Raw genomic sequence first — 72089 nt, 5'->3', positions numbered from 1 at the left:
ACCCACCTCCAAGCCAACCAATCACAACTCAATCTACACCCCCAAGACACTCCAAGGCTGGTCATTTACTCCCTTTGGACGAAAATGAGAATAGAGAAAAGAGAGAAACTTTCATGAACACTTAATCTTCAAAGCTTGATTTCTTCTGAACTAAAACTCAAATCAAAACTCCGATTTCACCAAAATGATCCTCTCTTCTTTCTCTACATAACCATATAACATATCAAGGATGGAAATAAGGTGAGATGGCTGTCTCCCTCCCTCTTCAATTCGGTTTTCAAGGAAAACCAAAAAAACATGTGTTTTCTTGATGTTCTTCCTTAGGAATCATGCTTAACTTGACTTGAGGGCCAAGAAACATTAATTTCCAGCAACTCTAAGGTGAGAAATCCCTTTCTAACATGCTGAGTGAGATTTGGTCAGTTGAGAGTTTTGGATTTAAAGTTATTCTTGATGTGATTTAGGAGGAAAAAGTGCTTAAGGACCACCTGAAAGTCTAACCGAATTAGGAGCAGCAAAACCAGGTAGAGTGTGATGAATTTAATCTTAATTGATTGTTTTTGAGATGTGTGATTATGATATGGTTTGGTTATGCTTGAAATTGATTGCTTCTATGAGTTATTCTTAGTGAAAGTTTGTTGAAATTTTGATGAAATTTGATGATATTCAAGCTATGAATGTTGTTCTTGAGGGCTTCTGGAAAAACGAACCCTAGAGCTTAAATTGGGGTTCAATTTGTGTTAAAATCATGTGAAAATATGGGGTTTTAGTGGCTGGAAATTTATTATGAATTATGGTAAAAATCGGTTGCTGAAAAGATTGAAAAATGGGTAAAAACAGAGAAAGAATCTGAAGAATTTACGAAGAACACGAAGAACACTTTGAGTGTGGTGAAGAACATTGAAGAAAACCTTTTAGATCTTATAAAGGGCAAGGAAGTAATTATTTTGGTGTTTGAGGGGTTATTTGGTAATTTCTGAAAGTTAGGGTGGTTAAAGTAGATATATTAAAAGTTACGGGTGGTAAAAAGTGAATTTTTAAAGGTTAAAGGTTAAAGTGGGGTAATTTTCGAAAATTTAATAATAAAATAATAAATAATAATAAAATATTAAATAATAATATTTAATTAAAAATAATATTTTAATAAAAATAATAAAATAATGCGGAAAAGGCAGTTTTCTGTAAAATCTTTAGAAAGACAACTTTAAGCGTAGAATCTCATAATTACCTTCATAAAACACTTAGGGAGTGGTAATAATATGTTAGTGAGGTAAAGATAAAGGAAAGATAAAAAAAATTAAAGAAAAGATAAAAACCAAAGAAAAGTCTGTAATGTTTTAATGATAGAAAAACAGACAGAGATTAGTGAATGAACTAGGGCAACCTAGTTAGTCCTTGAATTGCGACTAGGGTTAGGTATAATATGAAAAGTTAAAATGTTTCAATATAGACTTAATGAACCTATACTTAGGACAAACTAACTATTCATACCGAAATTTACATAAGCTTTAAATACATTTGTTAAGCAAAGAAACATAGAGAACAGAGTAATCAGAGTAAAGTAAAGAGATAAAGAGAAAAGGAGTAATACAGATACAGAGGAAAGAGTAATCAGAGAAAAGTAAAGAGATATAGAGAAAAGAGAAACCAGAACAAAGTAAAGAGATATAAGGAGAAAAGAGTAATATGATAAAGAGAATAGAGAACAAGTAAAGGGCCTGTTGAAAGGTCATTTGTTGCGTTAAGGAAACCCCAGAGATATCTATGTGTTCATCTGTTGCATTGTGGCAGTCAGATGGATGGTAGTAAGACCACTGAGAATGCTTTCTTAGGATACCTTGCTATAATGCTTTGCTGTAAGACAGAGGTTGCTTACAGAGGTATCGAGATCAGTGTGCTCCTGTAAGACAAAGGTTACTTCAAGTGAGTGTGTTGGGCGTATATCGGCTAATAAGTTCCACCCTGCAAGACAAAGGTTGCTTGCAGTGGATATTGCCAACAGGAAAGCCTTATCCAGACAGAGGTTGCTAGGTAACGTCGGGAATAACCCACGAACTGATAATCATTGATTACGGGAATAACCCACGAACTGTTGTATGTTGATCTCGGGTATAACCCACAAATTGAAGATCATTGTTTTGTTTGTATGTTGATCTCGGGTATAACCCACGAACTGAAGATTACTGTATTGTTCAGTATTGATCTCGGGTATAGCCCACAAACTGAGGATCGTATTTGTTGTTGTATGTTGATCTCGGGGAAACCCACGAACTGAGGATCATTATTTTGTTTGTGAATTGATCTCGGGGACACCCACGAACTGAAGATCACTGTTTCCCCTTGTGCGTATATTAAGGGGTCGAGCTTTGTGCCGACTGCCGGTAGTCACGAAGGAGTGGTATTCTTACCACCGACACGTATGCACTAAGGACACAAAGGGAAACCATATCTAGGACTTGTTCCTAGGTATTCTTCTGAGTCTAGGGTGAATCTCATTCTCTGTTTATATGTATGTACAGTGAGACCAGCCAATGTCTGCACCCCATTTGTATGTGAACTTTAACCTAAATCCTGTGTACGAGACTCCTGTTGTGTGGCTACTTGATGAGGTACCAGAAAGACGTCATGTGGCAATGTCTGATCGTGCAGAGGAGTAACAGATGATGTTCTACCTTTCAATGATGTTCCACCTGACTTGAGTTTTGAAGACTTAGAACGTACTTTCCCTCACTTAGTAGTTTAGAGGGACTAGGTGAGTATAGAGTCTAGGCTAGCCTGGGCGCCAGCTTAGGGACTTCTTGAACAGGTCAGGGCCTGGGATGTTGTATGTATATATATGTATATAGTTATTATCTAACTATATCTAGGGGCGTTCTAACTAAAAGGCTGGATCACTAAATTTTATTAACTGTTTGTGATGTATTTATGTGTGGTTGTTTATAACTATTATATCTGTTATTATTTGCGAATTGATTATGAATGATTCCGTTTATTAGTCCAAATGTTTTCAAAAAATACCTCGCTAAAAAAACTACGCCTTAACGACGATTCAGGCTCATATAATAAATAATAGATAATAATTATGAAGACAAGTTGGTAGCGCTCAGTTTCCGGTATGATCTAGACATACTGAAAATTGGGTCGTTACATTTGACACCTCATCAGCCATGTGAATAATCCTTCCACTTCTTAATTGCATACACCAAATGACACCAAGAAATAAATCTTTTGACAAACTCCAGTTTAAAAACTGTTCCATCGGGCATGCCAATTTGTTTTGTGAATTTTTAGCAAATCGATGGTGGTTTGATTCTAAGGGTTTGGGAGCAAAACCAACTCCTCTTTTGCACGTACCAGTTTTCTATAAGTGCATCAAAGGTTCTCGAATTAGACGGGTGGTGCGCGAAATTGTGAACAATACTTTTTCACAACTCTCATAATCCCCGGTAATGGCTCCAAAAACGTGGTAGCTCAATACCATGGCATTACACAACTTCGCACAACTAACCAGCAAGTGCACTGGGTCGTCCAAGTAATAAACCTTACGTGAGTAAGGGTCGATCCCACGGAGATTGTTAGTATTGAAGCAAGCTATGGTCATCTTGTAAATCTTAGTCAGGCAAACTCAAATGGTAATGGTGATGAACGAAAATAACAATAAGATAAAGATAGAGATACTTATGTAATTCATTGGTAGGAACTTCAGATAAGCGTATGAAGATGCCTTCCCTTCCGTCTCTCTGCTTTCCTACTGTCTTCATCCAATCCTTCTTACTCCTTTCCATGGCAAGCTTAAGCAAGGGTTTCACCGTTGTCAGTGGCTACCTCCCATCCTCTCAGTGAAAGCGATTTGCATATGCTCTGTCACAGCATAGCGGAATTCATCTGTCGGTTCTCAATCAGGCCGGAATAGAATCCAGTGATTCTTTTGCGTCTGTCACTAACGCCCCGCCCTCAGGAGTTTGAAGCACGTCACAGTCATTCAGTCATTGAATCCTACTCAGAATACCACAGACAAGGTCAGACCTTCCGGATTCTCTTGAATGCCGCCAGCAGTTCTCGCCTATACCACGAAGACTCTGATCTCACGGAATGGTTGGCTCGTTTGTCAGGCGAGCACTCGGTTGTCAGGCGATCAACCATGCATCGTGCAATCAGGAATCCAAGAGATATTCACTAGAGCCTTGATTGCTTGTAGAACAAGAGTGGTTGTCAGTCACTTTGTTCATGGGTGAGAATGGTGATGGGCGTCAATCATCACCTTCATCAAGTTGAAGAACAAGTGATATCTTGGATAAAGAACAAGCGGAATTGAATGGAAGAACAATAGTAATTGCATTAATACTCGAGGTACAGCAGAGCTCCACACCTTAATCTATGGTGTGTAGAAACTCCACCGTTGAAAATACATAAGCGTAAGGTCTAGGCATGGCCGAATGGCCAGCCTCCCAATGATCTAAGATAGCATACAAAATGAAGATAGCTACCAAAGTCCTCTAATACAATAGTAAAAGGTCCTACTTATAAGAACTAGTAGCCTAAGGTGTACAGAAATGAGTAAATGACATAAAAATCCACTTCCGGGCCCACTTGGTGTGTGCTTGGGCTGAGCAATGAAGCAAATTTCGTGCAGAGACTCCTCTTGGAGTTAAACGCCAGCTTTAGTGCCAATTTGGGCGTTTAACTCCCATTTGGGTGCCAGTTCCAGCGTTTAACACTGGGATTTCTTGAGGTGACTTTGAACGCCGGTTTGGGCCATCAAATCTTGGGCAAAGTATGGACTATCATATATTGCTGGAAAGCCCAGGATGTCTACTTTCCAACGCCGTTGAGAGCGCGCCAATTGGGCTTCTGTAGCTCCAGAAAATCCACTTCGAGTGCAGGGAGGTCAGAATCCAACAGCATCTGCAGTCCTTTTTGGTCTCCGAATCAGATTTTTGCTCAGGTCCCTCAATTTCAGCCAGAAAATACCTGAAATCACAGAAAAACACACAAACTCATAGTAAAGTCCAGAAAAGTGAATTTTAACTAAAAACTAATAAAAATATACCAAAAACTAACTATATCATAACAAAAACATACTAAAAACAATGCCAAAAAGTATACAAATTATCCGCTCATCACAACACCAAACTTAAATTGTTGCTTGTCCCCAAGCAACTAAAAATCAAACAAGATAAAAAGAAGAGAATATGCAATGAATTCCAAAAACATCTGTGAAGATCAGTATTAATTAGATGAGCGGGGCTTTTAACTTTTTGCCTCTGAATAGTTTTGGCATCTCACTCTATCCTTTGAAATTCAGAATGATTGGCTTCTTTAGGAACTCAGAGTCCAGATAGTGTTAATGATTCTCTTAGTAAAGTATGATGATTCTTGAACATAGCTATTTATTGAGTCTTGGCTGTGGCCCAAAGCACTCTGTCTTCCAGTATTACCACCGGATACATACATGCCACAGACACATAATTGGGTGAACCTTTTCAGATTGTGACTCAGCTTTGCTAAAGTCCCCAATTAGAGGTGTCCAGGGTTCTTAAGCACACTCTTATTTGCCTTGGATCACAACTCTTTATTTCTCTATATATATATTTTTTTTCGTTTTTTTTTTTAATAGCTTTTTCTTGCTTCAAGAATCATTTTAATGATTTTTCAGATCCTCAGTAACATGTCTCCTTTTTCATCATTCTTTCAAGAGCCAACATTCATGAACCACAAATTCAAGATACATATGCACTGTTTAAGCATACATTCAGAGAACAAAAATATTGCCACCACATCAAAATAATTAAACTGTTATAAAATTCAAAATTCATGCAATTCTTCCTTTTTCAATTAAACACATTTTTATTCAAGAAAGGTGATGGATTCATAGGACATTCATAACTTTAAGGCATAGACACTAAGACACTAATGATCACAAGACACAAACATGGATAAACATAAGCATAAAATTCGAAAAATAGAAGAATAAATAACAAGGAAATCAAGGAACGGGTCCACCTTAGTGATGGCGGCTCTTCCTTGCTCTTGAAGATCCTATGGAGTGCTTGAGCTCCTCAATATCTCTTCCTTGTCTTTGTTGCTCCTCCCTCATGATTCTTTGATCTTCTCTAATCTCATGAAGGATGATGGAGTGTTCTTGGTGTTCCACCCTTAGTTGTCCCATGTTGGAACTCAACTCTCCTAGGGAGGTGTTTCGTTGCTCCCAATAGTTTTGTGGAGGAAAATTCATCCCTTGAGGAATCTCAGGGATCTCATGATGAGTAGGATCTCTTGTGTACTCCATCCTTTTCTTGGTGATGGGCTTGTCCTCATCAATGGGGATGTCTCCCTCTATGTCAACTCCAACTGAATAACAGAGGTGACAAATGAGATGAGGAAAGGCTAACCTTGCCAAGGTGGAGGTCTTGTCCGCCACCTTATAGAGTTCTTGAGCTATGACCTCATGAACCTCTATTTCGTCTCCAATCATGATGCTATGGATCATGATAGCCCGGTCTATGGTAACTTCGGACCGGTTGCTAGTGGGAATGATTGAGCGTTGTATGAACTCTAACCATCCTCTAGCCGCGGGCTTGAGGTCATGCCTTCTCAATTGGACCGGCTTTCCCCTTGAATCTTGCTTCCATTGTGCGCCCTCTTCACATATGACTGTGAGGACTTGGTCCAACCTTTGATCAAAGTTGACCCTTCTTGTGTAAGGATGTTCATCTCCTTGCATCATAGGCAAGTTGAACGCTACCCTCACACTCTCCGGACTAAAATCCAAGTATTTCCCCCGAACCATAGTAAGATAATTCTTTGGATTCGGGTTCACACTTTGGTCATGGTTCTTGGTGATCCATGCATTTGCATAGAACTCTTGAACCAACAAGATTCCGACTTGTTGAATGGGGTTGGTAAGAACTTCCCAACCTCTTCTTCGGATCTCATGTCGGATCTCTGGATATTCACCCTTTTTGAGTGAAAAGGGGACCTCGGGGATCACCTTCTTCAAGGCCACAACTTCATAGAAGTGGTCTTGATGCACCCTTGAGAGGAATCTATCCATCTCCCATGACTCGGAGGTGGAAGCCTTTGCCTTCCCTTTCCTCTTTCTAGAGGTTTCTCCGGCCTTGGATGCCATAATGGTTATGGAAAAACGAAAAAGCAACGCTTTTACCACACCAAACTTAAAATGTTTGCTCGTCCTCGAGCAAAAGAAGAAAGAAGAAAGTAGAAGAAGAAGAAATGAGGAAGAGGGAGATGGTGGTGTATTCGGCCAAAGAGGGGGAGAAGTGGTGTTTAGGTTGTGTGAAAATGAAGGGTTGAAGAAGGGTATATATAGGAGAGAGGGGGGTAATGGTTCGGCCATTATGGGTGGGTTTGGGAGGGAAAGTGGTTTGAATTTGAAGGGTGAGGTTGGTGGGGATTTATGAAGGATGGATGTGAGTGGTGAAGAGAAAGATGGGATTTGATAGGTGAGGGGTTTTTGGGGAAGAGGTGTTGAGGTGATTGGTGAATGGGGGAAGAAGAGAGAGAATGATGGTAGGGTCCTGTGGGGTCCACAGATCCTGTGGTGTCAAGGAGAAGGCATCCTTGCACCAAATGGCATCAAAATCCACGTTTTGAGCCATTTCTGGCGTTAAACGCCGGGCTGGTGCCCATTCCTGGCGTTTAACGCCAGGTTCTTGCCCTTTCCTGGCGTTTAACGCCAATCTGGTGCCCCTTTCTGGCGTTAAACGCCCAGAATGGTGCCAGACTGGGCGTTAAACGCCCAACTGCTAGGCTTACTGGCGTTTGAACGCCAGCAGCATCTTCCTCCAGGGTGTGCTGTTTTTCTTCCTGTTTTTCATTCTGTTTTTGCTTTTTTCATTATTTTTGTGACTTCTTATGATCATCAACCTACAAAAAAGATAAAATAACAAAAGAAAATAATTAAATATAAAACATTGGGTTGCCTCCCAACAAGCGCTTCTTTAGTGTCATTAGCTTGACAGAGGACTCTCATGGAGCCTCAGAAATGCTCAGAACCGTGTTGGAACCTCCCAACACCAAACTTAGAGTTTGAATGTGGGGGTTCAACACCAAACTTAGAGTTTGGTTGTGGCCTCCCAACACCAAACTTAGAGTTTGACTGTGGGGGCTCTGTTTGGCTCTGTTTTGAGAAAAGCTTTTCATGCTTCCTCTCCATGATGACAGAGGGATATCCTTGGGCCTTAAACACCAAGGATTCTTCATTCATTTGAATGATCAACTCTCCTCTATCAACATCAATCACAGCCTTTGCTGTGGCTAGGAAGGGTCTGCCAAGGATGATGGATTCATCCATGCACTTCCCAGTCTCTAGGACTATGAAATCAGTAGGGATGTAATGGTCTTCAACTTTAACAAGAACATCCTCTACAAGTCCATAGGCTTGTTTTCTTGAGTTGTCTGCCATCTCTAGTGAGATTTTTGCAGCTTGCACCTCTAAGATTCCTAACTTCTCCATTACAGAGAAGGGCATGAGGTTTACACTTGACCCTAAGTCACACAAGGCCTTCTTGAAGGTCATGGTGCCTATGGTACAAGGTATAGAAAACTTCCCAGGATCCTGCCTCTTTTGAGGCAATTGCAGCCTAGACAAGTTATCCAGTTCTTTGGTGAGCAAAGGGGGTTCATCCTCCCAAGTCTCATTTCCAAATAAGTTGTCATTTAGCTTCATGATTGCTCCAAGGTATTTAGCAACTTGCTCCTCAGTGATATACTCATCCTCTTCAGAGGAAGAATACTCATCAGAGCTCATGAATGGCAGAAGTAAGTCCAATGGAATCTCTATGGTCTCATCTTGAGTCTCAGATTCCCATGGTTCCTCATTGAGGAACGCATTGGAGGTCAGTGGGCGTCCAGTGAGGCCTTCCTCAGTGGCGTTCACTGCCGCTCCTTCCTCCCAGAATTCGGCCATATTGATGGCCTTGCACTCTCCTTTTGGATTTTCTTCAGTATTGCTTGGGAGAGTGCTTGGAGGAAGTTCAGTAATTTTCTTGCCCAGCTGACCCACTTGTCCTTCCAAATTTCTGGTGGAGGACCTTGTTTCAGTCATGAAACTTTGAGTGGTTTTGATTAGATCAGAGACCATAGTTGCCAAGTCAGAATTATTCTGCTTAGAACTCTCTGTCTGTTGCTGAGAAGATGATGGAAAAGGCTTGCTATTGCTAAACCTGTTTCTTCCACCATTATTGTTATTGAAACCTTGTTCAGGTCCCTCAATTTCAGCCAGAAAATACCTGAAATCACAGAAAAACACACAAACTCATAGTAAAGTCCAGAAAAGTGAATTTTAACTAAAAACTAATAAAAATATACCAAAAACTAACTATATCATAACAAAAACATACTAAAAACAATGCCAAAAAGTATACAAATTATCCGCTCATCAACGGGTATTAAAATAGAAAATAAGTTCGAAAAGTGCAAAAAAGGGTAAAAAGAAGTGTAAAATAAATGATTCGAAAAGTAAAATTGACTGCAATCGAAAAGGCTTGCATTGAAATTTAAAGAAAGCAATAAAGTGCCTTTGATTAGATCAAAGGACTTTAGACATAGAAATTAAAGGTACAGGAATGTAAATTGAACATGAAAATTGGACAATGCTTGAAACAAAAATTTGCCAAAAAGATAAAGTTTTTTTTTTGCAAGAATCATAAATGAAAAGGTAAAGATAGTGGAAGGAACCCTACAGAAATTGAACTCGAACACAGACTCAGGAATTCGCTAGGATATGAGTGTGCTTGAGTGTATTTCTGAAAAGAAGTTTCAATCCCTATTTCCTAAAACTTACTAATATTTATAGCCCACTTCCATAACCGACCATTAATTACATGACGCTGCCTTGTATGCGAATTCTTAGGTAACTGTTCCCGCTCTTTTGCCCATGAACGTTACCCATAAATTTCTCACTTAGAGAAAGCCTTCGACTTTTCTACTTGTGTAACCGCTCGATTCTCCATTCAAACAACTGTTTGATTCTTCATTCGAGTACTTGTTCATTTAGCAAGGTGTCTAAATCGAATCCGTGTCAAATAACTTCCAATTAATTTCTGTGCGTCTTTTTTGCCTCTGTTTTCTTCTTGACCCTTCACCAGCATTTCGAATCAGCTTAATTTTTCGAGAATAATTATCTCGACTAACAATACCGATATTTTCCTACATTTAGTAGCCATAGAACGTGGAAATGGGTTTGAAATTTCTTCTTATTTTGTAGTCTTAAACAAAAAATATAATACGTAAGATCCTGAATATTTAAAATTTAAAATAATGAATTAATTATGAATTCTTATAATTGTTTACAATTTTATATTTAAAAAATTATTTTACTAAAAATATTTAAGTTAAATTGATAATACTTTGAGTTTAAATTAATTAGGACTAAACAATTATTATAGTAATTGGACAAATTTTTTATTTAAAATTTAAAGTTTTAGTAATTGAAAAATAATGAAAATTTATTAATTTAATTTGAATAATTGAGATTTATAATTTAATATCATAATTTTATGAACTAAAAAAGAATTAATTAGATTATCTCTAATTTTAAATTAGAGTATTTATTAAAAACTAATTAGTAAATTTATAAATAAATAGTATTCTTAAAAATAATTATATTAAATTATATTTAATTTTAAATTACTACTCTACCTTTTAATTTTATTAAAATATCTAAACTATTTTTTATTCTCTTTTTCTAACTCTAACCCTAATTTTATTATAACACAGACCCTCACACCCTTTTTTGCTGCCACCCTATCATGCACACACAAACACGAAGAAGTAGAAAGAAATCAGAAGTGGGAGAACGGGAAGAAGGAGATAGGAAGGAGAAAGGAAGGGACGATATCGGTGGAGGCTAAGCACTATCACTGTCGTCATTGCGGTTACATGTGTGGAGAGAGAGAGAGAGAGAGAGAGAGAGAGAGAGAAAGAGAGAGGGGGGAGGGGGATCGCTGCTGAAGCTTCGACCGCCGTTGCTAAGGCTTGTTGCCGGAGCCACGACCGTCATTGTCAAAAGGAGTCGCTATCAGAGGAGAAGCTTATCGTCGTTGAACCTAGCACAGGAGAGAACAAACCTAAAACAGGGGGAAGAAAGCGAAATGCGACGGAAGAGGGGTCACCGTCGCGCTTACAATCGCCGTCGACAGAACTCGTTATCGAAGAGACATCACTAGCGCCGCTACTGCTGAACCGTCTCAGCCACTGCCTTGGTCTTGTTCAGTCACTGTAATCTTCTTGGTTCTTGTCTTTGAACCCGCAACATCTACGATTTATTTTGGTTGTTTGTCAGTTTGTTGTCACCAGAAAAACACCACTTTTGGAGTCATTTTCGCTTGCTCAACTCTGCCTGTTTTTGAGTCCCTTTTTTGCTTGTCAAAACCATTATTGTCGTGGTGGTTGCCATTGGAGCTATTTGTGTTGAATGAAACTGTCACTGTTGAGCTGCTCCACCGCCGTTGTTGCTGGAGGTGGCTGCCGGAACTATTATTGTGCCATCTTGTCTTATTCTTCATGGTGAGATTTTTTGCCTCTTTTACTATGATACTTTGTTCTAATTTTGCTTATTATCAATTTTGCATTAATTCTAATTTATTTCAGATAAACTGTTGTTGCTATGATCATTGATGTCGCTGTATTGTTGGTTGGAAATCATGAGGTTCCAGCCGCTACTGTGAATAAAAAATAAAAAGGGGTGGTTCATCATGTTTAATTTCTGAGTTTTGACTAATTAAGGTATGGAATGTTTGTTTTACAAATTCGACATGCGTTGAAAATTTAGAAAATATGTGCATTTGAGTTGATGAGCTTTTTATAGTTTGGTTATCTCTATTAAAGTTTGAGTAATTAAGTTCTAATAATAAAATTAATTAGTAACAAGAAAGCCTCTTGGTGGGTTGAATGAGGATTTGTACAAATTGTTTGTTGCTCTAATGTGTGAAAATTTAATGACTTAAAAGATAAATTAAGATAAGAAAATAAATACATTAATATTAGAAATTTGATTTGTATATGTTGAGAAATGGTTTAGCATTGGAAAGGTTGAGAAAGATTTGAGAGATGTTTGATTTGGATGGAACCTTGAAAAGTGAAAAAAAAATCAAATTTTAAGAAAAATTTTGTCAAAATTTTTATAAGAATTAAAATGATAAATATATTTGTGTGGCTTTAATAAGAATATAAGATTTAGGGGTGTGCATAAAAAACCAAAATGTGGTTAACCGGTTAAAAAACTATAACCACATTTTGGTTAACCAGTTTAATAAAACCATTTTAAAAATCATATCCATATTTTTTAAAATTGGTTAACCAAAACCAAATTTAAAAAAACCGGTTTTTAACAGGTTAACCAAAACCAAAACCAAATTAAAATCAAAACCTAATTTCAAAACCAAATTACATACTCTTTCTCTCTCTCTCTCTCTCTCTCTCTCTCTCTCTCTCTCCCCTTCCTCTCTCTTTCTCTCTCTCTCCCCCCTCTCTCTCTCCCTCCCTCTCCCCCTTCCTCTCTCTCTCTCTCTCTCTCTCTCTCTTTCTCCTATCTCTGTTTTTCCCTTCTCACCCTCCTCTCTCTCTCATTTTCCTCTTTCTCATCCTCCTCTTTGTCCTCTCCTTTCTCTCTCCCCCTCCTCTCTCTCTCTCTCTCTCTCTTTCTCTCTCTCTCCCTCGTCTCTCTATTCTATCTTCCCTTATCTCTCTTCTTTTTCCCCTATTTCTCTCCCCTCTCCCTCTCTCCCCCTTCCTTCCCCTCTCTCTCTCTCTCTCTCACTCATTTTCCTTTGAGTAGTGCTAGGGAGCCAATGGCCTAAACGTACAATGTGTACAATGGGCTAAATCTTTGGTTTATGAATAAAATGAACATCACCTATACTATCCAGAATAACCATCCGGATACTAGGAATAACCATCCGGATACCAGAAATAATAAACATCTCATGTTATAAAAAGCTAATTTTGGGTTCACCAAGGTTCGAACTCTTGACCTTCCGGATCTGGAACTCTAATACCATGTCCTGAAACCACTCATCCCAAAAGCGTAACCTGATAAGACAATGTAACACTAATAATCATATCTCTAATACTTTCTAAACCTTCATTGTACACATTGTATGCTTAGGTCATTGGCTCCCTATACTTTCTCTTTTCCTTTTTATCTCCTCTCTCTCTCTCTCTCTCTCTCTCTTCTTTTTCCCTCTTTCTCTCCTCTGCTCTCTCCCTTGTCTCCCTACTTCCCTTTCTTCCTCTCTTTCTCTCTCTCCCCTCTTTCTCTTTCTCTCTCTCTCTCTCTCTCTCTATCTCTCTCCACCTCGGCTTTCTTTCTCTCTCCCTTGTCTCTCTATCTTTCTCTCCCTCTCTCTTTCTCCCCTTTCCTCTTTCTCTCTCTCCTTCTCTTCCTCTCTCTCCCTCTCTCTCTGTCTCTCTCTCCTTCTCTCCGTTCTTTCACTGCCTCTCTCTTTCTCCTTGCCCTCTTTCTCCCCATCCCTTCTCTCTCTTCCTCTCTATCCTCTCTTTTCTCTCTTTAATCATCTCTCCTCTTTTTCTATCTCTCATCCTCTCTCTCTCCCCTCCTATCTCTCTCTCTCCTCTCCTCTCCTCTCCTCTTTCTCTCCCCTCCTATCTATCTCTCTTTTCTCCTACTTTTTCCCTTCTCTCTCTCTCTCCCCCCGCTCCTTCCTCTCTCTCTCTCTCTCATTTTCCTCCCCTCTCTTTCTCTCCCTTTTTTCTTTTCTTTTCTCTCTTTCTCTCTCTCACTCCTCTCTCTTTCTTTTTCTTCTTTATCTCTATCCCATTTTCTCTCTCTCCTCCTCTTCCTCTCTTCCTTTTCTCTTCTTCTCCTCTTTCTTTTCTTACTCTCTCTTTTCTCTTTCTCTCTCAACCTTCTCTCAATCTCTATCCATCTTCTATCTCTTTTCTCCTCTTCTCTCTAAAGCGAGAGAGAAGAGAGAGAGGAGGAGAAGATAAAGGACGAGAAAGAAAAAAGGAGAGAGATAAGAAGAGAGAAGAAGGATAGGAAAAAGAGACGAAGAGAGAGAAAGAGGACAAAGAGAGAAAAAGAGGGAGGGGAGAGAGAAGGAGAGAAAGAGATAGAAAAAGAGAAGGAGAAAGAGAAAAGAGAGGAGGGGAGAGAGAATGAGAGAGGGAGAAGAGGGGAGAGAGAGAGAGCATGGGGAGAGAGAGGGAGAAAAGGATAGAGAGAAAGAAAGGGGAGGAGGAGAAAGATGGGAAAGGGAGAGAGAGATAGATAAAGAGAAAGGGGAGAGAGAGAAAAGAAAAAGAAGATGAGAGAGAAAAATGGGAGAGAGAGAGAGAGAGAGGGAGAGAGAGAAGGAAGAGAAGTGGAGAGAGAAAGGAGGGGGTAGAGAGAAATAGAAGAGAGGGGAGAGATAGAAAGAGGAAGAGAAAGAGAGGGGAGGGGGAGAAAGAGTGGAAGGGGAGAAAGAGAAAGAGAGAAGGAAGAGAGAAGATGAGGGGGAGAGAAAAGAAGATAAGAAAAAGTTACTCGTATCATTTAGAAAGAAAATTATTTATATAAGAAAAAATTATTTATAGAAAATGCTGAAAAGAGATAAGAAAGAAAAAGGAACAAAAGCAATGGAAGGGATTTCATTATTTACAAATGTTACTCGTATCATTTAGAAAGAAAAAAATTAAATTAAAAAAATTCAATTAAAAAAAGGTTCGAAAAGTTTGGGTTTTTTTATGTAAAAATATTAATTTTTGTGTAAAAATTTATTTTTACATGTAAAAACCAATTTTATGGTATAAAAACCAATTTTTTAATATAAAAACTGGTTTTTGGTGTAAAAACCGATTTTTAATGTAAAAACCAATTTTTTAATATAAAAACCATTTTTTATATAAAAACCAGTTTTTTTATATAAAAATCGGTTATTTTTTAAAAACCGGTTTTTGTTTTAATAACCGGTTAAAAATCGATTTTGAATTTCACTAACCTGTTAATAACCGGTTTCATCATGTAAAACCAATTTAGTTAATTAACCAATACTATATTTTTGGTTAACCAAAAACCTGGTTTGATTTTTGGATTAACCAAACCATAAACACCCCTAATAAGATTTTGTCTTGGATGCTGATTAAGTAATTTCTATAAAGAAAATTATATTTTGGGATGCTTTAGCGAATTTAAAGGAATGGAATTAATTATATAATTAAGATTAAACAAAAATGAGTTGTATTGTTGTGTTAATTTATGAAATTAATTTATGATTTAACTTATTTAATTTGATTAACAACAAAAAGAGTAAAATAAGTAATTAAAGTTAACTTGAAAAAGATTTAACTAATAGAAGTTTTAAAAGTTAAATTATTTATCAACTCAAAGGTTAGAAATAGAAAATGTAATTATATATGTTTATACATTATTTGTGTAAACTATTTTAAATAAAAATGCAGTCATAAATTGTGATATATTTATGTATACTTGTGGGCCAATTTTATGGTGCCTATGAGTTTTTGCCTAAATGTTGTCTAACTTACTTTTTGTAGTAAGTTTTAATTTTTTTTAAAATTATTTATTTTTATATCTTTTAAATAAAATAATAACTTATAACCCTTTTTAATAAATAGGCACCACATTATAGGCACCATAGCATTCACCATACTTGTGTGCAGGGACAGACTTAGAGGGGTGAGTAGTGGTTTCGACCCCCCAAATTTTAAGTAAATATACTTATATATGAGATATGTGTTTAAATAAAAAAAATATTATGTAATTTGATAGCTTTATATATATTGTTTTTTACTATATGATAGATTGATGTCTTAATTATTTAACGCACTAATATTTTTTATTTAACCAATTTAATATCATACTCTCAAGTCTTTGTACCTTTCAAATTAATAAGATATTTTATAATTTTATAATGTACTATTGATATTGTTATGTTTCTTTTATGTAGTTGTCATATTAAAAATAAAATTAAAAAAATTTATATTTTACAATGTATATATTGATAAATCTTTTGAAAAATTAACTCAAATGGCTATATGTTAATTATTTGTATGGAATGAAAAAAAAAAATTCATCTATTTGGCCCTCTGAAAACCCATATTTTATGATATATTTTGTGCCTAATCTGAGTGATTTATTCAATCCTTCACCCACTTATTCATATTAATTGCAGGTTTTACTTTCCCTTCCTTATTATGTGATGTATGTGAAAAATATGTTTCCTATGCTTTAGAATTAATTATTTTAATTACCTTTATTTCCATTCGATGCCATGATCAGTGTGTTGAGTAGTTTCAGATCTTCTAAGGCATGAATGACTTGAAGGATGGAAAAGGAAACATACAAAAATGGAAGGAAAGCGTAAAACGAAGTTTTGGAGAAACTGGCATCCACGTGATCGCATGGACGACGCGACCGCGTGCCAAGAGCGAAGAAGCAGCGACGCGGCCGCATGACTGACGCGACCGCGCGCCTAAAGAAGAACACCTATGACGCGGCCACATGACTGACGCGACCGCGCGACAAAGAAAACTCCAATAGACGCGACCGCGTGACCCACGCGGACGCGTGACAGAGGTCACGCACCAGAAATTACAGAAAACGCTCATAGCGGATTCTGAAGCCCTTTTTGGCCCAAATCCAAGTCTAGAAGGCATAGACCAGAGGGTATGAAGTGGGGGAATACATCCATTCAGGGAGACATGGCATTTTTAGTTACTTTCCATGATTTAGGTTAGTTGGAGAGAGGTTCTCTCCTCTCTCTTTAGGATTAGGATTTAGGATTCAGGACTTCTCTTAGTTTTAGGAGTGACTCTCAATCCCAGCTTCAAGGTTCTTTTACTTTACATTTATTTCTTATTTTCAGATACTTGAATGCTTATATTAGTTATGTTGCCTATTTGGCTTATGCCACATTCATGATGATTTCCCTATTTAATGATATTTGAGGTATTTCAGTTTAATATTGCTTTCTTTTGTTTATGCTATTGATTATTCCCAATCTGAAGATATTTTATTCCAGTAGATTTAATTTCCTTTCCTTTTGGTCTTGGTTAAGAAATCAGTAACTCAGGAGTTATCTTAGCTCAACATAATTGATAACTGTTATCTTTGCCAATTGGACTGAACTTCAATAATCCCAACCTTTTCTTAGGAAATAAATAGGATTCGAAGGTCAACTAATTAGTCCCTTGACTTTTCTTTGCCTTAGCACAGGTTAACTAAGTGGAATTAAGATTCAACTTTCATTATTGTTGATAAGAATAACTAAGTCTGGACTTCCAATTTCTCATACCTTGCCAAAAGTTTGCTTTACAGTTGTTTATTTATTTTAATTTTCATTTAAATTACTTGTCATACTTCTTCCTTAATTCCAAACCCCCAATTTTACCTTTTTCATAACCAATAATAAGAACATACCTCCCTACAATTCCTTGAGAAGATAACCCGAGGTTTAAATACTCGGTTATCAATTTTAAGGGGTTTGTTACTTGTGACAACCAAAACGTTTGCACGAAGGGATTTTTGTTGGTTCAGAAACTATATCTACAACGCGAATTTATAAAATTCTTTACTAGCAAAAATCCCAACGTCAAAATGGCGCCGTTGTCGGGAAATTGCAAACGTGTGCCTTATTATTGGTTATTGTAAATATTTTTCAAATATATATATATATATATATATATATATATATATATATATTCTTTTACTTGTTTATTTGCTTTCTCCTTTTTCCCCCTTATTTCTGATAACTACTATGAATTCTCACCCCTCTTGCTTTGAGTTTGGCTCTAAACTTTGTTGAAGGAAATAGAAACCACAGCAGGAATATGCATCAAGGTTAGACCAATCAAGGATGGATGGAGCCAAGAGGATCTAATCAACCCTTTAGGCAACAACACCCTCCAAGATATCATGGACAATGACCATTCTACAATGCATACCCAACTGATAGATTCGGTGGATTACCTTGTAGCTACCAACAAGCTCCACCCTGTGCTCAGAGAACATCCTCTCGACATAACTTCGAACCACCATACTCACAAGCTTCTTTTTACCATTCACTACCACATGATCCTTATCTACCCCAACGCCAATCCAATTACTCCCAAGAACCACCACTCCCCCATACACCATGCCTATATCCATTAAAGCCAGAATCACAGGTTCGCCTCGAAGAATCAATAAACCAATTCAATACAACCCTTCATCAACTGGAGCAAGCAATAAAACAATTATCTTCCAGACATTCAGACACTCAACAGACCCCCATGGCTTCATGTGGGGAATCTAATGAAGAATGTGTTGTGAAGAAGACACAAGAAACTCCGGTGGACAGCATAGAGCATAACTTCGTACTGGAACAAGTAGAGGACGCTGTCATTGTAGAAGAAGAAGAGTTGGTTGAAGATTTAGGAGATGCTGAACCTCCATGGGAATACAGAGTCATGGAAGACCCCGTCAAGGATGTTACAACTGACGCTAAAGAGGATGTTGCACAGCCTCCAATGCAAATATCTCATGAAGAACTGGATGGAATAACCCAGGACGCAGGTTTCCTTGATGATGATGATCACGAATCCTGTTCTCTTAGTGACGAACTTGCATCCTCAAGTGAATTCTTTGAGACAGAAGAATCTTCCCCGAGTGAACATGAAGATGATGCTGAGATATATTTTTCTCAACCTCCAATATACGACTTGAGCGATGATGAGGGAGAATTTGAAGACTCTGATCAAGACATGGTTGACATGGAAGAAATTTGCAAGGAAGTGGAGGAATTCACAGGTGACCACAAGGGAGTAGATCTTGCAGAACCACTGGAAACACTGATCCCAAGGCCATTACCACCCAATACAGACTTCAAGTGGGCAAAATCCTTGACTCTTATCTTTATTTTTTCACTTGAATACGGTTTGCTTGAAATAGATGGCCATCTTAGAGCTCTCTGCGGCTTCAAGAGTAAAAGGGAAATGGCTCGCACTCAGAGCTGGTGCACAAGGTTCAATAAGGTTCCACACTTCAACTCGAAGCGCACGATTTGGTATCACGCTCAATTGAATGGATCATGGAGAACGTTTGGTCACCGTGGTGAGAATCTACTTTTTAAACCGCCCGAATGGAATCATGTAGATCAAGACGGAGGCGGATTTAAAAGCAAAGCTTGGAATCATGGATCCTACCCTGACATTCGTCATCCCAGTAGTCTGAAAGTCTGTTTGAAGCTGCTCATAAGCTTCACATGCCTAGTCTGGGACCTCGGAGGCTATTGGCATTCCAAGCATTGGTGGAGATTTATGGATGAATTTAAACATAAGCCGCCATAACAGGAAGCTCAACCAATGTCCAACTTAAGGACTTTAACCAAAAGTGCTAGGTGGGAGACAACCCACCATGGTATCATCGTCCCATTTTCATTTTTTTTATTTAGTCTTATTTGTCTTCAAGTTTTCTTTTATTGTATTATATTGAACCTGGAATTTTGCATATCATTCATATTAATCATTGCATTCTGCATACTGCATATTTACATACCTGCAAAAAAAAGTGGCATGCGACGCGACCGCATCAATCATGCGATCGCGTCAGTTGCGATAAAACACCTTTCACGTGTCCGCGTCAATCACGCGGTCACGTCACTTGGAAATCGGCGTAAAAGATCCAACGCCCAGAAAGTTGGCCTGGAATCGTGCGGCCATTGTGCGTTTCGCACAAAAGACCCATGCGATTGCATCCATGATGCAATCGCGTCACATGCACAAACATTAATCCCACGCGACAGCGTGAGCGACGCGATCGTGTCGCACGGATTACTCACCACCCCAAAGGAGACAGAGAGTTGAGCTGACACGACGCTGGAATCGTGCGTTTAGCACAATTTCAAGCGACGCGATCACATGCCTCATGCGATCACGTCACCCCTTCTTCTATCCGTTCCACGCGATCGCGCGACCCAAGCGATCGTGTCAACCCCATTTCACCCCAGCTACGCGACTGTGTGCTCCACGCGATCGCGTGGATTTGAATTATAACCCCCCTATCACGCGAACCCTATCAGTCGCGCCCCCCTCCTGAAACCCTTCCCCCCTCTCTTCCTCTCCACCACCCAACCGCCACCCAGCCACCACCACCATCCACCACCGCCCCCGCCGACCACCCAGAACCCACCGCCACACCGACCCCCTTCCTCCTCCTCCCTCTTTCTTCTTCTCCTCTCTCCTCTTCTCCATCCACTGCCGCTGCCCCCTCCACGATCGCCACCAACCGCGCCACCTCCAGCCACCACCACCCTCAACCCCCGTCCCAAACCTTCCCCCCATTCCCCCCTAACCTTACCGAAGCCCCTGCCACCTAACCAGCTGCCACCACCGCCGTGTCTCCCTCCTCCGCCATGACAGCCGCCACCACCACCACCCCTAGCTGCCTCTCTGCCCCAATCTCCTTCATTAGCCTACCAGGTTCTGCATTACGTCACCCTTCTATCCATTCGTAGTTACTTCATATTTTTCTGTTTTTGTTCATATTTAGGCTAGTTAGATATGCATGTTGTAGTGGATTCTAGGTTGTTAGGTAGCCTAGGATGTGGTTAGTGGATTTAGGTCTGATAATTGCGCTGTTCGTGTTTCTTGCTTTATGCTTTTCGCAATTCTGCTGTTTCTGTGATATTGCTATTGTTCATATGCTATGATTTCTTGTTTCATGCTGCTTTTTACACTGCCTTTTTCATGTTCATACCCCTTATATGTGATTGCCGCTATGTTTATTTTTTATTCATATGAACTATTCTGCTACTGTTTATTTTCCAGGATAGTCTAATTTTAGCCGAAATACTGCCCAATTTTCTGTAAAATGTTTCCATTCTTGTCTTGGTTTTGGCATTTTCAACTGTGCTTTCCTTAGCTTTCACCAAACCAATCCATGAATGCCAGGGCACGCATTCTTATTCTTTTTGATCTCCTGGTTCTTAAATTGCATTGTTGATGTTTGATTCCAATTTTGCCATTTCTATCTCTATGTGAATCATCATCAACCTATTTGCCTATTTGTTTTCCTATTTTTATTATATCCTGGTTTTCTATTTTTTAGGATGTCAGATTCCCAGAGAAAGGGAAAAGGAAAGGCTACCACTGGCAAACGTAAGAGAGGAGATTCATCTATGTCTATCATAGATCTGATGCATGATGCCTCCTGGTGGGAAAAACACTTTACCGCCCAGGAGAAGGCTGGCCAGCTACTCCCTGCTACTGATCCCATCAAGTTTGCAAACCGATACTGCGAGTTAAAATATCCAGCGTTTGCAACCTCCAGGAACCTATACTTAGAGCGGACTCTGAAAATCCCAAATGAACTCCAGAAATACACCTTTGATCAGATCAAAGAAAGAGGCTGGTTCTTCCTGGAGAGAAACCTTACAAAAGTCGCATCTTGGGTAAGGGAATTTTACTGCAATTACTTCATCACTTCCCTAGATGGAGTGAACCTAAGAGGCAAGCAGATATTGGTCACTGAAGAGGCCATTGAGGATATTCTGCAGCTCTCACCCAAGTCCAATCAGCCTGATGGTTACAAAACGGCTGAGGAGGACATGCGTTTCTTGAGGTTTGATTGGGATGCTGTCAAGGCAAGAATTGTCCTTGACCCGACTGTTTCGTGGGAAATGGGTCAGGATACCACCATGCCTAAAGGAATCAAGCGGATTTACTTAAATGATGAGGCTCGGCTATGGCACCAGATCTTGAGCAACTATGTTATACCGAGTACCCATGAGACCGTGATACCGGCCGCTATGATCACCCTCCTTTGGTGTGTGATGGAGGGTAAGGACCTGTACCTGCCACGCTTTATCCGGTTCTACATGGCCAGGGTCCACGTCCGAGGCACTCTTCCCTTTCCCTATTTGGTTACACAGCTGGGCCGTCGAGTTGACGTGCCTTGGGGGGATGCCGATGAGAGGCCAACGGCTGCAGACTACAGGAAGATTATTCCTCACAGTTGGAACTTTCTAGCTTTGGGCTACAGACCCCTACCCTTCACTGCTACTGATGAGACAGCCACACCTTCCGCTGGTCCTTCTTCCTCCACAGCTACCCCTGCTACCACTACTGCACCTCCACCTGCCTCAGAGCCAGTTTATCACCTAGTGCACCACTTGTTTCAGCAGCTAGACAAGATGGCGCGCCACAACCGGCACCGGTATGAGAGATCTGAGCGTCGCAGTCGGCGACGTTATGAGCACCTGAAGCTGTTGATACGATCTGGCGGCGACATCCCCTCCGAGCCTAACACTCCATCAGCGCCATCTGAGGAGGAGGCGGATGAGCACGAGGAGGAGACCCATCCTCAGAGAGAGGCTGCGCAGGCAGGCTCAGAGCAGATTGCACCCCAGCAGGAGGACCCACCTCAGATTCAGGCTGCAGATCCCGAGATCCCTATACAGTCAGCACCTCCTCTGCAGCAGCCGGATCCTCAGACCACCACCACAGAGACTCCAGCTACCCATCCTTTCGGAGCTGACATTCCTTCACACCCAGCCTGAGTGAGCATTGAGGACGATGCTTTATTTTAAGTGTGGGGAGGTCGCCATCTCTGGCATACTATTATGGTGAACCACTACAGACCCTTCTTTTTTTTATTTTGGCTATTTTTCTGTATTTTTCTCTTTATTTTTATTTTTATTTTCTGAGTACTTATACATTGCTACTTTCATGTATTTTTACTCTATTTCTGCATTTTGCACTTTAGTTCATATTTTAGCCATTTAGTTTAGTTTGCAGTTCTAACTTATTAGCTATAGAGTATGTGGATTAATTAGTATAGTTTACCCTTTTGGCATATAATAGTTTAATTTGATCAAAATAAAAGGAGTAGACTAGGAAATTTAAACAAGATCAAAACAATCCACACACTTTGTATATAAAGTATTACATCATGTAGTTAAGTTAACAACATTTCATCAAGGAGGAACACAAACTTTAAAGCCATTCAATATATTTTATATTGAGTATAATGGGAACTCTTGATTTCTACTTGCATGACATACTTAAGTGATACATGATTTATGAGTTTGAGAACATACAGCCTGTGAGTTTTGAGCTTAATTTCATGGTTACATTTAAACCATAATATTTCCTTCTTGTGTGTTCCATCATTCTTTTTTATTCTGGTGTTCTTTGCTTTGTTTCAATCTATATGTCCGAATATAGAATATAGGTACATACCAAGAGAGTGATTGAGGCCTTGTTTGATTTTAGCTCACTTATCCCAAATAAAGCCTACCTTTTACATCACCATTGTTAGCCCCCTTGAGCTTTAATTCCCCTTGTCTTATAACCACATTACTAGCCTTAAGTAGAAAAACAAATTAAAAAGAATTCCAAGTTGAATCCTTGGTTAGCTTAAGATAGAAATTGTGTAATTGTTTAAGTGTGGGGAAAACTTTATGGGAACATGGATGATAGAAACAAAGGTAGAAGAGTTGAAAAGAATAAAGATGTTTTAGGAAGCATGCTCATGTAAAATTAAAATAATTAATTACCATGTGCATTTAAAAAAAATGCAAATTAAAGCAAGTGCACATGGAGCAAAAATTAAAACTAATGCATGAGCATGTAATATCAAAAGTGGGAAAACATGGGAAAACAGGTAAAGAAGCTTTGCTCTAGAAATTATGTATGTTAGGTGAGATCTTAGACTAATTAAGGATTCACTTATTAGCTCACTTAGCCTTATACATATACCCTTACCTTTACCTTAGCCCCATTACAACCTTAATTAAGGACCTCATGATTTTTGGTATGCTTATATTTTATAATTGTTGATTGGTTAGATGAAGAACAAAGTTATAGAAAGTAAGGATAAAAAGAATAATAGAGTGATTAACCCAATAAACACTGAGTGATTAGAGAGTAAACACAAAATCCAGTGAGGGTTCAATAACTCATCAACATATATCTATGCTTAATTTGTTAATTGTCTTGCAAGTTTATAAAATATTTTTCTTCCCATCTCAAGTGTAAAAGTGCTTTAACATGATTCAAGGTTGGCTATGTACATATGATTCCTTGAGAATGTGAATTGATTTAACTACATGTAAGCTTTATATATGAGTGAATAAAATTAGGATTGCATCACGCAATTAGTTAGTTGCATTTAGATTAGAATTGCATTGCATGGCATTCAACCACTTCAACCTTACTTTTTACCTTGGATATAGCATGAGGACATGCTATTGTTTAAGTATGAGGAGGTTGATAAACCCATATTTTATGATATATTTTGTGCTTAATCTGAGTGATTTATTCAATCCTTCACCCATTTATTCATATTAATTGCATGCTTTTACTTTTCCTTCCTTATTATGTGATGTATGTGAAAAACATGCTTCCTATGCTTTAGAATTAATTATTTTAATTACCTTTATTTCCATTCGATGCCATGATTAGTGTGTTGAGTAGTTTCAGATCTTTTAAGGCAGGAATGACTTGAAGGATGGAAAAGGGAACATACAAAAATAGAAGGAAAGCGTAAAACGGAGTCTTGGAGAAACTGGCATCCACGCGATCGCATGGACGACGCGACCGCGTGCTAAGACCGAAGAAGCAGCGACGCGGCCGTATGACTGACGCGACCGCGCGCCTAAAGAACAACACCTATGATGCGGCCGCATGACTGACGCGACCGCGCGAGAAAGAAAACTCCAATCGACGCGATCGCGTGACCCACGCGGACGCGTGACAGAGGCCACACACCAGAAATTGCAAAAAACGCTCATAGCGGATTCTGAAGCCCTTTTTGGCTCAAATCCAAGTCTAGAAGGCATAGACCAGAGGTTATGAAGTGGGAAAATGCATCCATTCAGGGAGACTTGGCATTTTTAGTTACTTTCCATGATTTAGGTTAGTTGGAGAGAGGTTCTCTCCTCTCTCTTTAGGATTAGGATTTAGGATTCAAGACTTCTCTTAGTTTTAGGAGTGACTCTCAATCCCAGGTTCAAGGTTCTTTTACTTTACATTTATTTCTTATTTTCAGATACTTGAATGCGTATATTAGTTATGTTGCCTATTTGGCTTATGTCACATTCATGATGATTTCCCTATTTAATGATATTTGAGGTATTTCAGTTTAATATTGCTTTCTTTTGTTTATGCTATTGATTATTCTCAATTTGAAGATATTTTATTCCAGTAGATTTAATTTCCTTTCCTTTTGGTCTTGGTTAAGAAATCAGTAACTCAGGAGTTATCTTAGCTCGACATAATTGATAACTGTTATCTTTGCCTATTGGACTGAACTTCAATAATCCCAACCTTTTCTTAGGAAATAAATAGGATTCGAAGGTCAACTAATTAGTCCCTTGACTTTCCTTTGCCTTAGCACAGGTTAACTAAGTGGAATTAAGATTCAACTTTCATTATTGTTGATAAGAATAACTAAGTCTGGACTTCCAATTTCTCATACCTTGCCAAAAGTTTGCTTTACAGTTATTTATTTATTTTAATTGTCATTTAAATTACTTGTCATACTTCTTCCTTAATTCCAAAACCCCCCAATTTTACCTTTTTCATAACCAATAATAAGAACATACCTCCCTGCAATTCCTTGAGAAGACGACCCGAGGTTTAAATACTCGGTTATCAATTTTAAGGGATTTGTTACTTGTGACAACCAAAACGTTTGCACGAAGGGATTTTTGTTGGTTCAGAAACTATATCTACAACGCGAATTTATAAAATTCTTTACTAGCAAAAATCCCAACGTCACCCTCCATATTAAAATTTTTAGATCCGTTCTTGCTTGTGTGATTTATTTTTTTAAGGAATAAGGTGTATAAAAAATGAAAAAAAAATATACATACCGGTTATTTAAAGAGAGGTGATGATGGCCCAGAGTAGGTTTGGAATTTCCTCAAAATAGAATTAGCATTATAAGTATAGTCCCAAACCAACCATCAACTAACATCAAATTTTAAAATAAGAATGTCACAATCAACACAAAATAACCAGGATTTTTAAATTCCGAGTCGTTCTCCCTAAGAATTGTAATTAAGTATCATATTATTGGCTATGAGAAAATGGGATTGGTGGCAAGAAGCAAGTAATATAAATAGCAAGAAAGTAAATATTCACGTTAGAAATTAAATGGAAGCAATTAAATTTAAAGCAATTAATCAAAGAAAAGGGAAATTCAAATGCTAAGAAACCTCTTGAGATGGATTGAGAGTTAATGTTACCCATCATAGCCATTGACCACAAACATATGATGATTATGAAGAGTTAATCCTACTTAGTCAACCCTAACATCGAGGATAGGTCAAATAGGCATAATTGATTTCAATCCACAAGTCCTAGCTAACTCTATTAATTGAAGATTTAGAGTTAGTAGAAATCAAATCAACTAACTACTCTAATATATCAATTAAGGATGGACATCAAGGACTCAAGGTCACCAAAGTCCTCAATTCCAAGCAAAGAGTGAGGAAAAACTAAGTAAAAATCAAGCCAAACATTTTTATCAAACACTTGATGTACATGAAAATAAAAGCATATTAAATTGTAATAATAATAAAATCTAAAACTACCGAATGCAAGAAAATAATAATAACAACTAAAGAAAGCAATAATAACATGGAAACATAAATTTGCATTAAATGAAATTAAAGTCAACAAGAGTGTTCATAACATTAAAGTGACAAAATAAAGGAAATAACAAAAGAAATGAAGAAGATCAAGACAAAAGAGTATGAAAACATAAAGGAAACTACACGAAAAGAAGAATTAAGGACTGAAATTAAAGAGAAATTAAAAAAAGAAAACCTAAATTCTAGAGAGAATGGGGAACTTCTCTCTCTAGAAAACTAAGACAAAAACATGGAAAAATCTAAACCTAATTGCTCCCCATTGCCTTCTCTTAGATTAGGGTTGAAATATCTTCTGAAATGAGCTAGATTGGGTTCTGAAGGCCAAAATTCGCTGCCAGCGAATTACATTAATGAGGTCACGTGTTGCCACCTGTGCGTACACACAGATGTGTGCGTACGCACACTTTCTGATTTTTCCACTTGTGCGTACGCACAAAGGGTTGTGCGTACGCATGACTGCACGCTTCCACCTGTCCGTACGCAGGCACGGACCCACCTTCATGAATGGGGGGGGGGACACTTGCCCCAGTGACATTTGATATTTTTAAACCCAATATATACATATATATATATATATATATATATATATATATAATATGCTCCCACTTTAAATTTTAAATGACCCCACTACAAATAAACTAAGCCCAATTTTAAAAGTCTAAGCCCATTTTATCTTTTTATGATTTTGACTATTAGTTAACCTAATTAAATTTAGTCTTCTTCTGTTTTTAAATCCTAGCCGTCACTCATTTATTCTCTTAAACCCTTTTCTTAGTTTCATATTTTTAATCTTCTTTTTCTATTCCTTGTCTAGTGGTCATCTTCTCTTCATCAAAAGGTAAATTTTAAATTCTCTATTTTATTTTATATAGCTCTCTATGACTCTATGTATCTTTCAATTTTATTGTTTCTCTTTTTGATATTTTCAATTGCAAATTTTAATTCAAACAATTATAGTTTAGGTATTAATCTATTTTTTATTCTTTTCATGAATTTATATATTTTATTTTATTCTCAATTTAGTGATCCTTATTATTTATTTGTTTATCTTTCGTTCTATTCTATTATATGTAATTAGATTGCATATAAATTTTTAAAGTGAATTGATCAATTTACTAATTTAGAATATATATTTTTATTTTTAGAAATAGTAATGGAGAAATATTTCAAAAGAAAGCTACCACTAGAATCTGAAGTCACTCCATTAGTCTCTTCTAATAAAAAGAAGTTCTTAGAATTCAATGTGGAAAGTCTGGTAGCTGATCCTGGACAACGACCCAAAATTTCAAATTCTGATCCAAATGTCAGAGATGAAGTTAGACGAGCTTATTTGCAAAAAGGTCCTTGTCAACCAAGAGAACATGATTTTCCACAAACATATTTAGAACTTCTCTCCGTAGATTTAATGCTGATTGGTTTGATGAATTTGGCAATTGGTTGGAATATAGTATTTCAAAAGATGCTGTATTTTGTCTCTGTTGCTATCTTATGAAACCTGATGGTGCGAGTGGTGATGCTTTTGTAAAAGAGGGCTTTTCAAATTGGAAAAAGAAGGAGTGATTACAAACACATGTTGGAAATCATGATAGTGCTTGTTCCGAGGGTTACCTGAAACGTGTAGCTCGGTCGTCCGGAAAGACCCGAGGTGGGGGTTCAGGGACCCGAGCTTGATATGTTGAGTGGTTGGTGGTTGTACCTGCAATGACACTCTGATGCTTAAGTTAGCATGGGTCCAAGCAGATATGTGTAGAATGTGGAATGAATGTCATACCTGGGTGCTCCAGTGTATTTATAGTAGTTGGCCGTGATCTTCCCTGGATAAGATATTCTTATCTTATCTTATCTTTGGGAGTTTTATCTCTATCTTTTGTGGAACCGCCTTTTCTAGGCCTTTTCGGCCTTTAGCTTTTGGGCTGCGTTCCTTTTGATGGGCCTTCCTTACGTTATTGTCCGAGGTCCGACCTTTAGGCGTGAGTCTTAGGACGAGGTCGGACCTTTTATGAATTGACCGAGTTGGAGGAGCCCGGTCAGGGTATGAATAGTGCCCTTGCCCGAGTTCGTCCTTTTTGGGAGGTCGAGCTCGGGCATAGTAGTTTTTCAAAATTTCAAAAATGGCCGTTCCTGCATTTATTTCATTTTACCGTTTTTCCTTGATTTCCGTTCGGGCTCTGTAAAGGCTTTATTTATTTGCCCCTTTCCTCCTTTTTCTGCGTTTTTGTTTCTCTTTATCCTTTCCGAGCACTGCTTCTTCTTTCTCTTTGCTCTGCTTCCCCGAATCTCTCCGTGTGTCTTTCTGGGGTTCCTTCTGCGCCGTCATTTCGCTCTCCTTGCTTCGGAGTTCGTCGTCTTCGTTTCTTTTTTCCAGGTTTATTCCCATGTTTCTCTTTTCTTGTGCGCATATGCTTCTGTTCTTCGTGTGGATCTTGTTTGTTTTCTTTTTTCTTTATGCCTGGGTTGCCCCGAAAAGAGGCGCCGCCATTGCTTGTTGTTTGTATATGGGGGGGCTCTTTTTTTGTTCTCCGGTATTTTTGTTCCGGGTTGCCGCGTTCTTGCTTTGCTGAATGGGTTTTTGCTGTCTTCTTTATGTGATTTTTGCTTGCTGCTGTATTCTTCTTTGTAGGTAAAAATTTTATGTCTCGAAAGGTTCTTCAAGCGATGTCGACTAAGATTCCATGTGGTCTTGGTTGGGTAGACCCTCTTCCTCTAAGAGTCCCTTCTGTGGTAGATTCTGAGTATTTAGCTAGGTTCCGTAGGCACTGTAGCATATGTGAGAATAGGGAGTCTGAGAGGGATTACGAACTAGTGGCCCCGGAATCCGAGGAGAGAGTGTGCTTCCCGCCCTTAGATAGTTCCGAGAAGCTCTTCTTTTATGCTTATGATTGTTTTTTCTCTAAGATGAGTGTCCGACTTCCCTTTACCGATCTGGAGTCCGAGGTGTTATGGTCTTGTAACCTTGCCCCTACGCAGCTCCATCCAAATTCTTGGGCGTTTTTAAAGATGTTTCAACTTTTGTGTCAGTTTTTGGGCGTCTCTCCCTCTATTTCTCTTTTTTCCTTTTTGTTTGTGTTGACGAAGCCGGGGTCGGGTGGAGGGAAGGTATCTTGGGTCTCTTTTAGAGCTAACCAGGGGAGGAAGTTTTGTACCTTGTATGATGAGTCCTTTCATGATTTTAAGAACTTTTATTTCAAGGTCCGGGCTACTGGAGACGTCCGACCTTTCTTTCTAGACGAGAGTGGGGAGCCTTCTTTTCCTCTTTATTGGCAGGAGAATGTAGTGTCTGTTAAGTATACCTTTGAGAGTCTAGATGAGGTGGAGCAGGCTTTTGTGGGTGTGGTAAGCAGTTTATGGGGTCGGGCACCTCACTTGGACACGAAGAAAATGTTGGGAGATCCAAGCCTTCTCCGTTCCGAGTTAGGTAGTTCCCGACCTCTCAGAGATTCATCTTTCTTAGTATTTTGGTTTTCCTTGTTTTGGTGGAATTTCTGTTGTGGTAATCCTTTTTCTTTTATTTCTGCAGAGATGTCTTCTCAGGCGGATTCCATGAAGTTCCTTCGTCGGACGAAGAAGTCTGTGGCTGCTCGGAACATCGAGGCTGGGGAGGCTTCTGCCCGATCTTCTCCGAAGAAGACTACTGTGGGTGTCACTACTCGGTCGAAGACTATTCCGACTCCCCAGTTCCGAGATATAAATCAAGATCCCCCGACCTCCGGGCCTGCTACCTCTTCTCCGCCTTCGTCCTCGGGTCCTCCTCCCAAGAAACAGAAGACCTCTCAAGAGCTTGCGGGTTTTAATGACAAGGATTTTGATGCTCTTGGTTGGATTGAACAGCATATTCTCCCTCAGACCTTTATTTCTACTGATGATGTATCTATGGAGCATCATTTTCAGTATATGGCGCGGAGTTGTGTCCGGATGGCTAGTCTTCATGCCGCTATTACCCGGGAATTCAAGAAATCCCCCATTGGTGCGACCGGCTCCCGACTTGAGAAGGCTCAGTCTGAGTTTGAGAAGATTAGTGAGCTGAAGGCTGCTAGGATTACTGAGCTGGAGGCATCTTTGGAAAAAGAGAAAGCTAAAGCTACCGCGGCTGTGGCGGCAGCGAAAGCATCTGAGGAGATGGCGAAGGCGGCGACGGAGAATTATACTCGGATATATGCCGAGCTTGTGGAGACAAAGGAGAAGTTGCAATCCGCTCAGGATGATTTTTACGAGCTAGAAGGTCATGTGGCTAAGGGTATGGATGCTATGTTTGAAAATTTGAAGGCTCAGGTCCGGGTTCTTGCTCCTGACCTGGATCTGAGCTTATTTAGTACGGATAACATTGTTGTGGAGGGAAAGATTGTTCCTGCTCCCAACGAGGATGAGGTTCCGGTGTCTGACCCCAAAGTTCCGGTTGCGAACCCGACTTCACTTTTGGCCGAGGAGGGGTCTGGTGTGGAGGTTTTGAACCGAGATGACGGTGCCGTCAATGCTGTCCCGATTTCTATGTTTCCTCCGCAGCCTTCTGTTGATGTGGAGTCCGGAAAGGACCTTGAATCTCTGTAATCCTTTTATCTTTGGTTTTTGCCCGGCCTGTGGGCTCTTTTGTTTTTGGATGGTTTCTGTGGACGCTTTGGACACCTTTTTGCTTTTAGCTACTTGTAGTAACTTTTTAGCTTATTATGCGGTGTTTTTGCTCGCGTTTTGCCTTTTTGTTCCGCTTTTATGCTTTTTAGTTGTTTTTGGATAACAACCTTTTAGCTAACGCTTTTTGAACTTTCCTTTGATTTCGTTTTTTCGCTTGTACTTTTTAGTTGTTTTTGTATAGCAACTTTTTAGTAAGCGTTTTCGAAATCTTTGCTTTCGTCCTTTTAAGGCTTCTTTCTTGGATCCGGGCTTTTTTCTCGGACCTCGGGCGTTCGAGTACCTCCTTTTGTTGGGTCCGACCTTGTCGTTGGTCGGCCTTTTAAGTTATTTTTGTAATCTCTTTTTATTTGGCTTTTTGAGCCTTTTCAGAGTTGCTTTATAACTTCTCACATTAATTTGAACCTCGTCGCTTTATCTTTGCCGACCTTGTGTGGTCTCTTGGCAAATGATTTTTTGCGTTTTGTCGAGCATAAATTAATGCGCCTTGGGGGGTACTTTTCAGGATTTGTTTCAACACGAGGAAAATAGAAAAATTTGATTAGTAAAAAAAAGAAAGAATATTTACAGAGTGTTTACCCTTGACTAGGTCGGGTGTCTTTTTGACCGGGTGTCTCATTAAAAAACCCTTGTAGGGAAAAAGAGTACACCTCGGGTTATCTTTTTCTAGCTGTAGTATCGTCTTAGATTGCAGGCGTGCCAGGCCCTGGGCAACTCGTTGCCTTCTAGGTCGGATACTTTGTAGTAGCCTGTTCCTAAGACTTCTGTTACCTTGTAGGGCCCTTTCCAATTTGCAGCTAGCTTTCCTTCTCCCGACTTTTGTGTTCCAATGTCGTTTCGGATTAGAATCAGGTCGTGAATGGAGAAGCTTCGTTTTATTACTTTCTGATTGTATCTGAGGGCCGTTCGCCGTTTTAAGGCTTCTTCTCGGATCCGAGCTCTTTCTCGGACCTCGGGGAGGAGGTCGAGTTCTTCCCTTTGTGCCTGCGGGTTACCTTTTTCGTTGTAGAAGATGGTTCTAGGTGACCCTTCATCTATTTCAATAGGAATCATTGCCTCCATCCCGTAAGCTAGTCGGAATGGCGATTCTCCTGTTGTAGAGTGCGGAGTTGTCCGATATGCCCATAGCACCTGGGGGAGCTCCTCGGCCCATGCCCCTTTGGCCTCTTGGAGTCTTCGTTTTAACCCGGCCAAGATGACTTTATTTGCAGCCTCTGCTTGTCCATTGGCTTGTGGGTGCTCGACCGAGGTGAATTGCTGTTTGATTTTTAGTTCGGCCACCAAGTTCTGAAAACTTGTGTCCGTGAACTGTGTTCCATTGTCCGTTGTGATGGAGTAGGGGACTCCGAACCTTGTGACAATGTTTTTGTATAGGAATTTGCGGCTTTTCTGAGCCGTAATGGTGGCTAAGGGTTCAGCTTCGATCCACTTTGTGAAGTAGTCGACCCCTACTATGAGGTATATGACTTGCCCCGGTCCTTGGGGGAACGGGCCGAGTAGGTCAAGTCCCCATTTGGCGAAGGGCCATGGTGCGGTGATGCTGATAAGGTCTTCGGGTGGTGCCTTGTGAAAATTGGCGTGTTTTTGGCAGGGGGGCATATTTTCACAAATTCCGTTGCGTCTCTTTGCAAGGTCGGCCAGTAGAACCCGGCTCGGACTACTTTCTTGGATAATGCCCGAGCTCCGAGATGGTTTCCACACATGCCTCCGTGGACTTCTTCGAGGACGCTCTTTGTTTCTGAGGTCGGGACGCACCTAAGGAGGGGGTTTGAGAATCCTCTTCTGTATAATACGTCGTGAATTAGTGTATAATTCTGGGCGTCTTTCGTGAGTCTTTTAGCTTCCTTTCTTTCGGCGGGGAGAGTTCCCGACTTCGGGTAGTTGAGTATGGGGGTCATCCATCCCTGCTGTTGGTTGGATATATTTAGCGTTTCTTCCTCTCTTAGCACGGAGGGAGATTGTAAGGTTTCCTGGAGGAGACTTCTGTTGTTGCCTCCGGGCTTGGTGCTGGCGAGCTTTGAGAGGGCGTCTGCCCGGGCATTTTGTTCCCGAGGTATGTGCTGAATCTGTATCTCTGAAAAGTGGCGTAGTTGTGCCTGTGTTTGGTCCAGGTATTTTTTCATGGTGGGGTCTTTGGCCTGGTAGCTTCCATTTACTTGTGATGTGACGACCTGGGAGTCGCTGAAGATCGTGATTTTCCGGGCTCCGACCTCTTCGGCTAGCTTTAGACCTGCTAGTAGGGCCTCGTATTCGGCTTGGTTGTTCGAAGCCTGGAACTCGAATTTTAGGGATAGTTCTATCCGCGTTCCTTGGTCGCTTTCGAGTATAACCCCGGCTCCGCTTCCAGTTTTGTTTGAGGACCCGTCGACATACAGGTTCCATGAGAGTGGGGTTCCAGGGGTCTCAGTGTATTCTGCGATGAAGTCGGCTAGATACTGAGATTTTATGGCAGTTCGGGCTTCATAGTGGAGGTCGAACTCGGACAGTTCCACCGCCCATTGTAGTATTCGTCCTGCCAGGTCTGTTTTTTGCAGGATGTGTCTCATGGGTTGGTTTGTCCGGACTTTGATGGTGTGGGCTTGAAAGTAGGGACGGAGCCTCCGAGCTGTGAACACTAGGGCGTAGGCGAATTTTTCTATCTTCTGATAATTTAATTCGGCCCCTTGTAGTGCCTTGCTTACAAAGTATATGGGGTGTTGTCCTTGGTCATTTTCTCGTATTAACGCTGAAGCGACTGTTCGATGTCCAACCGAGAGGTATAGTACGAGTTCTTCTCCCTTTAAAGGTCGGGTTAGGATTGGTGGCTGCCCGAGGAATTCCTTGAATTCTTGAAAGGCTTTTTCGCACTCCGGGGTCCATGAGAAGGGTTTTCCTTTCTTTAGGAGTGAGTAGAGAGGTAGTGATTTTATTGCTGATCCTGCCAAGAATCTTGATAGGGCGGCTAGCCTTCCATTCAGTTGTTGTACTTCTTTGACACACGTCGGGCTCTTCATATTGAGTATCGCTTGGCATTTGTCCGGGTTCGCTTCGATGCCCCTTTGGGTCAGCATGAAGCCTAAGAACTTTCCGGCTTCTGCGGCGAAGGTGCACTTTGTCGGGTTAAGTCTCATGTTGTGTTTTCTGAGGGTGCCGAAGACGCTGGTGAGGTCGGTCAGCAAGTTTCTGTCTTCTTGTGTCTTTACCAGCATGTCGTCGACGTACACCTCCAGCTGTAGTCCGATGTGTTCTGAGAACACTTTGTTCATTAGTCTCTGGTAGGTTGCCCCTGCGTTCTTCAGCCCAAAGGGCATTACTACGTAGCAGTAGTTTGCCCTTGGGGTTATGAACGAGGTCTTTTCTTGGTCGGGTCCGTACATCGGGATTTGATTGTATCCCGAGTATGCGTCCATGAAGGAGAGATATCTATAGCCTGAGGCTGCGTCTACTAAGGCGTCGATGTTTGGTAGAGGGTATGGGTCTTTGGGGCAGGCTTTGTTGAGATCCGTGTAATCGACGCACATCCTCCATTTTCCGTTGGGCTTTTTTACCAGGACCACGTTTGCGAGCCATAGGGGGTATTTTACTTCCCTAATGAACCCTGCATCTAGCAGCGCTTGTACTTGTTCTTCTATTGCTTGCATGCGCTCGGGTCCGAGCTTTCGGCGTCTTTGTTGGATAGGTCGGGATCCCGGGTAAACTGATAGCTTATGGCACATCAGGTCGGGACTTATGCCTGGCATGTCGGAGGCTTTCCAGGCGAAGAGGTCGGAATTCTCCCTTAAGAGGTTTGTGAGTTCCTCTTTTAGGCCCGTTTCGAGGTTTGCTCCTATGTTTGTTATTTTTTCGGGTGTGTTCCCGATCTGGATTTTTTCGGTTTCTCCCTCTGGTTGTGGCCGAAGATCTTCTCGGGATTGAACTCGTCCGAGTTCTATTGTGTTGACCTCTTTCCCTTTTAGGCTCAGGCTTTCGTTGTAGCATCGCCGCGCTAGCTTTTGGTCGCCTTTTAGGGTAGCGATTCCTTTTGTGGTAGGGAACTTCATACAGAGGTGTGGGGTCGAGACTATAGCTGCCAGTCTGTTTAGGGTTGGTCGCCCAATGAGGGCATTGTATGCTGAAGTGACGTCGACTATAATGTAGTCGATGCTTAATGTTTTAGATTGCTCGCCTCTTCCAAAGGTAGTGTGTAGCGAGATGTATCCTAAGGGATGGATCGGGGTATCCCCTAGCCCAAATAGGTCGGTGGGATAGGCCTTTAGTTCTTTTTCCTCAAGTCCGAGCTTGTCGAAGGCCGTTTTGAACAGGATATCTGCTGAGCTTCCCTGGTCAATCAGGGTTCGGTGTAGGTTGGCGTTTGCTAGGATAATGGTGATTACCATTGGATCGTCGTGCCCGGGTATTATCCCTTGAGCATCTTCTCGGGTAAATGAGATGGTAGGTAATTCGGGCAGGGGACTGTCTTCTCGGACGTGATAGACTTCTTTGAGGTGTCTTTTTCGCGAGGATCTGGATGTTCCTCCGCCTGCAAAACCTCCATTTATCATGTGAACGTGTCTTTCCGGGGTTCGCGGGGTTTGTTCGGCCCGATCTTCGTTATCTCCCCGCCTTCTCTTCCTGGTCTCTTCTCCTTTCTCTGCTATATATCTATTGAGTTTTCCTTCTCTGGCTAGTTTTTCTATAACATTTTTTAGGTCGTAGCAGTCGTTAGTAGAATGACCGTAGAGCTTGTGATATTCACAGTATTCGGACCGATCTCTCCCTGCCCTCTTGTGTTTTAGTGGTCGGGGCGGTGGGATCTTTTCGGTGTGGCATACTTCTCTGTAGATGTCTACCAGGGAGACTCGGAGGGGGGTGTAGCTGTGGTACTTCCGCGGCTTGTCCGAGTTGGGTTCTTCTTTCTTCCTCTGTTCCCGATCTCGATCTCGGGGTGGGTAGGTTGATTCCTTCCTAGAAGAGTCTCTTAGCTGGGAGGTTTCCTCCATGTTGATATATTTTTCTGCCCGCTCCTGCACCTCGTATAGGGAGGTCGGGTATCGTTTGGATAGGGATTGGCTAAACGGTCCCTCTTTTAGGCCGTTTGCTAGTCCCATGATGGCTGCTTCAGTGGGCAAGTGTTGTATGTCCAGGCAGGCTTTGTTGAATCGCTCCATGTATTCTCGGAGAGTTTCTTGGTTACCTTGTTTGATCCCGAGTAGACTGGGGGCATGTTTTGTCTTGTCCTTTTGAATAGAGAACCTTGTCAGAAATTTTTTGGTTAGGTCTTCGAAGCTGGTGATTGATCTTGGTGGCAGGTTGTCGAACCACTTCATGGCTGACTTGGTGAGAGTGGTGGGGAAGGCTTTGCATCGAATCGCGTCGGAGGCGTCGACTAGGTACATTCTGCTTCTGAAGTTGCTGAGGTGGTGACTTGGATCGGTGGTGCCGTCGTAGAGATCCATATCGGGTGGTTTGAAGTTCCGCGGTACCTTCTCCTTCATGATCTCTTGCGTGAAGGGATCATGGTTATCTTCGGGGGTGGTGCCGCGTTCTGTCCGGTCTTTCAGGTTGGCCTCTATTTTCCGTAGCTTTTCTTCTAATTCTCTGCGCTTTCGAGTCTCCCTTCTCAGATCTTGTTCAGTTTCTTTCTGCTTTTTTATGTCCTCTTCGAGTTGTTTCAGTCGGTTTTGTTGTGCCCGGACTGCTTCTAGAATTTCCGAGCTCTTTCTCTTTTTCGGAATTTTGTGGATCTTTGTTTGGGAGTGATGTCTTTGGGCGATTCTGTTTGTTTCCTCCTGGAGTGCGTGGTGATAGAGGGCTGTCCGGTCGTTCTCCGGTGTCAATTTCATCCTCTTGTTCAGATGCAGCGCGATCATTGTTGTGAGGATTGTCCGCCATGGTAGAGGGATGACTTCCAGGTCCCCGGCAACGGCGCCAATGTTCCGAGGGTTACCTGAAACGTGTAGCTCGGTCGTCCGGAAAGACCCGAGGTGGGGGTTCAGGGACCCGAGCTTGATATGTTGAGTGGTTGGTGGTTGTACCTGCAATGACACTCCGATGCTTAAGTTAGCATGGGTCCAAGCAGATATGTGTAGAATGTGGAATGAATGTCATACCTGGGTGCTCCAGTGTATTTATAGTAGTTGGCCGTGATCTTCCCTGGATAAGATATTCTTATCTTATCTTATCTTTGGGAGTTTTATCTCTATCTTTTGTGGAACCGCCTTTTCTAGGCCTTTTCGGCCTTTAGCTTTTGGGCTGCGTTCCTTTTGATGGGCCTTCCTTACGTTATTGTCCGAGGTCCGACCTTTAGGCGTGAGTCTTAGGACGAGGTCGGACCTTTTATGAATTGACCGAGTTGGAGGAGCCCGGTCAGGGTATGAACAGTGCTCATAATCAAGCTCGAAGAAAATGCGAAGCACTCATGAAGCAAAAACAACATATTGAAGTTGTTTTTCAAAAGCATTCAGACCAAGCTAAAAGAGATTACCGAACTCACTTAACAGCAACAATTGAGTGCATTAGGTTCTTATTGCGACAAGGATTGGCCTTTCGTGGTGATGATGAATCGCACAATTCAAATAATCAAGGTAATATTTTGGAGCTTCTTGACTTTCTTGCTCAACATAATACAGAGATTGATCGTGTTTTAAAAAATGCTCGTGGAAACCTTAAGCTAGTAGCACCTAAAATTCAAAAAGATATTGTTAGAGCTGCTGCAAGTGAAACTACTAAAGTTATTATTGATGATCTTGGAGATGATTTATTTGCTGTTTTAGTTGATGAAGCTCGAGAAATTTCTGTTAAAGAGCAAATGGCTGTTTGTTTGCGGTATGTGAACAAAGAAGGGATTGTAATGGAGCGATTTCTTGGCCTTGTCCATGTTTCTAGCACAAATGCGTTGTCGTTAAAAGTAGCTTTGGAATCTTTATTAACAAAGCATAATTTAAGTTTAGCAAGAATACGTGGACAAGGTTACGATGGAGCTACTAATATGCAGGGAGAATTTAATGGCTTAAAAAGTTTGATCTTGAAAGAAAATGCTTGTGCTTTTTATGTTCGTTGTTTTGCTCACCAACTTCAATTAGCACTTGTGGTTGTTGCAAAGAAACAGGTCAAAATTGCACTACTTTTTAATTTGCTTGCTAGTTTGTGCAATATTGTTGGAGCTTCTTGTAAACGTAAAGACATGCTTCGTGAAAGTCAAATGCAAAAGACAATTGTTGCATTACAAAATAGAGATGTTTCTAGTGGGCGTGGCTTAAATCAAGAAACAACATTGAAAAGGGCAGGTGATACTCGATGGGGCTCACATTATGGTACAATACTTAGCTTGATTTCTATTTTTTCTTCCGTGGTAGAAGTTCTTGAAGTTATTAAGGAAGATGGAAATAATCCTGAACAAAGAGCTTAAGCATGCCAATTATTGAATCATATTCAATCTTTTGAATTTGTATTCAATTTACATTTGATGAAAAGTATATTAGGAGTTACTAATGAGTTGTCTCAAGCTCTACAAAGAAGTGATCAAGATATTATAAATGCTATGACATTGGTTAAAGTGTCCAAGCAACGATTGCAAAGTATAAGAGACGATGGTTGGTCCTCTTTGCTCAACGAAGTTTTACTATTTTGTGATAGTCACAATATTCTTGCTCCAAATATGAATGATATATTTGTAACACAAGGAAGATCAAGGCGCAAAATCCAAAAGGTCTTAAACTTGCATCATTTTCAAGTTGAATTATTTTATCAAGTGATTGATAGACAACTTCAAGAGCTTAACAATCGTTTTATAGAGGTAAATACCGAGCTACTTCTTTGTATATCTTGTTTGAATCCAAGTGACTCATTTTTTGCATTTGATAAGGAGAAGTTGCTTCGTTTAGCTGAATTTTATCCACATGAATTTTCTTCTACTCAACTTTTGGCACTTGATAGTCAACTTGAGAATTTTATATTGGATATGCGTCTTGATGATCAATTCTCAAATATAAATGGAATCATCGGACTATCTCAAAAGTTAGTTGAGACAAAAAATCATATTGTTTATCCATTGGTATTTCTTCTGTTGAAATTAGCTTTGATTCTACCTGTGGCAACAGCATCAGTTGAGAGAACATTTTCTGCTATGAATATCATAAAGAGTCGACTTCGTAATCGAATGGGAGATGAGTGGTTGAATGATTGTTTGGTTACATATATAGAAAGAGAGACATTCAATCAAGTTGATAATGAAACAATTATTCAACATTTTCAAAATACGAAAACAAGAAGAGAAGTACCTTCAAGATTTGAAGCGAAGAAAGTTAGCAGCTAATGTAATTTTTGGTTTTTTTTGTATTCAAATAATTAATGTGCACTTTTATATTTTTAAATTTAAATTAATATATATTTTGATAATAATGTGTATTATTTTTGCCCCCTACCATAAATTTTCTGGGTCCGTCACTGTCCGTACGCACACATAGTTGTGCGCACGCACACTTGCTGAAAAACTCCAAACTCCATTTTTTCACGATTTCTCCATTTTTGCATGCTTTTTTCTCATTTCTTCAATCTATATTAGCCTTGTAAACTTGAAATCACTCAACAAACACATTAAGGCATCAAATGGAATTAAAGTGAATAAAATTTAGCAAATAAGGGCCTAAAAAACATGTTCACTTTTGAGCAATTTTTATGGAAAATTTACAAAACCAAACTATTTCATTGAATAAGTGTAGGAAAAGTTGATAAAATCCACCTAATTAAAACAAATAAATACCATAAAATGTGGATTTATCAAGAGGCCACCAAGAATTTTAAGTAAAGGCTCCTATTTTATATATATGTCACGGTAATATTTTTGTTATTAGAATGACATAGCCAAAAGCGTGATATTCTAATGATAAAGGTCTTACATAATAAATTTCTTTCTTTACTTTGTAACCTTACATGCAAAAGGGGTGTCAAAAATAAACGTAATCATTTTTTGCACATTAAATATGCCACTTTTTATGACCATTATATTTTATTAAATAAAAACTAAAAAATATTATAAAATAAGAATATTAATAGAATTTAATAAATATAAAACATATTAGTATATAGGTAAAGTATAATTTTAGTCTTTTACATTTGGATTGAATCCTAATTTATTTTTTAATGTTTCCAACTTTTTATTTCAGTTTCAAAAACCTTCAAGCATCCTATTTTGATCCTAAAAAAAATTCAAGTAGATTCAATGCTATCCTACTATTAAATTTGACATAATCAATTCGCATATTGAAGAGCTAATAATGTTTGATTTTAGTTTGTAAGTAAAATTGGTCTATCAATAATCACCAATGTAAATTTTTTTTTTTAATTTTGGAGCGTTAATGATTGAGTGTTAGGATTTGAAATTTTGCATAAGAAGAAAATTGAGGAGAAGAAGTATTAAAAGATGGTCTAGTTTTTTTTTTTTTTTAATACATGGAAGAATGTATGACTTGACTAATAACGTTACGTCACTCGCTTTGTTAACTATTCATGTGAAATTTAATAATAGGACAACATTGAACCCATTTAAAACATTTTAGGATAGAAATAAGACGTTTGAAACGTTAGGGACCAAATTAAGATCTAACCTTAATTAAGATTGAGAACCAAAATAGTACTTTATCCTAATATATAATTGCATAAGTATCCTTCAATATACAGTATTTTAAAAATGTGTCAAACTCCTCTAAAATGATAGTGTTAATAAAGTAATAGAGTAATATTTTAATCCCGCTAGAATTAAGATAGTGAGATTCAAAAATAATAAATATTACAAATTCAAAATGATTAAAACATTATTTTATCACTTTACTAATATTCTCACTTTATATATAAATACATAAAAATATAAATCTTTTTGTTCATTAATATATTTTTTATGCAGTAAAATGTTTATAATATCAACAAATTTATATTAAAATGTTATTTTTGACTACAGAACGTAAATATAAAAATAATTAAATTATTTAATATTATTTGATAAATAATTAAATTATTTTATTAAAAATAAAAAATATATTAAATAACTACTTTTGTTAAAATAGTATTATTATATAAGACAATTTTTTATATAAATATTTATGAACATATATTTTATTTAAAATATTATAGACAATACATGAAAATTTTGGATTTTTTTTCTATTTTTGACACTTTTAAACAAATTTTTTGAATTTTTTATTTATATTTAAAAGAAATAAAAATAAAAAATAAATGTATTTTTTTAAAATGTCAGTAAAATTTACTTTTACAGAGAGAAAAAACTATAAGATGACATGAAAATTTAAATTACCGAAGTCTAGTTTGTTATAACCCAATCATGATAGTTTAAGAAGAAAATCTATAAAATTTATATCATCTAATCGTCAATTGTTAATCCAACTTAATCAAGTTGAGGTGAGTCAAAAATTCACGCATAAGTCAAATCAAGCTTCAAACTTCTACCAATATTTTTAAAAAATAAAAATAAAAAATACTATTTATAAAAATACTTAATCAATCTATAATTTCTAATTTTTCTAAGTGAATATAAAAAAGTTTTGCTTTTCTTACTAATATTCCGACCAATTAATGCTATGTCACTTTATACGCGAAAGTCATTTGACATTATCCTTATCCTATAGAATGAATGGAAAGAAATCAGAACTGTCTTCTTTTTTTGTCTTTTTCAGGTATTATTGGGCTTTTAATCCGTCTTTGAAAACTCTCAGATCCATTTAATACAATGCACGTTTTTATTGGGCTGATCTGCAGGAAGCTAATTACGGGTGTTACCCATCGGTGACACAAGCTTTGAGAAAGCAGCTATATTAATAGGCCACGTGTCCTTCCTTCGTCAACGCCCCCAGCTTCTGCCATGCCCCAATTTTCCCTTTACAAGTCTTCCACTAAATTTGACTCTGGTTGTGGTTGGCCTGCTTTCTTTGAGGGTTTACCTGGTATCATCAATCGCTCAGTGAGTTTTTTTTCTTATTCAATATTTGGAATTTTATCTCTCTTTTTTTTTTCTTTGCCAACATTGTTTGAATAAACCACTTTCAGCCGGACCCAGATGTGAGGAGGACTGAAATAACTTGTGCAGCATGTGGTGGCCATTTGGGTCATGTTTTTAAAGGAGAGGATTCAAGTCCTCATGGAGGAATATAGAATCATTTATGTGTACTCTCATGTAGTGTGTGTGAGTGAGTTGTGTGAGTATGTAATACATGGGTGTATAGATGTAATGTCTAGAATTGGGGGTTGTCCAATTCACTTGACCAAAAAAAAAAACACCTACTGATGAACTCCATTGTGTTAATAGTGTTTCCGTTAAGTTTATTCCATCTAATTCTACTGCTTAACCATTATGGCCTGTGTTGAAAATTGAGGCACTAATAAAATCCCTTTCTCTTTCTTAGCAAAATCTATTTATATCCCTTTCTGTTTGTAGCATAAATATAGACTTCTGCAAGACACTGTAAAGAAAGGATAGTCGATCAATTTCTTTTGTTTGGTGGTGTGCCGATACAATAGTTTTTTTCTTGGTGTGGAACAGGACTTGATTGAAAGACAATGTTTCTTAATCATCTAAACCTTGCACCCACCCCATATTGGTGCCTATTCCATTACTTTAAGATCTTATTGTTTAATGTTTATGTGGCCTTCAACTTTGACACCTACACCTAAACTACTTTATTTTACCTTTGATCTTCTATAGTGTCTTATAAACACTCCACTTTTAGATGCAAATTTATGATGAATACAAAATATCAACACGGTTCCTTGTGTTTGGCCCCTCAACAATTTCTTCAAAACATAGTAACAATTATATCAAATCACCTAAGAACAACAGAGCAACCAGAATAAAAGCATAATCCTAAGCACTAAATCTAAATCAATAATGCCAAAATAGTTTCTTCTTAATCATCTTTCTGTTATATTCAAATTAGAATCAACCTTTATAAAGGGATCTCATATGGAGTCCCATTTCCACAAGTTCAATCTCAACCAGTTTCAATTGAAATATTGAATCATTCTTACAAACAAATTCAATTCTTTTCCTGTGTGCACCAGTGTCTAAACAACATCAAAGTGGTGCCATGAAGAGTAAAAAAAGGAAGTACATTACATAAATGACCTTCATTATTGCCAGCTAAAAATTCTCTTGCCTTTGTTTATCTTCTTCTTCTTCTCAAAACATTCCTTTAGAGCTTGAACTTCTGTATGTCAAAAACTCAACAATTTACTTACAAGCATTGATTTGCAATATAGAGCTTCTAAAGAAAAAAAAATTAAGTAACATTCAACAGAATAACAAAAAAGCTGCGTGTAAAAGAATCAAATCATCGAGAAGTGATTGAAATTGAAGAAACATACCTGGCTGGCATTCTTTCCAATTCCTGTTTGTTCGAACAACGCAATCCTGAAATATAATAAACAAAAAACAACTCGAACGAGTGCGATCGATTCCAATTCAAAGATGAGAGTAACACAAGAATTTTCACCTGCATTAAAAAGTAGAGAGCAGAACACTCGTTGAGCTGCTTAACGTTCTCATCATCGTCGTCGGCGTGACTTTTGTGAAGCGGCGGCGCCGCCGCAGCCACCGGTTTCCCTCCGCTAGGGTTTAACTGTTGGTGATCCATTCGCGTTTGAAGCTGCAAAAATAAAATAACCCTACAAACAACAAACAACAACAACAACAAAGCCTTGTCCCACTAAGTGGGGTCGGCTACATGAATCAAACGACACCATTGTGCTCTATCATGTATCATGTCTACAGAGAGACCGTTTACATGTAGATCTCGTTTGACCACCTCATGGATGGTCTTCTTAGGTCTTCCTCTGCCTTTCGCCCTTTGTCCATCTTCCATCTCATCTACCCTCCTGACTGGATGTTCTATCGGTCTTCTTCTCACATGTCCAAACCACCTGAGACGCGATTCAACCATCTTTTCCACAATGGGTGCTACTCCAACTCTCTCCCTTATATCTTCATTCCTTATTTTATCCAATCGCGTATGACCACTCATCCATCTCAACATCTTCATCTCTGCCACACTCAGCTTATGTTCGTGCTCCCTTTTAGCCGCCCAACACTCCGTACCATACAGCATAGCCGGTCTTATAGCGGTGCGATAGAATTTACCTTTAAGTTTTAAAGGCACTTTTTTGTCGCATATAAAACCAGATGCACTCTGCCATTTTGACCAACCTGCTTGGATCCTATGATTTACATCCTGTTCAATTTCTCCATTATCCTGTATGATGCACCCAAGATACTTAAAACTTTTAACTTTTCGTAGGATGTTTTCTCCAATCTTCACCTCTATATTGGGGTTTTCCCTTCTCAGACTGAACTTACATTCCATATATTCCGTCTTGCTACGGCTTATGCGCAGACCATACACTTCTAAAGCTTCTCTCCATAACTCCAACTTCTTATTTAGGTCTTCTCTTGACTCTCCCATAAGGACGATATCATCGGCAAAAAGTATGCACCATGGCACAGGCTCTTGGATGTGCTCTGTGAGTACTTCCAAGACTAATGTGAAAAGGTATGGACTTAAGGGTGATCCCTGGTGTAATCCTATACCAATAGGAAATTCCTCTGTCACACCACCTTGGGTCTTCACACTAGTTGTGGCCCTATCATACATGTCTTTAATTGCCCGAATATATGCGATCCTTACTCTCCTCTTTTCTAAAACCTTCCATAAGACCTCCCTTGGTACCCTATCATACGCTTTTTCCAAATCAATAAACACCATATGTAGATCCCTTTTATTACTACGATACCTCTCCATCATCCTTCTTAATAGGTATATCGCTTCAGTGGTAGATATGCCTCGCATAAATCCAAATTGGTTCTCTGTTACTTGTGTCTCTTTTCTCAACCTCCGTTCTATCACCCTTTCCCATAACTTCATAGTATGACTCATAAGCTTAATCCCTCTATAGTTTCCGCAACTTTGTATATCCCCCTTATTCTTGTAGATAGGTACCAAGGTGCTCTTTCTCCACTCATCAGGCATCTTCTTTGACCCTAAAATCTCATTAAAAGGCTTGGTTAACCAGTTGATGACTTTTTCTCCAAGACCCTTCCAAACCTCAATCGGGATATTATCAGGTCCTACTGCCCTGCCATTTTTCATCTGCTTTAGAGCTTCTTTTACCTCGAAGTCTCGAATCCTTCGATAGTAGTCAAAGTTTTGATCTTCTTCCCTTGTACATAATCGACCAAGGCTCGGAAGAGTCTTCTGTCCCTCATTAAATAACTCGTAGAAGTAGCTCTTCCACCTTTCATTAATCTTCTCCTCTTGAGCCAACACCTCTCCATCCTTATCCTTTATGCACTTAACCTGATCCAAATCTCTCGTTCTTCTTTCCTGGCTCTTTGCGATTCTTTATATACATTTTTCTCCTTCTTTTGTGCCCAAAGACTGGTAGAGACCCTCATATGCTCTTGTTGTTGCTTCACTTACAGCCACTTTTGTCTATTTCTTAGCCGCCTTATATTTTTCCCAGCTATCTGCATTGCGGCATAAAGACCACTCTTTAAAGCATTCCCTTTTTATCTTTATCTTCTCTTGTATACTCGCATTCCACCACCAGGACTCCTTGTCTCTTGGTCCTATTCCTTTAGATTCACCAAAACTTTCTTTCGCTGTTCTTCTAATAACTTCTACCATCTCCCTCCACATCTCTTCCGCGCTTCCATTCCCATCCCACTTTGCCTCTTCTCCTACCCGTCTTAGGAAGCTTTTTTGTTCCTCACCTTTCATCCGCCACCACCTCGTCCTTGGGTTCTTCGTATGATGTCTTTTCCTCAACTTTTGCTCAATGCGAAAATCTATGACGAGCACCCTATGTTGTGTTGTCAAACTCTCTCCCGGAATAATTTTACAGTTAATGCAAAATTTCCAGTCGACTCTCCTCAACAAGAAGAAGTCGATTTGAGAGCTTGTCATGCCACTCTTATAGGTTATAAGATGTTCGTCTCTCTTTTTAAAACATGTATTTGCGATGAGAAGATCAAAGGTTGAGGAAAAGTCCAAAATAGTTTTACCCTCGGCATTGATCACCCCGAAACCATGGCCTCCGTGAATACTCCCATATCCTGTCACTTCTCTCCCAACATGGCCATTTAAATCTCCTCCTAAGAAAATCTTGTCTCCCAAAGATATGCCTTGAACCAAACTCTCTAGATCCTCCCAAAACCTAATCTTGTATTGTTTGTCTGAACCCACTTGCGGTGCATAGGCGCTAATCACATGGAAAGCACCTCCCTCCACCACAAGTTTGATAGAGATGATCCGATCTCCCACCCTCTTAACATCTACTACGTCCTTCTTCCACTGCTTATCCACAATTATTCCAACCCCATTCCTATTCTTCACTTTTCCTGTATACCAAAGTTTGAAACCAGAAGTATCCAACTCCCTAGCCTTTGCACCAACCCATTTCGTTTCTTGTAGGCATATAATGTTAATCTTCCTCCTTTTCATGGTGTCTACCACCTCCATGGACTTTCCTGTTAGAGTGCCTATGTTCCATGTCCCAAATCTCAACCTTCTGTCGTTTTGACCTTTACCTTTTACTTTGTGAACTAGCTTATTTACCCTCGTCCGTTCACGAAAATGCGAGAACCCTTGCTCATTTAACACTACACTCGGGCACCGATGCAGCGGCTCTTGCTTTGACACCGTACTCGAGCCATACGGCGCGTTGCTTCCGGGCAACGACCTAGCTTTAGCGCAATAATGTCTTTGATTCATGTCATGGGGGTTCGGCTATAATTTTATGTTGGTTGCCGAAGATCTAACACAACCCTCCTCCTTTTTGTGTATACACAAAAATAAAATAACCCTAATGACCTAATTTCCAAATCCACATGAGAATGGGTTTCCGAATTGGAAGGGAAGGGGAGGAAAAAAATTTGGACCATTTCTCGATTTGTGCGTGTCATTCTTGCGCAGGGGCCATGCTAATCTTCTCTGTATCGTTCCAATTTTATTGGATGTCCCCGAAGGGACAAGCTTCTTTTGCTCCCTTTGATATATATTCTGCCAAAATAATGAAACACTACACGATGTCAGACTTTACCGAGTAAAGTGAGAAAGAGAAACTGAACATCAAAATGAAGCACGATTAACATCTCCATTGTAGTTTGCATGTGCTCATAAGGCATAATTCAGTTCTTTAACTCAATTGCAGAGAGGGAGCTAGGACTAAATAGTAAACAATTTTTGTATTTACTCAAAGAATTCATGTGTTGATAATTTTAGAGTGGCTTAGTTCTAATCATGCTTTTCATATGGAAATCCAATTTTATTAATTTCTATTCTTTGATAAGTAATAAATTCTCATTGATCAAACTCATTCAAAACCTCTTTTCTATTTACTATTTTACTTGGCCATCATGATTAGTAATAGAACTTTTTCTTTGGTTATTTCCTACAATTAGATCTTCATAACCTTTTTGAAATTGGAAAATATTGGGCATTTTTAAAACTGATGACTTCACTATAAAGTGATGTATGACATTTCTCAAGATCATAATAAAATTGCTGACCTTGGTACGACGAATCACTTCTCAAATTTATATATAAAATGAAAATTTTGATCGTCTAAATTTGTCCAGTTTTGCTTTTTTATCTACTCTAGGAAACAAAAATTTGAATAATATTACATGTATAAGTTTTTTTTAACTAAATCTAACTAAGTTTATCTGTTACCAAGATACTCTTAAAAAAATACATGTGTATACGCACTCTATTAGCGCACAATTAGAACATGCATTGCATTTTTCGCACTTTTTATAGCACACAAATTTTGATTAAAGAGAACACAAATTTTGAAGCATAGAATACAAATTTTTGAAGTATAGTACACTAAATTTTCTACATAACATATAACACATAAATTTTTACATATAGCATACAAATTTTTGAAACGTAGCAAATAAATTCAAAATATAGCATACAAAATTTTGCACAAACTTATTGATATAGTTAGGGGTGGTCATATTTCAGTTTTTTCACATACACACACACACACAAAAGTTTGAGGGAGAAGCTCAGTTTTGGTGGCAAGGAGCTCGTCGTTTATTGCAACAAGGTGATGTTGCAGTTAGTTGGGATGCCTTTCGAGTGGAGTTCTATAAGAAGTATTTTCCGAACTCGGTTAGGGCAGCGAAGGAGTTGGACCTGCTACAGCTGAAGTAAGGTTCTATGATGTGGCGGAATACACTAGTAAGTTTGAGGAGTTATGTCGGTTCTCAATGGTTTGTCAAGGTGCTCCAGAGAGGTATGAGGAGTGAAAGTGTATTAAGTACGAGGGTGGACTTCGGAGTGAAATTTTGACTGGTGTGGGGCCTATGGAGGTCCGAATCTTCTCCGAGTTGGTGAATAAGAGTAGAGTTGTGGAGGAGTGCTTAAGGAAGGCCGTTGTGGAAAAGAATGACTATGGGGAGTTCTATAGTAATGGTCAAGATAGAGATTTCGCACCAAAAGGCCAAAGCTTTAAGAGGAGTGGTCATGCACCACAATACTCACAAGACTGCAATGACTACCGAAAAGGTGACCATCACAAATGACATGGCAAAGGAAAGCAGGCAGGGATTCAGCAAGAGGACTTGAGATGCCCGAAATGCAAAAGATACCATCCGAAAACGTCGTGCATGGCTGGGCTAGGATTATGCTACCACTACGGATTTCCTGGGCATGTCTCTAGACATTGTCCCAACAGGAAGAACCAGGATGCGAGTCGGTCTTAATGACAAAGTTGAGAATCTCTAATATGAGGTAATTGTGAAATGGGTAACCAAATTCTAATTGCATTGTATGATATTGAAACACCGCATTTATCCATAGTTTGTAATGGAGATAGGGATTTAAAAATGAAAATGTCAAATTTAGTGTCACATCTAGGATTAAATTTAATAGTGCCGCGTAGATTATGGCCGTTAGAGTTGGCAGAACTTAAGAAGATTTTTGGTTGATATGGGCGGATGATCAAATTCTTAAAGGCAAGCGAATCAAAGTAACATTGTGGAAGCACAGTGATCTTAATAGCGATGTGAGATTTTATATGAATGAGAGTACTAATAAAATCCTTGTGACCTGATCTGTCTCTTCTTTTGTTAGTTGCATTGAGGTTCTTTGTTCCAAATTCTTTCTTGGAAAAAATTTGAATGTTCCCAATTCTATTTCTCATTTTCATATATCCTTGCATGAAACTTTCACTCATTGATGTGAGTCTGAACTCGTTTTGAACCAATCATATGAACCTTCGACCCTTGAGGGATCACTGTTGAGTTGAGTTGCCTCTATTCACGAACTCAAAATTCTTCTAAAGCCAACAGGGATATGTTACAAGTCAATGAGCTTTTTGTTTCCGCTAAGGGTTCTTAATTTGAAAATTTCTTTTGAGATTTACTTTAATTCTCTTTTTGGTGCATTTCGCTATTTTCCATGACCTCATTTGATCGTAACACAGAGCATCTTCCCGACTTTTGGTGGATGTATTTGAGTTGTTTTCTTTTGGGTTTGGTATCCCTTCGAATAAACTCAAACCTATTTTGGCATTGTGTGCGATTCCTTGACGCAGCCATTGAAACGTTAGTTCCATAGAGCATGATTTATGGACACGGAAGGTGAAACCTATAAGTATACGCCGTTGCTAGAAGTTGTGAAATGGTGATTTTGCGGAAAAAAATTCGGATTGATCTAAGTCTAAAGTGGATGGTAATAAAGTTGCAAGGGTTTGATGCTCCGTTGTATTGATATGGGACTGGAGAGCTAAGTGTGGCTGGGTTCCGACTTGTGCTGAGAGATATCGCAGAAAAAAAGTTTTGCTGGTTAAGATCGCTTTGAGTCGAGCTAGAGTGAAGGAACACATATAGGATCTTGATTCTAATATGAGAAAGGACTATCCTCAGTATTGAGACAAGGTGACTTTTGGTTAACATAGAGAACTAGCTAGATTTTTGGTGACTAATAATCAGAGTGATGCAGCGAAAGCCGGTTGAAACGTTCAATTTGAATTAGGTTTTTGGAACCGGAAAGAGCATTGGTAGCGTGGAGTTATCAGTTGCATTCTATAAAGAATGAGAATAGGTTATCTAAGTCGCAAAAGCTTACTATGGGTATTAAGGAAGTTTCATTAATTAAGATTGGTGGACGAAATTGTGATCATCAACAATGGCTCCAAAGACTTGGTGCTCTCAAACATAAATCACACTTTGTCACAACTCCGCACAACTAACCAGCAAGTGTACTGGGTCGTCCAAGTAATACCTTACGTGAGCAAGGGTCGATCCCACAGAGATTGTTGGTATGAAGCAAGCTATGGTCATCTTGTAAACTCAGTCAGGCGGATAATAATTGGTTATGGGAAATATAAAGAGATACTTGCTTAAATAATAAAGGATAGAAATACTTATGTAAATTCATCGGTAGGAATTTCAGATAAGTGCATGGAGATCCTATGTTCCTTCTGAATCTCTGTTTTTCTACTTCTTCCTTCCAGTTTTTTATCACTCCTTTCTATGGCAAGCTGTATGTAGGGCATCACCGTTGTCAATGGCTACATCCCATCCTCTCAGTGAAAATGGTCCAAATGCTCTCTCACAGCACGGCTAATCATCTGTCGGTTCTCAATCAGGTTGGAATAGAATCCCGTGATTCTTTTGCGTCTGTCACTAACGCCTAGCCTTCAGGAGTTTGAAGCTCGTCACAGTCATTCAATCCCGGAATCCTACTCGGAATACCGCAGACAAGGTTAGACTTTCCGAATTCCCATGAATGCCGCCATCAATTTTAGCTTATACCACGAAGATTCTGATCAAGGAATCCAAGAGATATGCGCCCGGTCTAAGGTAGAACGGAAGTGGTTGTCAGTCACGCGCGTTCATAGGTGAGAATGATGATGAGTGTCACGGATCATCACATTCATCAAGTTGAAGTGCAACGAATATCTTAGAATAAGAATAAGTCGAATTGAATAGAAAATAGTAGTACTTGCATTGAAACTTGAGGTACATCAGAGCTCCACACCCTTAATCTATGGTGTGTAGAAACTCCACCGTTGAAAATACATAAGTGATGAAAGTTCAGGCATGGCCGAATGGCCAGCCCCCAAACGTGGTCACCGGATCAAAACTACAATCCAGGATGAAAATATAATAGTAAAAAGTCCTATTTATACTAGACTAGCTACTAGGGTTTACAGAAGTAAGTAATTGATGCATAAATTTACTTCCGTGCCCCACTTGGTGTGTGCTTGGGCTGAGCTTGATCTATCCACGAGTTGAGGCTTCTCTTGGAGTTGAACGCCAAGTTGTAACGTGTTTTGGGTGTTCAACTCTGGTTCGTGACGTGTTTGTAAATTTACGAATAAAGTATGGACTATTATATATTTCTGGAAAGCTCTGGATGTCTACTTTCCAACGCTATTGAGAACGCGCCATTTGGAGTTCTGTAGCTCCAGAAAATCCATTTCGAGTGTAGGGAGGTCAGAATCCAACAGCATCAGCAGTCCTTTGTCAGCCTCCTATCAGAGTTTTGCTCAGATCTCTCAACTTCAGGCAGAAAATACCTGAAATCACAAAAAAACACACAAAATCATAGTAATGTCCAGAAATATGAATTTAACATAAAAACCAATGAAAACATCCCTAAAAGTAACTAGATCATACTAAAAACGACCTAAAAACAATGCCAAAAAGCGTATAAATTATCCACTCATCACAACACCAAACTTAAATTTTTGCTCGTCCCCAAGCAACTGAAAATCAATTAGGATAAAAAGAAGAGAATATACTATGAATCCCAAAATATCAATGAATATTAGTTCTAATTAGATGAGCGGGACTTGTAGCTTTTTGCTTCTGAACAGTTTTGGCATCTCACTTTTTCCTTTGAAGTTTAGAATGATTGGCATCTCACTTTTATGAGTGTTGGCCGTGGCTCTAAGCATTTTGTTTTCCAGTATTACCACCGGATACATAAATGCCACAGACACATGACTGGGTGAACCTTTTCAGATTGTGACTTAGCTTTGCTAAAGTCCCCAGTTAGAGGTGTCCAGAGCTCTTAAGCACACTCTTTTTGCTTTGGATCACGACTTTAACCACTCAGTCTCAAGCTTTTCACTTGGACCTGCATGCCACAAGCACATTGTTAGGGACAGCTTGATTTAGCCGCTTAGGCCTGGATTTTATTTTCTTGGGCCCGCTCAAAGCCTTGGATCCTTTTTACCCTTTCCTTTTGGTTTTACGGGCTATTGGCTTTTTCTACTTGCTTTTTCTTTTTCTTTCTTTTTTTTTTGCCAATATTTTTTTTGCAAGTTTTTGTTTTTCACTGCTTTTTCTTGCTTCAAGAATCAATTTCATGATTTTTCAGATCATCAATAACATTTCTCTTTGTTCATCATTCTTTCAAGAGCCAACAACTTTAACATTCATAAACAACAAGATCAAAATTATGCACTGTTTAAGCATTCATTCAGAAAACAAAAAGTATTGTCACCACATCAATATAATTAAACTAATTTCAAGGACAATTTTCGAAATTCATGTACTTCTTGTTCTTTTTGAGTTAAAAACATTTTTCATTTAAGAGAGGTGAAGGATTTATGGAATTTATTCATAACTTTAAGACATAGTTACTAAATACTAATGATCATGTAATAAAGACACAAAACATAGATAAACATGAAGCATAAAAATCGAAAAACAGAGAATTACGAACAAGGAAGTTAAGGAATGAGTCCACCTTAGTGAGGGTGGCGCCTTTTTGAGGGACCAATGGTGCTTTTTGAGCTCCTTTATGTCTCTTCCTTGCCTCTATTGCTTGATCCCTAGTGATTTTGGTGCTCTTATCCTTATTTGCTCCCAATAGTTGTGTGGAGGAAAATGTATCCCCTGAGGTATCTCAGGGATTTCTTGATGAGGGAATTCCTCATGCTCTCTTGATGTGCAGTCAAATGCTCTTCTACTGAGTTATGGACCCTATGAGATGAATCTCTCCATCTCCCATAACTCAGAGGTAGAATTTGTCTTCCCTTTTCTTCTTCTTTTTTTTTGATATTTCTCTGGCCTTAGGTGCCACAATGGTTATGGAAAAACAAAAAGCTATGCTTTTACCATACCAAACTTAAAATATTGCTCGCCCTTGAGCAAAAGAAAAAAGAATAGAAGAAGAAGAAGATATGGAGGAGATGGAGGGATGTGAGTATTCGGCTATATGGGTGGGATTTGGTGGGAAAGAGATTTTGAATTTTGAAGGTAGGTGGGGTGTATAGGGAAGAGTGGATGGATGTGAATGGTGAGTGGAAAACAGAAAGGATGACCGTGAATGGAGAGGGTGAGGGTGAGGTAGGTGGGGATCCTGTGGGGTCCACAGATCCTGAGGTGTCAAGGATTTACATCCCTGCACCAATTAGGCATGTAAAATGCCTTTCCATGCAATTTTGGCGTTTAAACACCGAAGTGATGCATGTTCTGGGCGTTCAACGCCCATGTGCAGCATGTTTCTGGCATTGAACGCCAGTTTCATGCTTGTTTCTGGCGTTCAGCGCCAGCTCTCCTCAGGGTGCATTCCTGGCGTTTGAACGCCGGGATGTTGCTTGTTTCTGGCGTTCAGCGCCAGATCCATGCTCTGTTCTAGCGTTGAACGCCAGCCAGATGCTCCTTACTGGCGTTTAAACGCCAGTAAATCCTTCCTCCAGGGTGTGATTTTTCGTCTGCTATTTTTTGATCCTGTTTTTAATTTTAATATTTTTTTTGTGACTCCACATGATCATGACCCTAATAAAACATAAAAGAACAATGAAAATAAAATAAAATTAGATAAATAAAAATTGGGTTGCCTCCCAATAAGCGCTTCTTTAATGTCACTAGCTTGATAGTGGGCTCTCATGGAGCCTCACAGAAGTTCAGAGCATGATGAAGGCCTCCCAACACTAAACTTAGAGTTTGAATGTGGGGTCTTCTCAACACCAAACTTAGAGTTTGGTTGTGGCCCCCCAACACCAAACTTAGAGTTTGATTGTGGGGGCTCTGTTTGACTCTGTACTAAGAGAAGCTTACTGTGCCTCTTTTCCATGTTTACAGAAGAACACCCTTGGGTCTTAAACACAAGGTAGTCCCTATTCAATTAAAGGACTAGCTCTCCTCTGTCAACATCAATCACAGCTCCTGCTGTGGCTAGGAAAGGTCTTCCAAGGATGATGCATTCATCATCCTCCTTCCTAGTGTCTAAGATTATGAAATCAGCAGGGATGTAAAGGCCTTCAACCTTCATTACCATGTCATCTACCAATCCATAAGCTTGTCTTACTGACTTGTCTGCCATTTGTAATGAGAATATGGCAGGCTGTACCTCAATGATCCCTAGTTTCTCCATTACAGAGAGTGGCATAAGATTTATGCTTGACCCCAGGTCACATAGAGCCTTGTTAAAGGTCATGGTGCCTATGGTACAGGGTATTAAGAATTTGCCAGGATCTTGTCTCTTTTGAGGTAATGTTTGCTGAACCCATGTATCTAGTTCACTAATGAGCAAGGGAGGTTCACCTTCCCAAGTCTCATTACCAAACAACTTGGCATTCAGCTTCATGATAGCTCCTAAATATTGAGCAACTTGCTCTCCAATTACATTTTCATCCTCTTCAGAGGAAGAATAGTCTTCAGAGCTCATGAATGGCAGAAGGAGGTTTAATGAAATCTCTATGGTCTCTATATGAGCCTCAGATTCCTTTAGGTCCTAAATAGGGGACTCCTTCTTGCTCAGAGGACGTCCCAGGAGGTCTTCCTCACTAGGATTTTCGTCCTTTCCTCCCTTTCTGCATTCGGCCATATTGACTATATCAATGACCTTGCACTCTCCCTTTGGATTCTCTTCTGTATTGCTTGGGAGAGTACTAAGAGGAGTTTCAGTTACTTCCTTACTCAGTTGGCCCACTTGTGCCTCCAAATTTCTGATGGAGGACCTTGTTTCACTCATGAAACTTAAAGTGGCCTTAGACAGATCAGAGACTATATTTGCTAAATTAGAGGAGCTCTGCTCAGAATTCTCTATCTGTTGCTGAGAAGATGATGGAAAAGGCTTGCTATTGCTAAACCTGTTTCTTCCACCATTATTAAAGCCTTGTTGAGGCTTTTGTTGATCCTTCCATGAGAAATTTGGATGATTTCTCCATGATGAATTATAGGTGTTTCCATAAGGTTCACCCATGTAATTTACCTCTGCCATTGTAGGGTTCTCAGGATCATAAGCTTCTTCTTCAGGAGATGCCTTTTTAGTACTGTTGGATGCATTTGACCATCCATTCAGACTTTGAGAAATCATGTTGACTTGCTGAGTCAACACTTTGTTCTGAGCCAATGTGGCATTCAGAGCATCAATTTCAAGAACTCCCTTCCTCTGAGGCGTCCCATTATTCACGGAATTCCTCTCAGAAGTGTACATGAATTGGTTATTTGCAACCATGTCAATAAGTTCCTGAGCTTTTGCAGGCATTTTCTTTAGGTGAATGGATCCACCTGCAGAGTGGTCCAATGACATCTTGGAAAACTCAGATAGACCATAATAGAATATATCTAATATGGTCCACTCTGAAAACATGTCAGAAGGGCACTTTTTGTTCATCTGCTTATATCTTTCCCAAGCTTCATAGAGGGATTCACCATCTTTTTGCTTAAAGGTCTGAACATCCACTCTAAGCTTGCTTAGCTTTTGAGGAGGAAAGAATTTATCCAAGAAGGCCGTGACCAGCTTATCCTAGGAGTCCAGGCTATCTTTAGGTTGTGAGTCCAACCATGTTCTAGCTCTGTCTCTTACAGCAAAAGGGAAAAGCATGAGCCTGTAAACTTCAAGATCTACTCCATTCGTCTTAACAGTCTCACAAATCTGCAAGAACTCAGTTAAAAACTGGTAAGGATCTTCAGATGGAAGTCCATGAAACTTGCAGTTCTATTGCATTAAAGCAACTAATTGAGGTTTCAGCTCAAAATTGTTTGTTCCAATGGTAGAAATTGAGATGCTTCTTCCATCAAACTTGGACGTTGGTTTAGTGAAATCATCAAGCATCCTCCTTGCATTATTGTTGTTGGGTTCGGCTGCCATCTCCTTCTCTTGTTCAAAAATTTCAGAAAGGTTGCCTCTGGATTGTTGTAATTTAGCTTCTCTTAGTTTCCTCTTCAGATTCCTTTCAGGTTCTGGATTAGCTCCAATAAAGATGCCTTTTTCCTTATTCCTGCTCATATGAAAGAGAAGAGAAAAAGAAAAAGGAAGAGGAATCCTCTATATCTGGACAAAGAGGATCCTTATTATTAGTAGAAGAAGAAAGGAATAAGAGTGGAGAATCCAATCACAAGGGTGAGGATAGAGGCAGTGATTGGAGATGAAGAGAGGTTAAGAGAAGTGTTAGTAAATAAATAAATAAATAAATAGAAGAAGAGAAGAGAGAGAGAATTCGAAAATTAATTTTGAAAAGGAGTTAGTGATTTTCGAAAATTAAAGATGAGATAGAATTGAAATTAAAATTTAAAATAATCAATTAATTTAAAAAGAATTTTGAAAAAGGAATGAGATATTTTTGAAAATTAGAGAGGGAGAAGTAGTTAGGTGGTTTTGAAAAAGATAAGAAACAAACAAAAAGTCAAATAGTTAGTTGAAAAAGATATGAAAATCAAATTTGAAAAGATAAGAAGATAAGAAGTTAGAAAAGATATTTTAAAATCAAATTTTTGAAAAAGATAAAATTTTGAAAAAGATATGATATAAAAGATAAGATAAGATAGATTTAATTTTTAAAATTAAAATTAATTACTTAACTAACAAGAAACTAAAAGATAAGATTCTAGAATTTAAAGATTGAACCTTTCTTAACAAGAAAGTGACAAAACTTCAAATTTTTGAATCAATCATATTACTTGTTAGTATAATTTTCGAAAATCAAGATAAAATTAAGAAAATGATTTTTTTGAAAAATATTTAAAAAGATTTTCGAAAATTAAATAAAAAATAAAAAAAGATTTAATTTTTGAAAAAGATTTTGAAAAGATAAGATTTTTAAAATTGAAAATTTGACTTGACTCATCATAAACAATTAATTTTAAAATTTTTTGACTAAGTCAACTCAAATTTTCGAAAATTAGGAGAGAAATAAGGAAAATATATTTTTTGATTTTTGAAATTTTAATTATGAGAGAGAGAGAAAAACACAATTATGACCAAAAATATGAAAATTTTGGATCAAAACATATGATGCATGCAAGAACACTATGAATGTCAAGATGAACGCCAAGAACACTTTGAAGATCATGATGAACATCAAGAACATATTTTTGAAAAATTTTTTATGCAAAGAAAACATGCAAGACACCAAACTTAGAAATCTTTAATGCATGGACACTATGAATGCAAAAATACATATGAAAAACAATAAAATACACAAAACAAGAAAACATCAAGATCAAACAAGAAGACTTACGAAAAATAACTTGAAGATCATGAAGAACACCATGAATGTATGAATTTTTCGAAAAATGCATAATAATTTTTTAAAACATGCAATTGACACCAAACTTAAAAATTGACTCAAAATTCAAACAAGAAACAAAAAATATTTTTTATTTTTATGATTTTATGATTTTTTTGTATTTTTATTATTTTTTTCGAAAATAATTTTTGGGAAAAACGAAAACAAAGAAAAATTTTGAAAAATTTTTGAAAACTTTTTTGAAAAGAAAATTACCTAATCTGAGCAACAAGATGAACCGTTAGTTGTCCATACTCGAACAATCCCTGGCAACGGCGCCAAAAACTTGGTGGACGAAATTGTGATCATCAACAATGGTTCCAAAGACTTGGTGCTCTCAAACATAAATCACACTTTGTCACAACTCCGCACAACTAACCAGCAAGTGTACTGGGTCGTCCAAGTAATACCTTACGTGAGTAAGGGTCGATCCCACAGAGATTATTGGTATGAAGCAAGTGATGAGCGGATAATTTGTATGCTTTTTGGCATTGTTTTAAGTATGTTTTTAGTATGATTTAGTTAGTTTTTAGTATATTTTTATTATTTTTTAGTTAAAATTCACTTTTCTGGACTTTACTATGAGTTTGTGTGTTTTTCTGTGATTTCAGGTATTTTCTGGCTGAAATTGAGGGTCCTGAGCAAAAATCTGATTCCGAGACCAAAAAGGACTGCAGATGCTGTTGGATTCTGACCTCCCTGCACTCGAAGCGGATTTTCTGGAGCTACAGAAGCCCAATTGGCACGCTCTCAACGGCGTTGGAAATTAGACATCCTGGGCTTTCCAGCAATATATAATAGTCCATACTTTGCCCAAGATTTGATGGCCCAAACCGGCGCTCAAAGTCACCTACAGAAATTCCAGCGTTAAACGCCGGAACTGGCATAAAATTTGGAGTTAAACGCCCAAACTGGCATGAGAACTGGCGTTTAACTCCAGAAAAGGTCTCTACACGAAATTCCTTCATTGCTCAGCCCAAGCACACACCAAGTGGGCCCGGAAGTGGATTTTTCTGTCATTTACTCATTTCTGTAAACCTTAGGACACTAGTTTACTATTTATAAGATCTTTTGACATTGTATCAGACCTTATGCAACCTTTAGATGACCTTATGACATTTTTACACCTTTCTTTGTGTACTTTCCATGGCATGAGTCTCTAAACCCCATGGTTGGGGGTGAGGAGCTCTGCTGTGTCTTGATGGATTAATGCAATTACTACTGTTTCTCATTCAATCATGCTTGCTTCCATTCTAAGATAATACTTGTTCTTAATCCGGATGAATATGATGATCCGTGACAATCATCATCATTCTCAACTATGAACGTGTGCTTGACAACCACCTCCGTTCTACCTTAGATTAAGTAGTTATCTCTTGGGTTCTTTAATCGGAATCTTCGTGGTATAAGCTAGACTGATGGCGGCATTCAAGAGAATCCGGAAGGTCTAAACCTTGTCTGTGGTATTCTGAGTAGGATTCAATGATTGAATGACTGTGACGTGCTTCAATCTCCTGAAGGCGGGGCGTTAGTGACAGACGCAAAAGAATCACTGGATTCTATTCCGGCCTGATTGAGAACCGACAGATGAATTCCGCTATGCTGTGACAGAGCATATGCAATCGCTTTCACTGAGAGGATGGGAGGTAGCCATTGACAACGGTGAAACCCTACATACAGCTTGCCATGGAAGGAGACTTGTGTGTTTGAAGAAGAAGACAGTAGGAAAGCAGAGATTCAGAGGATGGAGCATCTCCAAACCTCAACCTATTCTCCATTACTGCAAAACAAGTAATCATTTCATGTTCTTTTGCTTTTCACAATCAATCCTGAAAATTTCTGATATCCTGACTAAGATTTACAAGATAACCATAGCTTGCTTCAAGCCGACAATCTCTGTGGGATCGACCCTTGCTCACGCAAGGTATTACTTGGACGACCCAGTACACTTGCTGGTTAGTTGTGCGGAGTTGCAAAAGTGTGATTGCAATTTCGTGCACCAAGTTTTTGGCGCCGTTGCCGGGGATTGTTGAGTTTGGACAACTGACGGCTTATCTTGTTGCTTAGATTAGGACTGTTTTATTTTTGTTGGTTTAGAGTCTTTTAGTTGAGTCTAGTTTCATATTCTAAGTTTGGTGTCAATTGCATGCTTTTATTTTTCTTTTAATTTTTGATTTTTGCATGTTCTTAGTCCCTTTTTGATTCAAAAAAATTCTAAGTTTGGTGTCCTCTTTGTGTTTTTCCCTTAAAAATTTTCGAAAATTTTGTGTTTGATTTTCTAAAATTTTAAGTTTGGTGTCTTTTTGTGTTTTTCTCTTTCCTCTTTTTAAAAATCAAATCTTTTTCATAAAAATTTTTCAATCATATCTTTCTAATTGCTATTTTCAAAATCTTTTTGATTAACTAATTGATTCAGTTCTCAATTTGCTTTGATCTTGTTTGCTTTTTAATTTTCGAATTTTTTCTTTAATTTTCTTTTGTTTTATTTAATTTTTTTCGTAAATTCAAAAAAAAAAACAAAAAAAAAAACAAAATTTATCTCTTTGCAATCATTATCATTTCCCTTTTGTCCATCATGGACTTAAGTGGGATCAATCAGTCCAAAAGGACTCTGGGGTCATATGCTAACCCCATTACAGCTGCTTATGGGAGTAGCATCTGTACACCTCCCATCAAAGCAAGCAGCTTTGAACTAAATCCTCAACTCATTATCATAGTGCAGCAAAATTGCCAGTATTCCGGTCTTCCACAGGAAGAACCTACTGAGTTTCTGGCACAGTTTTTACAAATTGCTGACACAGTACATGATAAAGAAGTTGATCAGGATGTCTACAGACTATTACTGTTTCCATTTGCTGTAAAAGATCAAGCTAAAAGGTGGTTGAATAACCAACCTACAGCAAGCATAAAGACATGGAAACAGTTGTCAGACAAGTTCCTGAATCATTTTTACCCTCCTAAGAGGATGACACAGCTAAGGCTGGACATCCAAGGCTTTAAACAAGAGGATAATGAATCCCTTTATAATGCCTGGGAGAGGTATAGAGGTATGCTAAGGAAATGTCCCTCTGAAATGTTTTCAGAGTGGGTACAGTTAGACATTTTCTACTATGGGCTTACAGAAAAAGCTCAGATGTCTTTAGACCACTCAGCTGGTGGATCTATACACATGAGGAAGACAATTGAAGAAGCTCAAGAGCTTATAGACACTGTTGCTAGAAACCAATATTTGTACTCTAGCAATGAGTTCTCTCCAAAAGAGGAAGTCATGGCAATAGTCACTGACCCTAATCCTCAAGAACAGATAATTGAGCTGAATCAACAATTGCTCCTGATGACAGAACAATTAGCAGAATTTAAAGAGATGCTCTATGAAACTAAAGTTGCTAACAAGAACATAGAACTGCAATTGAATCAAGCAAAACAGCAATTATCTAAACAGATAACAGAGGAGTGTCAAGCAGTTCAACTGAGGAGTGGGAAGACACTGAATACCACTGCTCAAAAGAGTAAAAAGCCAATTAAGGAACAATTGACAGAGGACAACCAAACCACTGTTCAAAATCCCTCTGAGGACAGTAAGAGCCCAGAGAGGAATGCTATTGGCGTTCAAACGCCAGAAAGGGAAGGAAAGCTGGCGTTAAACGCCCATTCCTTGCCCAGTTATGGCGTTCAAACGCCAGAAAAGGGAGAGAAGTTGGCATTTAACGCCCAAACTTCACCCATTCCTGGCGTTCAGACGCCTGAGGAGAAGCAGACACCTGAGAGTGCTGACAGTAATCCCTCTAACAAGGCTTCTTCAACCACTTCTGTAAGGAATAAACCTGCAGCATCTAAGGTTGAAGAATATAAAGCCAAGATGCCTTATCCTCAAAAACTCCGCCAAGCGGAACAGGATAAGCAATTTGCCCGCTTTGCAGACTATCTAAGGACTCTTGAAATAAAGATTCCGTTTGCAGAGGCACTTGAGCAAATACCTTCTTATGCTAAGTTCATGAAAGAAATCTTAAGCCATAAGAAGGATTGGAGAGAAACTGAAAAAGTGTTTCTCACTGAAGAATGCAGTGCAGTCATATTAAAGAGCTTACCAGAAAAGCTTCAAGATCCAGGAAGCTTTATGATACCATGCACATTAGAAGGTGCTTGCACTAAGACAGCCCTATGTGATCTTGGAGCAAGCATCAATCTAATACCTGCATCCACTATCAGAAAGCTTGGGTTGACTGGAGAAGTCAAACCAACCCGGATATGCCTCCAACTTGCTGATGGCTCTATTAAATACCCATCAGGCATAATTGAGGACATGATTGTCAAGGTTGGGCCATTTGCCTTTCCAACTGACTTTGTGGTGCTGGAAATGGAGGAGCACAAGAGTGCAACTCTTATTCTAGGAAGACCCTTCCTAGCAACTGGACGAACTCTCATTGATGTGCAAAAAAGGGAAGTAACCTTGAGAGTCAATGAGGATGAGTTCAAGTTGAATGCTGTAAAAGCTATGCAGCATCCAGACACACCAAATGACTGCATGGGCGCTGACATCATTGACTCTCTGGTAGAAGAGATCAATATGGCTGAGAGCCTAGAATCAGAGCTTGAGGACATCTTCAAAGATGCTCAACCTGATCAAGAAGAACTAGAGGAGGCAAAGGAATTTTCGAAAATTCCTCAGGAGGAGGATAAGCCTCCCAAGCCTGAACTCAAACCACTACCACCATCCCTGAAATATGCATTTCTAGGAGAGAGTGACACTTTTCCAGTGATTATAAGCTCTGCTTTAAATCCACAGGAAGAGGAAGCACTGATTCAAGTGCTAAGGACACACAAGACAGCTCTTGGGTGGTCCATAAGTGATCTTAAGGGCATTAGCCCAGCTAGATGCATGCACAAGATCATGTTGGAGGATAATGCCAAACCAGTGGTCCAACCACAGAGGAGGCTAAATCCTGCCATGAAGGAGGTGGTGCAGAAAGAGGTCACTAAATTACTAGAGGCTGGGATTATTTATCCTATTTCTGATAGTCCCTGGGTGAGCCCTGTCCAAGTTGTTCCCAAAAAGGGAGGCATGACAGTGGTTCATAATGAAAAAAATGAACTGGTTCCTACAAGGACAGTCACAGGGTGGCGCATGTGTATTGACTACAGAAGGCTCAATACAGCCACCAGAAAGGATCATTTTCCTTTACCATTCATAGACCAAATGCTAGAAAGACTAGCTGGCCATGATTATTACTGCTTTTTGGATGGCTATTCAGGCTACAACCAAATTGCAGTAGACCCCCAGGACCAAGAGAAAATAGCATTCACCTGCCCTTCAGGCGTGTTTGCCTATAGGAGAATGCCTTTTGGTCTGTGCAATGCACCTGCAACCTTTCAGAGGTGCATGCTCTCTATCTTCTCAGATATGGTAGAGAAATTTCTGGAAGTCTTCATGGATGACTTTTCAGTATATGGAGACTCATTTAGCTCCTGTCTTAATCACCTAGCACTTGTCTTGAAAAGGTGCCAAGAGACTAACCTGGTTTTAAACTGGGAGAAATGTCACTTTATGGTGACTGAAGGAATTGTCCTTGGGCACAAAATTTCAAGCAAGGGAATAGAGGTGGATAAGGCAAAGGTGGAGGTAATTGAAAAATTACCACCACCTGCCAATGTTAAGGCAATCAGAAGCTTTCTTGGGCATGCAGGATTCTACAGAAGGTTTATAAAGGATTTTTCGAAAATTGCAAAACCTCTGAGTAACCTGCTAGCTGCTGACACACCATTTGTGTTTGACACACAGTGTCTGCAGGCATTTGAGACCCTAAAAGCTAAGTTGGTCACAGCACCAGTTATCTCTGCACCAGATTGGACATTGCCATTTGAACTAATGTGTGATGCCAGTGACCATGCCATTGGTGCAGTGTTGGGACAGAGGCATAACAAGCTTCTGCACGTCATTTACTATGCCAGTCGTGTTCTAAATGACGCACAGAAGAACTACACAACAACAGAAAAAGAGTTACTTGCAGTGGTTTATGCCATTGACAAGTTTAGATCCTATTTAGTGGGATCCAAAGTGGTTGTGTACACTGACCATGCTGCTCTTAAATATCTACTCACAAAGCAGGATTCAAAACCCAGGCTCATTAGATGGGTGTTGCTTCTGCAAGAGTTTGATATAGAAATAAGAGACAGAAAAGGGACAGAGAACCAAGTAGCAGATCATCTGTCCCGAATAGAACCAGTAGCTGGGGCATCCCTCCCTTCTACTGAAATCTCAGAGACTTTCCCAGATGAGCAACTATTTGCCATTCAGGAAGCTCCATGGTTTGCAGATATTGCAAATTTTAAAGCCGTGAGGTTCATACCCAAAGAGTACAGTTACATGAAGAGAAAGAAATTAATTTCAGATGCCAAGTACTACCTCTGGGATGAACCATATCTCTTTAAGAGATGTGCTGACGGAGTGATCCGCAGGTGTGTACCCAGAGAAGAAGCACAAAGGATCCTATGGCACTGCCATGGATCACAGTATGGAGGACATTTTGGAAGTGAGCGAACAGCCACTAAAGTCCTCCAATGTGGCTTCTACTGGCCTACTCTCTATAACGATTCCCGAGAGTTTGTGCTTAACTGTGACAGTTGCCAAAGAGCTGGTAACCTGCCTCATGGATATGCCATGCCTCAACAAGGGATATTAGAGATAGAGTTGTTTGATGTATGGGGAATTGACTTCATGGGGCCATTCCCACCATCATACTCAAACACTTACATTCTGGTGGCAGTGGACTATGTATCTAAGTGGGTAGAAGCGATTGCTACACCCACCAATGATACTAAGACCGTACTGAAATTCCTCCAGAAAAACATTTTCAGCAGATTTGGCGTTCCCAGAGTGCTAATCAGTGATGGGGGCACTCATTTCTGCAATAAACAGCTACACCTTGCTATGGTTAGATATGGAATTAGCCATAAAGTGGCAACTCCGTATCATCCACAGACAAATGGGCAAGCTGAGGTCTCTAACAGAGAGCTAAAGAGAATCCTGGAACGGACTGTGATGGCCCGAAGAAAGGATTGGGCAAAGAGCTTGGATGATGCTCTGTGGGCATACAGAACAGCATTCAAGACTCCTATAGGAACCTCTCCATACCAACTGGTGTATGGGAAGGCCTGTCATTTGCCTGTGGAACTGGAACATAAAGCCTACTGGGCAACCAGATTCCTAAACATGGATGCACAGTTAGCTGGTGAAAAAAGACTGCTCCAGCTAAATGAGCTAGAGGAGTTCAGACTCAATGCCTTTGAAAATGCAAAAATTTATAAGGAAAAGGCAAAGAAATGGCATGACAAGAAGTTGTCAACCAGAGTCTTTGAGCCAGGACAAAAAGTTCTGCTCTTCAACTCTAGGCTCAAACTGTTTCCAGGAAAACTCAAATCCCATTGGAGGGGTCCGTATGTGATTACAGGAGTGTCACCATATGGATATGTTGAGCTTCAGGATATTGATTCTGACAAGAAGTTCATTGTTAATGGACAGAGAATCAAGCACTATCTTGAAGGAAATTTTGAGCAGGAATGCTCAAAACTGAGACTTGAGTGATTCTCAGTGAAAGTCCAGCTAAAGACAGTAAAGAAGCGCTTGCTGGGAGGCAACCCAGTCATTAGGAGGTTATATGATTAGTTCCTACAGAGGCAATTATCAAAAATGAAGGAATTCACAGAGTTACAGAAGGATTCAGCTCAAAAAGCAGAGAAAATGAGCTTACTGGCGAAAAAACGCCAGTAAGGGGCATTTTGGGCGTTAAACGCCAGAATGGGTACCATTCTGGGCGTTTAACGTCAGGAATGGTGCCATTTTGGGCGTTAAACGCCAGAATGGGCACCATTCTGGGCGTTTAACGCCAGGTGTGCAGCATCACTGGGCGTTCAGAAAAACGCCCAGTGAGGAAGGTTTTCTGGCGTTTAACGCCAGCCAGGGCACCTGGCTGGGCGTTAAACGCCCAAAAGGGGTGCCATATGGGCGTTAAACGCCAGAATGGGTGCCATTCTAGGCGTTTAACGCCAGAAAGGTGGGGGGACCACACTTTTGTTTTCAACTCAATTTTTTTCAAACTTTCCTCTTTTTACCCATACTCTTCTACATAAATGCACTTCAACCTTTCATCATTCACTTTCAAATCTTCACAAATCAAAACCATTCTTCAAATCTATTTCAAATTAATCCCAAATCTTCTTCAAAAACTCACCCTTTTCTCAATTTCTTTCCATATCTTCTCAAATCTCCTTTCAAATCTCTCTTTTGTTTTCGAAATTCTCCTCCCCCCACTCTATAAATGAACGTTTCTCACCCCTCATTCCTCACACCATTCGAATTTCCTCTTCCTCTCTCTCTCTCTTCTCTTCTTTCTTTTCTTTTTGCTTGAGGACAAGCAAAACCTCTAAGTTTGGTGTGCTTTTCCGTGATCACTAAGCCAAGATCTATCAAGATCATGGCTCCCAAGGGAAAACAAACTAACTCAAGAGGAAAGAAAGAGACTAATCCAAAGAATCTTTGGAATCAAGAGAAGTTCTTAACCAAAGAACATGAAGACCATTATCACAAAATAATGGGTCTGAGGTCAGTGATCCCGGAAGTCAAATTTGATCTGAAAGAAGATGAATATCCGGAGATCCAAGAGCAAATTCGAAACAGAGGATGGGAAGTTCTGACCAATCCTGAAATAAAGGTTGGAAGGAACATGGTTCAGGAATTCTACTCTAATCTGTGGTTGACAGATAAGCAGAGAATGACTGGAACTGCTTACCATACCTACAGAACCATGGTCAGAGGGAAAGTTATGTACTTTCATCTGGACAAAATAAGAGAAATCTTCAAACTACCTCAACTACAAGATGATCCTGACTCCTTCAATAGGAGGATGGTGAGAGTAGATAAAGGGTTGGATCAAGTTCTAGAGGACATTTGCCTCCCTGGGACTAAGTGGATAACCAATTCAAAGGGTGTCCCAAACCAACTCAAGAGGGGAGACCTCAAGCCAATTGCAAGAGGTTGGCTAGACTTTATTGGGCGTTCCATATTGCCCACTAGCAACCGTTCTGAGGTCACCATCAAGAGAGCAGTGATGATTCGTTGCATTATGCTTGGAAAAGAAGTGGAGGTTCATCATGTGATTGCTTGTGAGATTTACACAATTGCAAATAAGAATTCCACTGAAGCCAAATTGGCCTACCCAAGCTTGATTTCCTTGCTCTGTAAAGAGGCTGGGGTGAAGATGGGAGTAGATGAGTTTATACCCATTGAACACCCAATCACCAAGAAGTCAATGGAAGGACAAGTGCAAGACAACTCCATCAAGAGGAGGGCGCAGGAATTCCTCCCTGAATTCCCAAGAATTGACTACTGGTCCAGCCTAGAAGCATCTATTAACAAGCTGCAAGAGACTATGGAGCAACTGAAGGAAGAACAGCAGAATCAGAACTGCATGCTCTGCAAATTGATGAAGGAGCAAGAGAAGCAGGGGCGTGAAATCCAAGAATTGAAACGCCAAAAGTTCTCCTCTCAAGCTGAGAGAGCATCTACTTCTCAAAATCAAGGTTGTTGAGTCCTAACTCTGTGAAAACCTCTATCATTAGGAGCCTATGTTTGCGTTTTTTTTCCTTTGTTTTGTTTTCTATTTTTATTTTTAGTTTCATCCTATATCTATTTTTTGAGTCTTGTTTTAATCCATAATTAATAAAATTAAAAATTTTATGCCTTAAAGATATGAATGTCCTATGAATCCATCACCTCTCTTAAATGAAAAATGCTTTAATCACAAAAGAACAAGAAGTACAGGATTTCAAAATTTATCATTGAAACTAGTTGAATTAGTTTGATGTGGTGACAATACTTTTTGCTTTCTGAATGAATGCTTGAACAGTGCATATGTCTCTTGAATTTGTTGTTTTGAGAATGTTAAAATTGTTGGCTCTTGAAAGAATGAGGAAAAAGAGAACTGTTATTGAGGATCTAAAAATCATTAGACTGATTCTTGAAGCAAGAAAAAGCAGTGGATACAAAAAAGCAAAAAAAAAAAAAATTTCGAAAAAAAAAGAAAGAAAGAAAGAAAAAGAAAAAGAAAAGAAATAAAGTTGTGATCCAAGGCAACAAGAGTGTGCTTAAGAACCTTGGACACCTCTAATTGGGGACTTTAGCAAAGCTGAGTCACAATCTGAAAAGGTTCACCCAATTATGTGTCTGTGGCATGTATGTATCCGGTGGTAATACTGGAAGACAGAGTGCTTTGGGCCACAGCCAAGACTCATACACTAGCTATGTTCAAGAATCATTGTGCTCAACTAAGAGAATCAATAACACTATCTGAGTTCTGAGTCCTTATAGATGCCAATCATTCTGAACTTCAAGGGATAGAGCGAGAAGCCAAAACTGTTCGGAGGCAAAAAGCTACTAGTCCCGCTCATCTAATTGGAGCTATGTTTCCTTGATATTTTGGAGTCTATAGTATATTCTCTTCTTTTTATCCTATTTTTATTTTCAGTTGCTTGGGGACAAGCAACAATTTAAGTTTGGTGTTGTGATGAGCGGATAATTTGTATGCTTTTTGGCATTGTTTTAAGTATGTTTTTAGTATGATTTAGTTAGTTTTTAGTATATTTTTATTAGTTTTTAGTTAAAATTCACTTTTCTGGACTTTACTATGAGTTTGTGTGTTTTTCTGTGATTTCAGGTATTTTCTGGCTGAAATTGAGGGTCCTGAGCAAAAATCTGATTCCGAGACCAAAAAGGACTGCAGATGCTGTTGGATTCTGACCTCCCTGCACTCGAAGCGGATTTTCTGGAGCTACAGAAGCCCAATTGGCACGCTCTCAACGGCGTTGGAAAGTAGACATCCTGGGCTTTCCAGCAATATATAATAGTCCATACTTTGCCCAAGATTTGATGGCCCAAACCGGCGCTCAAAGTCACCTACAGAAATTCCAGCGTTAAACGCCGGAACTGGCATAAAATTTGGAGTTAAACGCCCAAACTGGCATGAGAACTGGCGTTTAACTCCAGAAAAGGTCTCTACACGAAATTCCTTCATTGCTCAGCCCAAGCACACACCAAGTGGGCCCGGAAGTGGATTTTTCTGTCATTTACTCATTTCTGTAAACCTTAGGACACTAGTTTACTATTTATAGGATCTTTTGACATTGTATCAGACCTTATGCAACCTTTAGATGACCTTATGACATTTTTACACCTTTCTTTGTGTACTTTCCACGGCATGAGTCTCTAAACCCCATGGTTGGGGGTGAGGAGCTCTGCTGTGTCTTGATGGATTAATGCAATTACTACTGTTTCTCATTCAATCATGCTTGCTTCCATTCTAAGATAATACTTGTTCTTAATCCGGATGAATATGATGATCCGTGACAATCATCATCATTCTCAACTATGAACGTGTGCTTGACAACCACCTCCGTTCTACCTTAGATTAAGTAGTTATCTCTTGGGTTCTTTAATCGGAATCTTCGTGGTATAAGCTAGACTGATGGCGGCATTCAAGAGAATCCGGAAGGTCTAAACCTTGTCTGTGGTATTCTGAGTAGGATTCAATGATTGAATGACTGTGACGTGCTTCAATCTCCTGAAGGCGGGGCGTTAGTGACAGACGCAAAAGAATCACTGGATTCTATTCCGGCCTGATTGAGAACCGACAGATGAATTCCGCTATGCTGTGACAGAGCATATGCAATCGCTTTCACTGAGAGGATGGGAGGTAGCCATTGACAACGGTGAAACCCTACATACAGCTTGCCATGGAAGGAGACTTGTGTGTTTGAAGAAGAAGACAGTAGGAAAGCAGAGATTCAGAGGATGGAGCATCTCCAAACCTCAACCTATTCTCCATTACTGCAAAACAAGTAATCATTTCATGTTCTTTTGCTTTTCACAATCAATCCTGAAAATTTCTGATATCCTGACTAAGATTTACAAGATAACCATAGCTTGCTTCAAGCCGACAATCTCTGTGGGATCGACCCTTGCTCACGCAAGGTATTACTTGGACGACCCAGTACACTTGCTGGTTAGTTGTGCGGAGTTGCAAAAGTGTGATTGCAATTTCGTGCACCAGCAAGCTATGGTCATCTTGTAAATCTCAGTCAGGCGGATAATAATTGGTTATGGGAAATATAAAGAGATACTTGCTTAAATAATAAAGGATAGAAATACTTATGAAAATTCATCGGTAGGAATTTCAGATAAGTGCATGGAGATGCTGTGTTCCTTCTGAATCTCTGCTTTTCTACTTCTTCCTTCCAGTTTTTTTTATCACTCCTTTCTATGACAAGCTGTATGTAGGGCATCACTGTTGTCAATGGATACATCCCATCCTCTCAGTGAAAATGGTCTAAATGCTCTGTCACAGCCCGGCTAATCATCTGTCGGTTCTCAATCAGGTTGGAATAGAATCCTGTGATTCTTTTGCGTCTGTCACTAACGCCCAGCCTTCAGGAGTTTGAAGCTCGTCACAGTCATTCAATCCTGGAATCCTACTCGGAATACCACAGACAAGGTTAGCCTTTCTGGATTCCCATGAATGCCGCCATCAATTCTAGCTTATACCACAAAGATTCTGATCAAGGAATCCAAGAGATATGCGCCCGGTCTAAGGTAGAATGGAAGTGATTGTCAGTGACGCGCGTTCATAGGTGAGAATGATGATGAGTGTCATGGATCATCACATTCATCAAGTTAAAGTGCAACGAATATCTTAGAATAAGAATAAGTCGAATTGAATAGAAAATAGTAGTACTTGCATTGAAACTTGAGGTACAGCAGAGCTCCACACCCTTAATCTATGGTGTGTAGAAACTCCACCGTTGAAAATACATAAGTGATGAAAGTTCAGGCATGGCCGAATGGCCAGCCCCCAAACGTGGTCACCGGATCAAAAATACAATCCAGGATGAAAATAAAATAGTAAAAAGTCCTATTTATACTAGAATAGCTACTAGGGTTTACAGAAGTAAGTAATTGATGCATAAATCCACTTTCGGGGCCCACTTGGTGTGTGCTTGGGCTGAGCTTGATCTATCCACGAGCTTAGGCTTCTCTTGGAGTTGAACGCCAAGTTGTAACGTGTTTTGGGCGTTCAACTCTGGTTCGTGACGTGTTTCTGGCGTTTGACTCTAGAATGCAGCATGGAACTGGTGTTGAGCGCCAGTTTACGTCGTTTAATTACGAATAAAGTATGACCTATTATATATTGCTGGAAAGCTCTGGATGTCTACTTTCCAACGCCGTTGAGGGCGCGCCATTTGGAGTTCTGTAACTCCAGAAAATCTATTTCGAGTGCAGGGAAGTCAGAATCCAACAGCATCAGCAGTCCTTTGTCAGCCTCCTATCAGAGTTTTGCTCAAGTCCTTCAATTTCAGCCAGAAAATACCTGAAATCACATAAAAACACACAAACTCATAGTAAAGTCCAGAAATGTGAATTTAACATAAAAACCAATGAAAACATCCCTAAAAGTAACTAGATCATACTAAAAACTACCTAAAAACAATGCCAAAAAGCGTATAAATTATCTGCTCATCAAAGATTACCTGAAATCGAATAGACCTTGAGAAGCATACATGGAAAGTGGAGATACATGAGAGGAAGAATTATTCAGAGTTAGTTACGAGTGGTTAAATTTTGAGGACAAAATTTTTATTAAGGTGGGTAGGATGTAAAACCCCAATTTAACAAAAATTAAATAAATAATTAATTAAATATGGGTGGTAACGAGTGAAAATTTTAGCATCATAATTTAACAATTTAAATATGATATTTGGACTCAATGAATTTTTCTGAGTCGGAAAACATAATTTTCTCGTAGAAACGTGCACTGAAAATTTGACCGGCAGTACCGGCTGAGATCTGTCCGGTACTGCAGCTTAGAAAATTGATTATAAGTGAATAAGGTTAAGAAATTAGAATTTATAATTTGGGAAGATAGAAATATTTAAAATACGATTTTAAACTCTAATCTTAAAGGTTTTGGCCCAAAATTGGGTCAACAGGCTAAACCAAGTGAACCAGGCTCAAGTGGGTCCAAGCCCATAATATAAACACCTCACTTCAGCACCAAACAAGTTGTTCCTCCCCCATTTTTCTTGAGTTCCACGAAGAAGAGAGAAGAGAAGTAAGAAAGCCCTTGTCACTATTCACTTTGATCTTCTTTCGTCCATAACTTTTGATCCGGAGCTCCGATTGACGAGTCGTTTGTGACCACGCGTAACTCTTCTCATCCTCTTCAATTCTATTTAAGCTTTGTGGTAAGGAACTCTCAGTTTTTCCCCAGTTTCCCGTTCCTTATAGATTCATGTTTT

At 39.2% G+C, this 72089-nt stretch overlaps 2 protein-coding genes and 2 non-coding genes across 4 annotated transcripts; 3 read left to right on the top strand and 1 right to left on the bottom strand.

Moving 5' to 3' along the window:
* Positions 1–37575: 37575 nt before the first annotated feature.
* On the top strand, positions 37576–38610 carry LOC112803533 (uncharacterized). Its single transcript, XM_025847020.1, has one exon. The coding sequence runs from the start codon at positions 37576–37578 to the stop codon at positions 38608–38610; it is 1035 nt and encodes a 344-aa protein (XP_025702805.1).
* Positions 38611–38742: 132 nt separating this feature from the next.
* Positions 38743–39516, top strand: LOC112803532 (uncharacterized). The gene has a single exon (XM_025847019.2). It carries the CDS (start codon positions 38743–38745, stop codon positions 39514–39516), a length of 774 nt encoding a protein of 257 aa, XP_025702804.2.
* Positions 39517–47130: 7614 nt separating this feature from the next.
* On the bottom strand, positions 47131–47233 carry LOC112804771 (U6 spliceosomal RNA). Its single transcript, XR_003203387.1, has one exon. It is a non-coding gene; the product is annotated as a U6 spliceosomal RNA (small nuclear RNA).
* Positions 47234–55826: 8593 nt separating this feature from the next.
* On the top strand, positions 55827–55930 carry LOC112804446 (small nucleolar RNA R71). Its single transcript, XR_003203062.1, has one exon. It is a non-coding gene; the product is annotated as a small nucleolar RNA R71 (small nucleolar RNA).
* Positions 55931–72089: the final 16159 nt, after the last annotated feature.

This window comes from Arachis hypogaea, chromosome 5, assembly GCF_003086295.3.
Source record: "Arachis hypogaea cultivar Tifrunner chromosome 5, arahy.Tifrunner.gnm2.J5K5, whole genome shotgun sequence".
In the NCBI taxonomy this organism is placed as follows: domain Eukaryota; kingdom Viridiplantae; phylum Streptophyta; class Magnoliopsida; order Fabales; family Fabaceae; genus Arachis; species Arachis hypogaea.
The sequence above is the reverse complement of the archived record's forward strand: the minus strand, read 5'-3'. Positions and strand labels throughout refer to the sequence as shown.

Bases quoted from the DNA above. Each gene is read 5' to 3' on its own strand.
- LOC112803533 (XM_025847020.1), top strand. From the start codon at position 37,576: ATGAACAGTGCTCATAATCAAGCTCGAAGAAAATGCGAAGCACTCATG.
- LOC112803532 (XM_025847019.2), top strand. From the start codon at position 38,743: ATGACATTGGTTAAAGTGTCCAAGCAACGATTGCAAAGTATAAGAGAC.